Source organism: Pistacia vera, unplaced genomic scaffold (genome assembly GCF_008641045.1).
Source record: "Pistacia vera cultivar Batoury unplaced genomic scaffold, PisVer_v2 Contig14, whole genome shotgun sequence".
NCBI lineage: Eukaryota > Viridiplantae > Streptophyta > Magnoliopsida > Sapindales > Anacardiaceae > Pistacia > Pistacia vera.
The window spans coordinates 72,090-140,774 of NW_022195466.1; the positions used below are offsets into that span (position 1 = coordinate 72,090).

Sequence of the window (68,685 nt, forward strand, 5' to 3'; positions counted from 1 at the left end):
AGTAAGTTAAAGGTTGAGGTGTGTGATTAATGGTTGGTGTAGGTTGTTGTTGTTGGTAAAGGGTGAGACAAACTGCTGTTGTTGATAACCACCATTGTTGTCATGGTTTTGAGTTCCATGATAATGTAGGTTAGGACCAAAGGCAAGAAATGGCTTTTGTTGTTGTTGATGGTGAAGAACCAATACCAACTTGATTACTCCATAGTTTGTACTCCCAAATTGTGGAGGGTTCCATTGTAGGTAGAGTTATACCGATGATAACACTGCACAGCAGTGTGCCCATTTTGTTACAAACTTGACAAATGGGTTTTCCTTTGGGATTTCCCCTTCCTCTACCTCTACCAAAAAAAGGAATGCTAGGTGGTCTATAGTTTTGCATAGGAGCTCCATACTGCCCCATATAGGCTGATGCATTAAACTGATCACTTAAAGCATTTACATGGAACTGAATAGTTGACATGAGCAGGGTATTGATTATACAGTTGTGAACCAGCAGTAGTTTGGATAAGGGAAAATTGTGTGCTACAGGCAAACTACCAGTGGATATCATTGGTATAGTTGTGGATGTATGAGACCCCTGGAGTACTTAAGCAGCCATATTGCAGAACTGTTGACAGAACTATTGAGAAAATCTGCAGAATTAACCTCTCTATTCTCATTTCATACTTCTGAAGCAATATTGTGCTTCTTGTAAGGTTACTGAGTCGAATTTGGACTCAATTCTTGAAAAGGTTAACAATAACTGCATCAATTCAGGGCCTAGTCCATCTAAAATAAACTGCAATAAATCTTCATCAGATATCACTTGACCCACTAGCTGATAACTTTCGGCTATTCCTTTCACTTTTTAACATAATCACTAATGCTTAGTTTTCCTTTTTGAGTGGTTTGGAGTAAGGTTTTTAGGTGAAGTGCTCTGGATTTAGAGTCATTTAAGAACTCACTTTCTAGGGTTAGCCAAATTGATGTAGATGACTGACATTTTGACACAAAGCAAACATACTTCTAGATCGACGATATAGCCAAGTCACTAAAATTTGTCAGTTCTTTTCCAAGAAATATAGCTAGGTTAACTTTCTCCTTTGATCTAGTTTCTCCTAACTCATTCAAACTTCAAGATCTGCAGTAATTAAAGGTTGAGGGCAAGGGACAAGACCTGTAAGATGATCTTCAAGATCGTGAGCTCCCACCGCTGACAGAACTTGTGACTTCCAGAACCGATAATTGTCGCGCGTAGTTATTCTCTGGTCAGCTTTGGAGTAACAACTTGAAGACTTGACGGAAAAGCTCTGCTGATTGAGTTGGAAGAGTTGAGAATCATTTTCTCAAGACTTGTACCAGATTGATTCGAGTTTGAGATGTTCGCCATTGACGTTAGTCGATAGCTCTGATACCAAGTGAAATTCGTAAATTGAGAGAAAAAATAACAGAAAAACAAAGCTTCAATTTCGTGTATTTGATTGAATGAATGGCAATACAGTTAGAATTTGCTACTTAAGTGAATCAGTAGCTCAAGAGTGTTTAAGAGACAAAGGGAAAGTGTATAGATATTCGTTCTCTTTAAGAGAGAAACACAAAAACGACAGCGTTTTGTGTTTGCTTTAAGTTACGACAACTAATCCATAGGTATAGTGGATTTTTTAAAATGAGTTAAAGTTGTTTAGTTGCTATCTAGAAGCTAAAAGATTTTGTTTTTTTTATTAATTGTTAAGAAGCTCCAGGGGAAAAGTGGTTGCAAAGTTTTCCATCATGTCTACTTTGGCATTTTGTGGTTAGGCATTAGCAGAGCATAATGAAATTTGCTATGTTTTCTATACATGCGAAGTTGCTCCTTGTACTTGAAGCTGATTTGTAATAATTGCTGGTTTCCAGTTCCGTGGTGTCCCAGTCTCAGTTGCAGAGTATATGGAGGAAGTTCTGACAAATCCTAAGGCTGGGTTCTATATCAATGGCGATGTATTTGGAGCAGAAGGTGATTTTATAACCTCACCTGAAGTAAGCCAGATGTTTGGAGAGGTAATGTGACTTCTCTTGGTCTGTCTTACTACTGTCTCCTTGTAACTCATTAGACTTTCATTCAAGGAGTCGTTTGTACTGTAAAGTGCTGGTCGTTTAACTTATGTTGTTTGGTTATCGCAAAACAATTGATTCTTTGTCTGACTGATGCAAATTCAGATAGTTGGTGTTTGGGCCATGTGTTTATGGGAGCAAATGAAACAGCCAAACAGAGTGAACCTTGTTGAGCTGGGTCCAAGTCGAGGAACTCTCATGTTTGACCTTCTTCGTGTGTCAGACAATAATTACAAATATGTATCTTTATTAATTTTCATAAGAACAATATCTCATGTTATTAATTTTTTCAAAAGTTACGATGTGACATTTTGATCCCCTTGATCAATTTCGTCTATTTGCTTTTTTTTTTTTCCAGTCCCACCAGTCATAATTGCCCATGAATTTTATGATGCTCTACCAGTACATCAGTTTCAGGTTTGTCTGTTTTAGCTACTTTCGGTTTCTGTCTCCCAAAGAAACTGCTTTATGGTGTAATGCATGTTTCTGATTTGAAATGTTATCTCCAAAGGGCTTCCTGTGGCTGGTGTGAAAAATTAGTTGATGTCACTGAAGATTCATCATAAGGATTTTGAATTTGGTCTTATAGCATTAGTCTTTTAGGTTCCATTATGTTCTCTCTCCGCAGCCAACACCTGCAACTCTGTTTCCGGTGAAGCGCTGCAAGTGGGCTGCAGCTGAAGAACAGGAGAAACTTGAGCACATTGAGGTTTGCCCCAAAGCAATGGAGTTGACTAATCCAATAGCAAAGATAATAGGCTCTCATGGAGGGGGAGCTCTTATAATTGATTAAGGCCTGAATGGAGTAGTCTCAGATATTTTGCAGGTTTTGTGCCTTAAGATTGCTTATTTTAAATTCTTTTCATCTTTTAGATGTTTATCATCCATAAACAAGTTAGCTATTTTATCAGTGAAATTCCATCCGTTCATTTACCAACTGGTCAAAATTTGACTGTTTTGTCTATCATATGATGGTTTACACCCTTAGAATCCTTTCTTATTCTTGCAATCTTCCAATTATTATGAAACAATGCGTGGAAGTTTTTGCTGAACAATAAAATATCACGGATTACTATAAGTCTTTCTAAAATTATAAATGAATTGTCACAATTGACAACTTGCTCCACTTCGTTCCTAGAAAAAAAGCCAAAAAGACTTTTAACTCAGATTGTCTACCATAGTCTAATATACTCAAAGACTTGTTTAATTGTAGGAGTGTTTATTAAGGTCCAAGGATTCTTGAGTCAAAAATAGTGTAAATTTAAGAGTAAAAAGGGCTCTTAAGTCAAAAAGAGGTAGAATTTATGAAAAAATGAACTCTTAATAAAAAAGAGGTAGAATTTAAGAATTAAATAAAAAATTGACCACAGCCTAATTTTTTATGTTCAAAGCTAACCCATTTCTTGGTGCTTAATTATAGTTGGGTTTGAGTTTGAACTAACGTCTATAGTGGACTGATAATAGCTTGGCTGACCAGTTGGGGTTTTCACAATGATATGGTGAGAATACGAGGACCATTAATTCATATTTAAATGAGCTTTGATTGAAGGGAGGCCTAAGGCAATCACTTTAGCTGCAAATCCCGCACCAACATTGGGATTAAAAGGTGACCATGAATCATCCTCAGTTAATTCTTTCATGTTCAAATCCAGGTTACAAGCCAAGAGATTTAGAAGCCAAAATTCCAATAATTTAATGTTCTTAAGCTTTGACCTGGGTTGCCTATAATTCTTTATCTTCTTGGATTACACAAAAATCGACTCTAATGGAAAGGACTTAGATACCCGAAGCTTACTCTTGATGGCTACTTGTTTGGCCAATGGTCATAATTTCTTGTGAATGTGCATTGGAGAAGATCGTCAAGGTTCCATCCTAATGACTAATGATTCCAAAAAACCTTGACTTCAGTTGTCTTTTCAATGTTAGTGCATGAAATCATGCCCTAGCTGTGTTGTTTTGATCGCCATTAAATTCCACTGACACGGTTTGCTATGTCATGAAGTTTCCGCTGGACGATTTTGTATTTGGTCAAGATGTTTTTGTGGAAGTGCATGCATGTTATATTAGTGCTGATTAATGGGCACTATTTTTAAACATGGTGTTCATTCCTTCACTTCTACAGTGCTGATTATAGGGGCTACTATTTTTACATGTTATGTTGATATTAATATTTCTGATAAAGTTGTAGCAGCATCTAAATTGTCATCTTACAATTAAGAGAAGAGAGGCTTTACTTAACACCAGTTGGTGGGATCCATCAACAATATTTCAAATCATTGCAAATGGGTTGGTATCCACTTGCAATTCGGCAAGAAGCATCATGCATAGATCTTTCGTACATAGAAGGAGAGCTTAGCCGGATTAACTTTTCTTGCTTTCCCAACCTTAAAATTTCAGTATCATAAATAGTTCTCTCTCCGGATACATTCCATCACATTTGGTGCACTTTCAAACTCGAATTCCTCTCCCTGTCCAATAATACTTACAGGTACGCTAGCGATTTTTTTTTTTTTTTTAATCATTTCAACTAAAAGGTGACTGTAATTAAATTGCCTTTTTTTTTGGCAAATAAATTAAAGGTGTCATCCCTCCAGAAATTGGAAGCTTGAACATCTCATGAGACTGGATTTGTCATTAACAAATTCACTGGATCGATCACTTCAGCTATTGGTCATTTGACAAACTTGGAATACCTAGATCTTTCTTCCAACAAACTTGGAGGTTTCTTACCTCCTGAACTTGGCAATCTAAAGAATTTAACTTTCTTAGATCTGAGTAATAGCAACCTAATTGGACCTATTCCTTCACATCTGTGTCTTTTAACCCATCTAACCATTTTGCTCTTAGTCATAATCAACTCATCACTCCATTCCAATGAGTTTATTCAGTTAGTTAATCTTCAACATGTCGATCTTTCCTCAAATTTCCTTTCTGGTCATAACCAAATGCAAGTGGAAACTCTCACCCTTGAATACCTAAACCTCTCTAGAAACAGATTTGGCGGAAGCATTCCATCTTTTTACCTTAAAAGCTAATCATTTTGATTTGTCATTCAACTCACTCACAGGGAACATACCTTCTCCAATTGGATACTATTATCTCATATTACATGTATAAGATGTTTCGCACAATTATCTTTCTGGAACCATCCCTAAATCCCTTCATCGTTTGTATTACATTGACTTGTCATATAATATTTTGGAGGTGAAATTCCAATTGATTTGCAATATCAAGGACCAGAAAGTTTATTGGTAACAAAGATTTATGGGGCCTAGTTGATAAGGGCTTTTCCGCTTGTCCTAGTCTTACATCTTCTAAACCCACTAAGAAGGTGTCTCCTTCTAACCCCCAAAGAAGTTGTCTCCTTCTCTTAAATTTTGCTTCCTATCCCATATTTGTCAGCATCTTCATATTTGGATTCTTGATTCTCCTTAAATGTAAGGATGAAGAAGCTAAACCCGAGACAAGGGCAACCAACGCTAGAGATGTGTTGTCAATTTGGAATTATGATGGGAAAATTGCATTTGAAGACATGGTTGAAGCAACAGGACTTTGACATCAAACTGCATTGGAACTGGGGTTACGGTAGTGTTTATAGGGCACAACTGCCAAATGGCGAGTAGTTGCTTTGAAGAAGCTTCATAGTCTGGAAACCGAGGAGTCAACTTTCCTCAACATTTCCAAAATGAGGCCCATGTACTATCCAACTTACGACATCGATATATTAAGCTTTATGGATTTTGTTTGCATAAAAATGCATGTTTTTAATTTATGAGTACATGGAGAGGGAAGCGTGTTTTGTGTTCTACGCAACGATGATGAAGCTATTGAGTTGGATTGAGTAAGGGTGAACATAGTTAAGAATATGGCGCATGCTTTGTCTTACTTACATCATGATGCACTCCATCAATTGTTCATCGTGACATATCAAGCACAACATTCTACTAAACTCAAATTGGAAGCATTATTGCTGACTTTGGGTTGGCTAGACTTCTACATCCTGACTCCTCCAATAGAACCATATTAGCCGGAACTATGGATATATAGCCCCAGGTGAAGTACTCATACTCTCTCATAATATATGAGCCTGTTATAATCGAAGTGACATCTTTAGAATCTATATAAACGTTACATTTTGATATCATTAATTTTTTGAAGTAAATTAGTGAGATGTTATTATTTCTTCTAAGGATTTCTAACTTTCTGTGCAGAACTTGCTTACACCATGATTGTGACTGAGAAATGTGATGTTTATAGTTTTGGAGTAGTGGCACTTGAAGCATTGATGGGTTTGTCATCCAGGAGAACTACTTTCATCAGTATCATCTTCTTCTCTCCAAATATGATGCTTCTTGATCTGTTAGACCCACGCCTTTCACCCCTCGGACACAATGGTCATGCAGGATATTGCTCTTATTTCAAGAATAGCATTTGCTTGCTTACTTTCCAAACCAAAGTCACGACCTCAATGCATCGCGTGTCTTATGAATTTCTTAGCCGCAAGACACCATTGGCAAAACCTTTTTGTGAGATTTCAGTCTTTGAGAGAAACCAAAATATTATGCAATTGATGAATCCGAGGGTATGCATGGACGTGTTTTCACTGTTTTATGTAACAATCATGTACCAAGTTCATTTATTTGGCCTCCTTTTTAGGTTGCTTCTCTTAATGTAATCTTTTATCTTTTTATATAAAGTAATTTTTCATATGCAACTCTAAAATTTACATTTAGAAAGGTCAGTTTCGTTTAATATACAACTTTTGAATGTTCAAATAGGGGAGAACACACATTTTCCCACCCAAGTTTTGATGAAACCCAACCATCAAGTTTCAAAATGACATTTTTCGCACCCTTCATTAGGTTCTGTTAGTGTTTTCTATTTATTTTTTACTGAAAAGATGAAATACCCTTAAATAGTTTTATTATAATTAAATTTAGTTAATTCAAAGTCTTTATTCGATTATCTATTAGTCCAAATATAAGATACTTTTTTTTTTTCTTTGTTATTAATAATAGGAATTTGATTTTTTATGTTAATTAGTAAAAATGAAAACGTATAAATAATAGTGATATGATATTAATGCATATAATAAATATTAAGATTATTTAACTTTAAAACGATTTATAGCATTACTCCTAACTTTTTAGGTGGTTTCTTTTTTTTTTTTTGAATTTTTAATATTTGACTTTTTGGCTAATTAAAAATATAAAAATTTATATAAAATATTTAAGGGTATTTTTGTCTTTTCAATAAAATATTAACGAAAACATAACATAACCTAACAAAGGGTGGAAGTGTCATTTTGAAACTTGATGGTGGCAAAGTGTCATTTGCAAACATTGGGTGGGAAATGTCGTTTTCCGTTCAAATAGTAACTAAAACTTTTTCACGGCCTTCCAGCCTCGATAAATTATTGTCATAATATCTTCATAGTCTAAGTTGAACAGTTGAATTTATCTGATCCATGACAAAATGGAAAGATCAAGTGCAAAAAGAGTTGTAAGCTTGAATTAATCTTATGCGAAAATGAATTCTTCAAGATTTGAGCAAAAAAAAAAAGAAACTTGAGCGGAATAAGCAAAATAAAGGTGCCAGAATTCTCAAAATAAAGCTTTAAGTCAAAATTGAGAGGGAAGAGAAAATTCACAACACGAGGACCAACAGTATGTTGAGATTTCCATTATATTTTTGTAATCTCCTATTTTTGTTAGTCTTAGGATACTCTTGATATCATGTATTTCCCAACTTTTATTTTTGTTTTAAATTTTGTCCCTTTTTGGATTTGTAGAGCACTCACATGAGCGGAACTTGAACTGGCTCGTTAAGCAACTTAAAGGGATCATAAGGTGTGAAATGTTTTATGTTTATGAGTTTTTGGTTTGTTCGCTTCTTTGTTCTGGTAACAGTATTAAGCGTTTGGTGGAAATGTGTGTGTGAGTTTGTAGATTTAGGTATTTGTATTATTTTGTTAAAGGAGGGAGTTTTGTTTGGGGGTGGGATACGATTATGGCGATTGGTATTTGCATTAACGGGCAAGTTTTGTTCTATCAACATGTATTTTTCGCTTTGAATGAGAATTGTTCAAATGGTTATACGGTCAGTTTGACTTGATTTTTGGACATAAAACTTTATACACACACACACACACACACACATTGTATTTGAGGTTATAAGAAAGATAAAAATTAAAAAAAAAAAAAAAAGTTATTTTGAAGATTTAATAAAATCATAGATGCAAATAGAAAAGTTACAATAAAAATTTTAATTTTATTATTAATCTCTAGTTTTTATTTTTTGTAATTGAGGTATCCAATCCCACATTAGAGTCTACTTAATCCTCAGGGTCATGAAAGACCCTACAAGCTCACCCTACAAGTTGGGCCTGTCTAATTCTCAGGGTCATAGAAAAAATCCTACAAGTTGGGTCTGTCTCATTCTGAGGGTCACGGAACACCCTATAAGCCCAATGGATCAAGATAATGACACAAATGTAGTAGATATGCCTACTGTGACTTGAAGACAAGACCATTTGGGTATAGAACTCCAATGGCGAAAGGGTTTGTCATCTAACTATAAGGGGAGAGGTATTAATCTCTAGTTTGGTTTGTTCTCTTCTTAAGTTACCTTTTTTTTTTTTTTTTTGGTTAATTTTTTTTTTTTCATGTTCTAAACTAACCAAATTTCAAACGAAAGACTTTAAAGGAACAAAATGAGTTAAAAGTATATGTCATAACTATTTCTTCTTATATATATAACTTTCTAAAACTATAATGAATTGTGACAATTGACAACTTGCTCCACGTTTCTGCAATACTTGTTTAATTGTCACTTTTTATGAATTTCGAGAATTGCAAGATGAATTAAATAAATATTCAGAAGGATCAATCTGAATAATAAAGCCACAGCTTGCTCGGATTACAATTTTCTTCTAGTAACTTTTTATTAGTTTCCATTAAGGGGGAATTTTTTTTTTTTTATCCCTTAAGATTAACTTTGCGTGTGGAATATCATCACCAATTATGTTTGTGGAAAATCCATGCCAATTAATAGTCTTGTGGAAATTTAATTTTGGATTCCTTTCTCCTCATTTTTCCATGATATGAATCATAAGTCAACAGTCATCACCAATTAAGTGTGGAAAATCAGCTAATTATCTGGCAGATCCCATTGATCAAACATTATAGTAAACGCCAATAACATTACAAGACTCGGTCTATATCGTGAAGCTTACTAACCATGGTTTAGTTTGGAGATCTATTGTTCTTGTGGAAACGCGCTCAGTGTTAACCAAAAATTAAACTTGAGATTTTCAGTTTTTCTCCCTTTATCTATACATTTATTCCAAGTATTGACTTATAGATGATGGACCATAAATGATTCATTTACTTACCATTTAATAATTTGGTAAATTTATTCTATTTAATTTCATTAATTTTGAGAATTATTATACTTATTAATTAATTAGAATATGAATCTTTCTTTCTAAAACTCATACTTCTATGTTTATACGTCTCTTCAGAATCATCCAACTTTAATTCATTACAAACTACAATCTAGGCTTAGTCCAACTTTCTTTCATAAGCACTTTTAACTCCTAAGATTTCAATAAAATCCATTTGAGGTTATAAGAAAATAAAAATTAGAAAAATGTTACTTTGAAGATTTAATAAAATCATATATGCAAATAGAAAAGTTACAATGAAATTTTTAATTTTATTATTTAATCTCCAGTTTGGTTTGTTCTCTTCTTAAATTACCTTTTTTTGTAAGTTTAATAAATAGTATTCATTTGTTCTTATTTATTATAAAATCCTTGTTTATTCATTTGTAATTTTTTTNCCATGACAGTTTTGTAAAGCTAGCTACTTTAAGCTTTTGTACATTAGTAATTTATGCTCTTATCAAATAAATTTACAAAGTTTGTATTTCTTATGAATCTGTTACCAAATATTCCTGCAGTAATTGAATTGAAGATCTGATTTTGTCTTCTGAGTCACCTTTTAATCCTTTACCTTTATGATGCACTTTTTGGTATTTGCTAAATCATATAATTACATAAAGTTAATCACCATTACATATGAATCTTAAACCATTCTGTTGCTTCAAGATTCACATCTAATGATAATTACTCATCCAGTAATGTTGTGGCATCAATAATATGATTCAGTCTTTTCATTTAACAAGAATATTAAGAGTCAGCTGTTCCACAAAGCAATACATTCATCTCAAATATATGAGCTATTCCATAAAACAACAGTCCGAAATGGAGCAAGAAAAGCTAAATATATATCTGAGAAACCAATAAAATTCCAAATTAAGAACACTAAATATGAAGAATGCAATGATTATAAAGCTCTGGATGTTGAAGGGTGAGGCAGTGATGAAGGAGGTAGTACTCTATACTTTTAAGGCATGTTTCTCGGAGACTGGTAGAGCCATCTTCACTACAGTCGAAAGCATCCTCTCTCCGATCAAATATATCCTCTTTCATGTTGGCGATATTCTCCCTCATTCACCCTCAAGTTGGAAATTTCACTCTCTATGTCTTCTCTGAAGTTGGAAATGTCGTCTCTCAAGTTGGTAACTTCACCCTGTGTACATAAAAAGATTACAGAACTAAATTTTATCAGTTACAAAGCTCAACAACTAAAACGGGAAATAGCAAACAGAACCTGAAAATCCTCTGCCATTATTTTTAACTTTTTTTCTCTTCTTGGATTTTCCGTTTGTCTGTCTCACGTTATCACATACTTTCTTAACATCTGCAATCTTGGCATCATCATCATCAAGTTGGATTTTCCATTTATTTATAGTTTCCATTTATTTTGTTATATGGGTTAATTTGGTTATATCTCATCAATATTATANATGAATTTCTTAGCCGCAAGACACCATTGGCAAAACCTTTTTGTGAGATTTCTGTCTCAGAGATGAGAAACCAAAATATATATGCAATTGATGAATCCGAGGGTTAGGCATGGACGTGTTTCACTGTTTTATAGTAACAATCGTGTACCAAGTTCATTTATTTGGCCTCCTTGTTTAGGTTGTTTCTCTTAATGTAATCTTTTATCTTTTTATAATAAAGTAACTTTTCATATGCAACTCTAAAATTTACATTTAGAAAGGTTGATTTTGTTTAATATATACAACTTTTTGAGTGTTCAAATAGGGGAGATGTCGTTCTTCCCACCCAAGGTTTGATGAAATGCATTTTCCTACCCAAGGTTTGATGAACGAACACTTTCCCACCCATCAAGGTTCAAAATGACACTTTCGCACCCTTCATTAGGTTCTGTTAGTATTTTCTGTTAATATTTTACTGAAAAGATGAAAATACCCTTAAATAGTTTATTTCTTAATTAGTTTATTATAAATTAAAATTTAGTTAATTCAAAGTCTTTATTCGATTATCTATTAGTCCAAGTATAAAGATACATTTTTTTCTTTGTTTATTTAATTAAATAGGAATATTGATTTTTTATGTTAATTAGTAAAAATGAAAAACATTATAAATAATAGTGATGTGATATTGATGACATTATAAATAAATATTAAGATTATTTAACTTTAAATAATTTATAGCATTACTCCTAACTTTTTAAGTAGGGTTAACTATTTTTTATTTTTTTCTTTTTTAATATTTGACTTTTTGGCTAATTAAAAATAATAAAATATTTATAAAGTCAAATATTTAAGGGTATTTTTGTCTTTTCAATAAAATATTAATGGAAAACATAACATAACCTAATTTTGAAACTTGATGGGTGGCAAAGTGTCATTTTGCCAAACATTGGGTGGGAAAATGTCGTTCTCCCGTTCAAATAGTAACTAAAACTTTTTCACGGCCTTCCAGCCTCGACAAATTATTGTCATAATATATCTTCCTAGTCTAAGTTGAACAGTTGAATTTATCTGATCCATGAACAAAATAGAAATCAAGTGCAAAAAGAGTTGTAAGCTTGAATTAATCTTATGCGAAAATGAATTCTTCAAGATTTGAGCACAAAGAAAAAAGAAGAAACTTCAGTTGGAATAAACAAAATAAAGATGCTAGAGATTCTCAAAATAAAGCTTTTAGCCAAAATTGAGAGGGAAAGAGAAATTAACACAACAGAGGACGAACAATATGATGAGATTTCCATTATATTTTGTAATCTCCTATTTGTGTTAGTCTTAGGATACTCTTGATATTATGTAATCTCCTAACTTTTTATTTTTGTTTTAAAATTTTGTCCCTTTTTGGATTTGTAGAGCACTCACATGAGCGGAACTTGGAATCTGAGCTCGTTAAGCAACTTAAAGGGATCATAAAGTTAATGAATTGGTGGAGTGTGGGGCTCAGAGGTAGTTTTCTACTATTTCTCAAAAAAGTGTCATAAGTTTAGCAGCAAAAAGTGTGGGGGTGTTTGGAAATGAGAACGCAAGGATAATGTTTTTCACAATTAAGCCAAGTCATGGAGAAGACGAAGAATATACAGGAAAGAATAATTTTTTCTATAAAACAATCCAGCACGTCAAAAACTTGACAATTAATATACTAAAAAGATCCCAGCAACAATAATGTAAAGACTGAATTATTTGTACAAATCTCTCAGTCAAAAAGAGCAAAATTTACGAGTAAAAAAATGGACCCTTAGACAAAAAAAAGGTGAATTTAAGAATTAAAAAAAAAAAAAAAAAAGAATTGAGCTGCCTGGGGCCAGACCAATTAGAGGAGGTTTAGCTGCTTCAAACTAACTTATATATAAACTGGCTTAAGTAGATAGAGTATCTAGCTAAACCAAGCATAGGTTTAAACATGGTGTTCAATTCCTTCACTTTTAAGTGCTGATCATATGGGCTACTATTTTTACATGTTATGTTGCTATCAATATTTCTGATAAAGTTGTAGCAGCATATGAATTATCATCTTTACAGTTAGAGAAAGAACCCTACTTAACACCAGTTGGTGGGATCCCATCATAATCAAATCTTGCATTGGTTTGGTATCACTTGCAATTCGGCAGGAAGCATCATTTGCATAGATCTTTCGTACATAGAAGGAGCTTAGCCGGATTAACTTTTCTTGCTTTCCCAACCTAAAAATTTCAGTATCATAAATAGTTCTCTCTCGATACATTCCATCACAAATTGGTGCCTTTCAAAGCTCGAATTCCTCTCCTGTCCAATAATAATCTTACAGGTAGCTACTGATTTTTTTTTTTTTTAATCATTTCAAATAATAGGTGAGTGCAATTAAATTCACTATTTTTTTTGGCAAATGAATTAAAGGTGTCATCCCTCCAGAAATTGGAGCTTGAACAATCTCAAGAGACTGAATTTGTGTTAAACAAATTCACTGGATGATCCACTTCAACTATTGGTCATTTGACAAACTTGGAATACCTAGATCTTTCTTTCAACAAACTTGGAGGTTTCTTACCTCCTGAACTTGGCAATCTAAAGAATTTAACTTTCGCAGATCTGAGTAATAACAACCTAATTGGACCTATTCCTTCACTATGTGTCTTTTAACCCATCTAACCATTGTGCATCTTAGTCATAATCAACTCAATCACTCCATTCCAAGGATTTACTCAGTTAGTTCATCTTCACATGTCGATCTTTCTCAAATTTCCTTTCTGGTCATTACCAAATGCAAGTGGAAAACTCTTCAACCTTGAATATCTAAACCTCTCTAAAACAGATTTGGTGGAAGCATTCCATCTATTTACCTTAAAGTCTTAATTTTTTGATTTGCATTCAACTCACTCACTGGGAACAACCTTCTCCAATGGATACTATTACTCAATAGATACATGTATAAGATGTTTCGCACAATTACTTTCTGGAACCATCCCTAAACCCTCATGTTGGTATTACATTGACTTGTCATATAATAATTGGAGGGTGAAATTCCAATTGATTTGCAATATCAAGACCAAAAGTTTATTGGTAACAAAGATTTATGTGGCCTAGTTGATAAGGGCTTTTCCGCTTGTCCTAGTCTTACATCTTCTAAACCCACTAAGACGTGTCTCCTTCTAAACCCCAAAGAGGTGTCTCCTTCTCTTAAAATTTTGCTTCCTATCACCATATCTGTCAGCTCTTAATATTTGGATTCTTGATTCTCCTTAAACGTAAGGATGAAGAAGCTAAACCCGAGACAAGGGCAACCAAGCTAAATGTGTTTTCAATTTGGAATTAGAGGGAAAATGCATTTGAAGACATGTTGAAGCAACAGGGACTTTGCATCAATACTGCATTGGAACTGGGGTTACGGTAGTGTTTATAGGGCACAACTGCCAAATGGGAAAGTAGTTGCTTTGAAGAAGCTTCATAGTCTGGAAACGGAGTCAACTTTCCCAACATTTCCAAAATGAGGCCCATGTACTATCCAACTTACGACATCGAAAATTATTAAGCTTATGGATTTTGTTTGCATAAAAAATGCATTTTTTTAATTTATGAGTACATGGAGAGGGGAAGCTTGTTTGTGTTCTACCAACGATGATGAAGCTATTGAGTTGGATTGGAGTAAGAGGGTGAACATAGTTAAAAATATGGCACATGCTTTGTCTTACTTACATCATGATTGCACTCCATCAATTGTTCATCGTGATATCAGCAACAAATTCTACTAAACTCAGAATTGGAATTTTATTGCGACTTGGGTTGGCTAGACTTCTACATCTGACTCCTCCAATAGAACCATATTACCGGAACTTATGGATATATAGCCCCAGTGAAGTACTCAATTACTCTTCTCATAATATATGAGGTTATAATCGAAGTGACATCTTTAGAATCTTATAAACTACATTTGATATCATTATTTTTGAAAGTAAATTAGTGAATAGATGTTATTATTTCTTCTAAAGGATTTCTAACTTCTCGCAGAACTTGCTTACACCATGATTGTGACTGAGAAATGTGATGTTTATAGTTTTGGAGTAGTGGCACTTGAAGCATTGATGGGTTGTCATCCAGGAGAACTACTTTCATCGTATCATCTTCTTCTAATCAAAATATGATGCTTTTGATCTTTAGACCCACCCTTTCACCTCCTGCGACACAATGTCATGCAGATATTGCTCTTATTTCAAGAATAGCATTTGCTTGCTTACGTTCCAAACCAAAGTCACGACCTCATGATCGCGTGTCTTATTTTTTTTTTTTTTTTTGGTAATTAATGTATCATCATTTTATTTAAATGTCAATACCACATATAATGGTAATTTGCTTATAATATGAAATTTGGGATAAAATAGAATTGGGTTAGCAACTAAGTGGAGTCAATGAAATATACTGTAAACTGCATGAACTATCTCCATCTTCTTGTAGGTGCCCTGCATGTGAAGCCCCAGGAAGTACAACCCCATCAGCTAAACCACATTACCCTATCAGCCAAGGGGAGGCCTAAGGCAATTGCCTTAGTTGCGAAGCCTTTGCATCGGGCATTGGGATTAAAAGGTGACCATGAATCATCCCCAGTTTATTTCTTTATGTTCAAATTCATGTTATTGAAAGCCAAGAGACTTTAGAAGCCAAAAATTCCAGTAGTTTAATGTTCTTAAGCTTTGAGCAGGCTTGCCTGTACTTCTTTTATCTTCTTTGGATTACACAAAAATCGACTCTAATGGCAAGGACATAGATTATATCGTGAATCTTAGTCTTGATGGTTACTTGTCCGACTGATGGTCATACTGTTCTTATGGAAGTGCATTGGACAAGATCCTCAAGGATCCATCCTAATGACTAATAAGCCCAAAAGACCTTGACTTCAGTTGTCTATTTCAATGTTATTTCATATCATGCACTAGCTTGTGTTGTTGATGGCCATTAAATTCCACTGACCTGGTTTGCTATGCTGTGAAGTTTTTGCTGGATGATTTTGTAGTTGGTCAAGATGTTTTTGTGGAAGTGCATGCATTTTATGAGGACGTTTAACATTCTATCTTACCCAAAAGTTAAGCTGAAAAGACCTTGACTTCAGTTCTCTATCTTATCCAGTGTTTTAAAACCCGGCCCGACCCGACCGGTTGAACCGAGACCTGGAAGCTTCGACGGGCCGAGTTTAACTTTTCCGATTCACCCCAAAACCCTAAGATTTGGGAGGATGATCGACGAACAATCCATGGCTGGAAGGTTAGGACTATTGAAGACTAAGTGCCGATGAATGCAATGGTGGTGAAGGCATTGATTTCCGGTGAGTAAATTGACCAAAAATCCAACAAATTTGGCAGCGACAACAATGGGATTTTTTCGGCGATTGGCGAGGCTAACTGGGGTGGTGAGAGGTGGGTTTTGGTTGGGAGGAAGAGGGGAGTAATTCCTGGGTGATGGGGAGGGTTTTTTACACCGGCGTTGATGAGATCTGGTCTGGAATGTTGACGTTGGCGTCAGTGAGATCTGGCCAAAATCAAACCTATTTCTGCCAGATCTTGAGTAGATTTGAATGGAAATGGGCTTAAGGGACGATTGGGTTTGCATCTGGGGTGTTGCCACCGCCAATCAATCATCGGTTGATTTGCATTTGGGGTGTGTTTGATAAAGTTCAAACCTATAGGGACTTACAAAAATTTTTAGGGGTGTATTTGTTAAATTTTAAAAGTTTTTGTCAACCGGTCCACCCGGGACCCGAAAACTTTGCCGGGTTTCACCCCGGGTTAGGTTTTAAAACATTGATGTTATCTTGGTGGAATTGTATAGTTGTGGTCATATGCTCCCCTTTTACCGTATTCTCTTGTTGTTTTGTCTCTTCTTTAAGCTTTTTCAGCAACTTAAATACGAAACTTCTAGGTATAACTAACCCCAATGATTAAAGGGTTTGTCATCCGACCATAAGAGGAAAGATATATTTTAAATTTTAGTTAGTCTCTGTCTATTTCTATAATGAAATAGCTATGTAGTTTCTGCTCAACCATCTAAAATTTTCAGTTTTATTAACTAATTGCTTAGGTGTTCACATCCAGACGAAGAAGTTGTAGATGTTCACATCCAGAAAAAAAAAAGAAAAACCAAACTTTGCTTCCTCCATTTGCCAATTTAAACAAAGCGAAGAAGCTTTAATAAATTTTTAACTAATATAAAATTGAGGGGAAGAGACGACATATGTAACACAACAAAAGGTCAAATACACTTATATACCGTTAAAATTTTTTTTCATGTTCAAATTAAGCAAACTAGAAGACACACATGAATCGCAACAAACATGGATGTCACCTCCACATAAATTTAAAATTTGCGTATAATATTGAATGTATTGAATGGAGAGAATTTTGGAAACTTCCCCTCACTCGGAAATAATCAAAAACTAGTGCCAAGTTCTAACGTCATCCAAATCTATTAACTTGCAACTTAAATTCTTTTATAAAAATTATATTTTGCTCTCACTCTCATTAAATGTGATAAAGAGTTTTTCCTTCCAATATGATTTGAACTTGATTCACTACTTTAGCCAATTTAAGTAATATGTGTGAATGGTGTTTTTAATATTTTTTTTTTAAAGTTTGTATGGTAAGTTATATATATTATTATTATATACCTTTGTTAGAGTTTTGAATCGAAAACTTAGAAGGGCTGGGTTTGAATCTTGGAAATAGCAAAAACAAATTGAGGATAAAATAGTAATTTCACGTAAATTTCAGCTTGCAGGTTAACGGAATTGGATGGAGTTGGGGCTCAGAGGTAGTTTTCTACTATTTCTCAAAAAAGTGTCATAAGGTGTTAGCAGCAAAAAGTGTGGGGTAGTTTTGGAAATGAGAACGCAAGGATAATGTTTTTCACAATTAAGCCAAGTCATGGAGAAGACGAAGAATATACAGGAAAGAATAATTTTTCTTATAAAACAATCCAGCAACGTCAAAAACTTTGACAATTAATAGTACATAAAAAAGTCCCCCAGCAACAATCATGTAAAGACTGAATTATTTGTACAAATGGCTCTCAAGTCAAAAAGAGGCAAAATTTACGAGTGAAAAATGGACCCTTAAGACAAAAAAAGGTCGAATTTAAGAATTAAAAAAAAAAAAAAAAAGAACTGAGACTGCCTGGGGCCAGACCAATTAGATGGAGGTTTAGCTAGCTTCAAACTAACTTATATATATAAACTGGCTTTAAGTAGATAGAGTATCTAGCTAAACCAAGCATAAGGTTTTAAACATGGTGTTCAATTCCTTCACTTTTAGAGTGCTGATCATATGGGCTACTATTTTTACATGTTATGTTGCTATCAATATTTCTGATAAAGTTGTAGCAGCATATGAATTATCATCTTTACAGTTAGAGAAAGAAGCCCTACTTAACACCAGTTGGTGGGATCCCATCAATAATATTTCAAATCATTGCATATGGTTTGGTATCACTTGCAATTCGGCAGGAAGCATCATTTGCATAGATCTTTCGTACATAGAAGGAGAGCTTAGCCGGATTAACTTTTCTTGCTTTCCCAACCTTAAAAATTTCAGTATCATAAATAGTTCTCCTCGGGATAATTCCATCACAAATTGGTGCACTTTCAAAGCTCGAATTCCTCTCTCTGTCCAAAAAATCTTACAGTACGCTACTGATTTTTTTTTTTTAATCATTCAAATAATAGGTGAGTGCAATTAAATTCACATTTTTTTTGGCAATGAATTAAAGGTGTCATCCCTCCAGAAATTGGGAAGCTTGAACAATCTCAAGAGACTGAATTTGTCGTTAACAAATTCACTGGATTATTACTTCAACTATTGGTCATTTGACAAACTTGGAATACAGATCTTTCTTTCAACAAACTTGGAGGTTTCTTACCTCCTGAACTTGGCAATCTAAAGAATTTAACTTCGCAGCTTGAGTAATAACAACCTAATTGAATATTCCTTCAAACTATGTGTCTTTTAACCCATCTAACCATTGTGCATCTTAGTCATAATCAACTCAATCACTCCATTCAAATGAGTTTACTCAGTTAGTTCATCTTCAACATGTCGATCTTTCCTCAAATTTCCTTTCTGGATATACCAAATGCAAGTGGAAAACTCTTCAACCTTGAATATCTAAACCTCTCTAGAAACAGATTGGTGGAAGCATTCCATCTATTTACCTTAAAAGTCTAATCATTTTGATTTGTCATTCAACTCACTCACTGGGAACATACCTTCTCAATTGGATACTATTATCTCAATAGTACATGTATATAGATGTTTCGCACAATTATCTTTCTGGAGCCACCCTAAACCCTTCATGGTTTGTATTACATTGACTGTCATATAATAATTGGAGGGTGAAATCCAATTGATTTGCAATATCAACCACCAGAAAAGTTTATGGTAACAAGAATTTATGTGGCCTAGTTGATAAGGGCTTTTCCGCTTGTCCTAGTCTTACATCTTCTAAACCCACTAAGAACGGTCTCCTTCTAAACCCCAAAGAAGGTGTCTCCTTCTCTAAAATTTTGCTTCTACACCATATCTGTCAGCATCTTAATATTGGATTCTTGATTCTCCTTAAACGTAAGGATGAAGAAGCTAAACCAGAGACAGGGCAACAAGGCTAGAGATGTGTGTCAATTTGGAATTATGATGGGAAAATTGCATTTGAAGACAGGTTGAAGCAACAGAGGACTTTGACATCAAATACTGCATTGGAACTGGGGGTTACGGTAGTGTTTATAGGGCACAACTGCCGAATGGCAGAGTAGTTGCTTTGAAGAAGCTTCATAGTCTGGAAACGAGGAGTCAACTTTCCTCAACAGTTTCCAAAATGAGGCCCTGTGCTATCCAACTTACGACATCGAAATATATTAAGCTTTATGGATTTTGTTTGCATAAAAAATGCATGTTTTAATTTATGAGTACATGGAGAGGGAAGCTTGTTTTGTGTTCTACGCAACGATGATGAAGCTATTGAGTTGGTTGGAGTAGAGGGTGAACATAGTTAAGAATATGGCACATGCTTTGTCTTACTTACATCATGATTGCACTCCATCAATTGTTCATCGTGACATATCAAGCAACAACATTCTACTAAACTCAGAATTGGAAGCATTTATTGTGACTTTGGGTTGGCTAGACTTCTACATCCTGACCCTCCAATAGAACCATATTAGCCGGAACTTATGGATATATAGCCCCAGTGAAGTACTCAATTACTCTTCTCTAAATATATGTCTGTTATAACCGAAGTGACATCTTTAGAATCTATATAAAACTACATTTTGATATCATTAATTTTTTGAAAGTAAATTAGTGAATAGATGTTATTATTTCTTCTAAAGGATTTCTAACTTTCTGTGCAGAACTTGCTTACACCATGATTGTGACTGAGAAATGTGATGTTTATAGTTTTGGAGTAGTGGCACTTGAAGCATTGATGGGTTGTCATCCAGGAGAACTACTTTCATCAGTATCATCTTCTTCTCCTCAAAATATGATGCTTCTTGATCTGTTAGACCCACGCCTTTCACCTCCGGCGGACACAATGGTCATGCAGGATATTGCTCTTATTTCAAGAATAGCATTTGCTTGCTTACGTTCCAAACCAAAGTCACGACCTACAATGCATCGCGTGTCTTATGAATTTCTTAGCCGCAAGACACCATTGGCAAAACCTTTTTGTGAGATTTCTGTCTTTGAGATGAGAAACCAAAATATATATGCAATTGATGAATCCGAGGGTTAGGCATGGACGTGTTTCACTGTTTTATAGTAACAATCATGTACCAAGTTCATTTATTTGGCCTCCTTTTTAGGTTGCTTCTCTTAATGTAATCTTTTATCTTTTTATAATAAAGTAAATTTTCATATGCAACTCTAAAATTTACATTTAGAAAGGTCAGTTTCGTTTAATATATACAACTTTTGAATGTTCAAATAGGGGAGAACAACATTTTCCCACCCAAGGTTTGATGAAACCCAACCATCAAGTTTCAAAATGACATTTTCGCACCCTTCATTAGGTTCTGTTAGTGTTTTCTATTTATATTTTACTGAAAAGATGAAAATACCCTTAAATAGTTTATTATAAATTAAAATTTAGTTAATTCAAAGTCTTTATTCGATTATCTATTAGTCCAAATATAAAGATACATTTTTTTCTTTGTTTATTTAATTAAATAGGAATATTGATTTTTTATGTTAATTAGTAAAAATGAAAAACGTTATAAATAATAGTGATATGATATTAATGACATTATAAATAAATATTAAGATTATTTAACTTTAAACGATTTATAGCATTACTCCTAANTTTAGTGTTCTACGTAACAATGATGAAGCTATTGAGTTGGATTGGAGTAAAAGGGTAAACATTGTTAAGAATATTGCTCATGCTTTGTCTTACATCATGATTGCACTCCATCAATCGTTCACCGTGACCTATCAAGCAACAACATTCTCCTAAACTCAAAATTGGAAGCATTTGTTGCTGACTTTGGATTGGCTAGACTTCTACATCCTGACTCTTCCAATAGAACCATATTAGCTGGAACTTATGGATATATAGCCCCAGGTGAAGTACTCAGTTACTCTTCTCATAAATATTTGTGACTCTTATAATCGAAGCAACATCTTTAGACAAGATTCTCAGTTACTCTTAGTCTTGATGGTTACTTGTGTGGCTGATGGAGTGATGGTCATATTGTTCTTGTGGGAGTGCATTGGACAAGATTCTCAAGGTTCCATCCTAATGACTAATGAGCCCAAAGACCTTGACTACAGTTGTCTATTTCAATGTTAGTGCATGGAATATCATGCACTAGCTTGTGTTATGATGGCCATTAAATTCCAATGACAAGGATTGCTATACCGTAAAGTTTTCGCTGGATGATTTTGTAGTTGGTCAAGGTGTTTGTGTGGAAATGCATGCATCTTACCCAGAAGTTAAGCTAAAAAGACCTTGACTTCAGTTCTCTATCTTATCTTGGTGAAATTGTATAGTGGTGGCCATAGGCTTCCCTTTTAGAACATTCTCTTGTTGTTTAGTCTCTTTTTTTAAGCCTTTTTTCCCTTAATGTTTAATGTTTTAGTTAGTCTGTCTATTTTTATAATGAAATAGCTATGTAGTTTCTGCCCAACCATCTAAACTTTTCAATTTTATTAACTAATTGATTATTTATATTCTACTTTCTAAACCTCGAACTTCTTCTCAATCGTCCAACTTTACAAACTAATTTTCTTTCTTAAGTTCTTTTAAGTTTTAAGTTTTAAGTTTTAACTCTCCAAAAGGATGCTCTACTTAACTCCAGTTGGTGGAGTAACAGCGGCATGACCAAGAATACTTCAGATCATTGCAAGTTTTGAAAGGTCCGCTTAAAAACAAAAAAGTTCATATTACTCTAATATCGATGTATCACGATACAAAGATTGATTGAAACATGATATAAAGGTTCATGTACGAGAAACAGTTACTCTGACAGTATGGTAAAATTATAATAAGATTTACAAACTATGTGGAACTAGTTGTTATAAAGTTTTTTTAATATACTCTCTCTCTCTATTGTTGTTGTGTTATTTTTTTTTTTTAAAGTCGTTTTAAGGGTATACATGACTTTTAATAAAAAAAATTCTTCTCCCTTCCACCTAACTTTTTCCTCTGATTTTGCAGCTGGGAAAAAATTTTGCAAGTGAGAAAAACTTTCCCGCTGCATACATTGAATTATTTAAATAATTTACATTTGTTTTATTTCATTTCTTTTATTCTGCTAGTCTTCGTCTCTTTTCTTTTACTCTGTTCCATTTCTTTTATTCTGTCATCCCTCACTCATTTCCATTTTTGTTCCATTTCCATCTCTTTGATTCTATTCTGTTAGTCACCATGGCCGAACAATGTAATAGTAGAGGTGTGCTTGGGAAAATTGATTTAAATGTTCTTTCAACAATAGAAGTTACGAATGAAGTTGATGACATAACCGAGAAAGTTAATACACATGTGAGTCGAAAAAACCTTACAAATGAACAAAGGCAAGCAATTTTTTAATCTCTATTGAAGCGAAGTGTTAATGAACAATTGAAGAAAAACACTACATCTGAGATAGCGAATGTGGAAGAGAAGAGATTGGGAAGAGATAGCGAAAAAGAGAGAGAAGATGGAAGCAGAGACGCAGAGTAGATAAAGAAGAAGTGGGCGATGGAAACTATGGAAGAGAGGAGAAGAGAGGAAGAGATAAGATAGAGAGAGACAGAGGAGATGTGGGCCATGACGAAAAGTGGAGAAGGGAGACAGACAAGATAAGCAGCAACATTTAATTTGAAAAAAAACTACACCCTTAAAACAACTTTAAAAAAAAAANTGATTCCTTTAAGTTGATTAACGTGCTCAGATTCCAAGTTCTGCTCATGTGAGTGCTCTACAAACCCAAAAACCAACAATATTTTAAACCAGAAAAAAAGAAAAAGCAATATCAAAGCATGTTTTAACTATTATGAATATGAGTAATTTGTGTAACAGGGGATTCAAGAAGCCAGAGCGGTCAACGGAGTTGGTGGTGGAGGCGGGTTTCTCTGCGTGATCAAGAAGAAGAGAATTTCAAAGTCTTCTTAATTAAAAAAAGACTTGTTTAATTGTAGGAGTGTTTATTATGGTCCAAGTCTTCTTAAGTACATAGAATTTACGAGTAAAAAAATCACTCAGCCTGGGGCAAGACCAATTAATTAAATGGAGGTTAGCTACCTTCAAACTTTGTATAAGTATGGAGAGTAACTGAACCAAGCAAAAGATTTTTAAAACGGTGTTGACATCCTTCACCTGTAGACTAGTGGGCATATGGGCTACCATTTGCTTATAATTGTGCTTGCTGCCCATATGCTTATAATTGTGCTTGCTATCGCCACATTTTTCATCATCTCAATATTTAGATTCCTATTTCCCCTTCAATGTGAGCATGGAAAAGCTAAACCCGAGAAAAAGGCGACCAAGGCTGGAGATGTGTTTTCAATTTGGAATTATGATGGTAGAATTGCATTTGAAGACATGATTGAAGCAACAGAGGACTTTGACATCAAATACTGCATCGGAACTGGGGGTTACGCTAGTGTTTACAGGGCACAACTATCAAATGGCAGAGTAGTTGCTTTGAAGAAGCTTCACAGTTTAGAAACTGAGGAGTCAACTTTCCTCAACAGTTTCCAAAACGAGGCCCATGTACTGTCCAAATTACGACATTGAAATATTATTAAGCTTTATGGATTTTGTTTACATAAAAAATGCATGTTTTTAATTTATGAGTACATGGAGAGGGGAAGCTTGTTTAGTGTTCTACGTAACAATGATGAAGCTATTGAGTTGGATTGGAGTAAAAGGGTAAACATTGTTAAGAATATTGCTCATGCTTTGTCTTACATCATGATTGCACTCCATCAATCGTTCACCGTGACCTATCAAGCAACAACATTCTCCTAAACTCAAAATTGGAAGCATTTGTTGCTGACTTTGGATTGGCTAGACTTCTACATCCTGACTCTTCCAATAGAACCATATTAGCTGGAACTTATGGATATATAGCCCCAGGTGAAGTACTCAGTTACTCTTCTCATAAATATTTGTGACTCTTATAATCGAAGCAACATCTTTAGACAAGATTCTCAGTTACTCTTAGTCTTGATGGTTACTTGTGTGGCTGATGGAGTGATGGTCATATTGTTCTTGTGGGAGTGCATTGGACAAGATTCTCAAGGTTCCATCCTAATGACTAATGAGCCCAAAGACCTTGACTACAGTTGTCTATTTCAATGTTAGTGCATGGAATATCATGCACTAGCTTGTGTTATGATGGCCATTAAATTCCAATGACAAGGATTGCTNGAGTCAACTTTCCTCAACAGTTTCCAAAATGAGGCCCATGTACTATCCAACTTACGACATCGAAATATTATTAAGCTTTATGGATTTTGTTTGCATAAAAAATGCATGTTTTTAATTTATGAGTACATGGAGAGGGGAAGCCTGTTTTGTGTTCTACGCAACGATGATGAAGCTATTGAGTTGGATTGGAGTAAGAGGGTGAACATAGTTAAGAATATGGCACATGCTTTGTCTTACTTACATCATGATTGCACTCCATCAATTGTTCATCGTGACATATCAAGCAACAACATTCTACTAAACTCAGAATTGGAAGCATTTATTGCTGACTTTGGGTTGGCTAGACTTCTACATCCTGACTCCTCCAATAGAACCATATTAGCCGGAACTTATGGATATATAGCCCCAGGTGAAGTACTCAATTACTCTTCTCATGAATATATGAGACTGTTATAATCGAAGTGACATCTTTAGAATCTATATAAACCTTACATTTTGATATCATTAATTTTTTGAAGCTAAATTAGTGAATAGATGTTATTATTTATTCTAAAGGATTTCTAACTTTCTGTGCAGAACTTGCTTACACCATGATTGTGACTGAGAAATGTGATGTTTATAGTTTTGGAGTAGTGGCACTTGAAGCATTGATGGGTTGTCATCCAGGAGAACTACTTTCATCAGTATCATCTTCTTCTAATCAAAATATGATGCTTATTGATATGTTAGACCCACGCCTTTCACCTCCTGCAGACACAATGGTCATGCAGGATATTGCTCTTATTTCAAGAATAGCATTTGCTTGCTTACGTTCCAAGCCAAAGTCACGACCTACAATGTATCGTGTGTCTCATGAATTTCTTGGCCGCAAGACACCATTGACAAAACCTTTTCATGAGATTTCCATCTCAGAGATGAGAAACCAAAATATATATGCAATTGATGAATCCGAGGGTTAAGCATGGATGTGTTTCACTGTTCTATGGTAACAACCGTGTACCAAGTTCTTTAATTTGGCCTCCTTGTTTAGGTTGCTTCTCTTAATGTAATCTTTTATCATTTTATAATAAAGTAACTTTTCATGTGCAACTCTAAAATTTACATTTAGAAAGGTCGGTTTCGTTTAATAGTAACTAAAACTTTTTCACGGTCTTCCAGCCTCGACAAATTATTGTCATAATATATCTTCCAAGTTGAACAGTTGAATTTATCCAATCCATGAACAAAATGGAAAGATCAAGTTGCAAAAGAGTTGCAAGCTTGAATTAATCTTATGCGAAAATGAATTCTTCAAGATTTGAGCAAAAAGAAAAAAGAAGATTTGAGCAGGAATAAACAAAATAAAGATGCCAGAGATTCTCAACACAACAGAGGACCAACAATCTGTTGAGATTTCCATTATATTTTGTAATCTCCTATTTTTGTTAGTCTTAGGATACTCTTGATATCATGTAATTTCCCAACTTTTTATTTTTGTTTTAAAATTTTGTCCCTTTTTGGATTTGTAGAGCACTCACATGAGCGGAACTTGGAATCTGAGCTCGTTAAGCAACCTAAAGGGATCATAAAGGTGTGAAATGTTTTATGTTTATGAGTTTTTGGTTTGTTCGTTAAGTAACATGTATTAAGTGTTTGTGGAAATGTGTGTGTGAGTTTGTAGATTTAGGTATTTGTATTATTTTGTTAAAGGAGGGAGTTTTGTTTGGTGGTGGGATACGATTATGGCGATTGGTACTTGCATTAACGGGCAAGTTTTGTTCTATCAACATGAATTTTTTGCATTTGAATGAGAATTGTTCAAATGGTTATACGGTCAGTTTGACTTGATATGAGAGCATGACAACTGATCCATAGGTATAGTGGATTTTTTAAAATGAGTTAAAGTTGTTTAGTTACTATCTGGAAGCTAAAAGATTTTGTTTTTTTATTATTTTTTATGAAGCTCCATAGGAAAAGTGGTTACAAAGTTTTCCATCATGTCTATTTTGGCATTTTGTGGTTGGGCATTAGCAGAGCATAATGGAACTTGCTATGTTTTCTATTACATGCGAACTTACTCCTTGTACTTGAAGCTGATTTGTAATAATTGCTGGTTTCCAGTTCCGTGGTGGGCCAGTCTCAGTTGCAGAGTATATGGAGGAAGTTCTGACAAATCCTAAGGCTGGGTTCTATATCAATCGTGATGTATTTGGAGCAGAAGGTGATTTTGTAACCTCACCTGAAGTAAGCCAGATGTTTGGAGAGGTAATGTGACTTCTCTTGGTCTGTCTTACTATTGTCTCCTTGTAACTCATTAGACTTCATTCAAGGAGTCGTTTGTACTGTAAAGTGCTGGTCGTTTAACTTATGTTGTTTGGTTATCGCAAAACAATTGATTCTTTGTCTGACTCATTGTGCAAGAGCATGTAGAAAGTTTTTATCTACACAAGGCAAAATCCCTGTTTGGGGGGAAATTCCCCATGAAGCCCCTTTCATCAGGTCGGTCGGGACGGGGATGGGAGTGATTCCATCCCCACGGGTCGGGGATGGTCATGAAAAAATCCCAGTCTACGGGACGGTCATGGGAGTGGGTAACGGGGCGGGGATGGGGAATGGGGTCCCCGCCCGCACCCATCCCTACTTATATATCGTTAAATTTTTTTTCATGTTCAAATTAAGCAAACTAGATGACACATGAATTACAAAGACATGAATGTCACCTCTCTTAAATTTAAAGTTGAGTTAAGGGACGTGAGAATATTGAATGGGGAGAATTTCAGAAACTTCCCCTCACTAGGAAATAATCAAAAACTAGTGCCAACTTCTAACGTCATCCAAATCTATTATCTTGCAACTTAAATCTTTTATAAAAATTATATTTTGCTCTCACTCTCATTAAATGTGATAAAAAGTTTTTCCTTCCAATATGATTTGAACTTGATTCACTGCTTTAACTAATTTAAGTTATATGTGTGAATGATATTTTAATATTTAATTTTTTTTTAAAGTTTGTATAATAAGTTATATATATTTATAGTATTATTTTTTGTTAGAGTTTTGAATCGAAAACTTAGAAGGGCTGGGTTTGAATCTTGAATAGCAAAAACAATTTCAAATATAATGAAAGTGAGAATAAAATAGTAATTTTATGTAAATTCAGCTTGCAAGTTAACGGAATTGGATAATTGGGGCTCAGGGGTAGTTTTTTACATTTCTCAAAAAGTGTCATAGTTTTTATTAGCAAAAAGTGTGGGGTAGTTTTCACTGTTCTGTGGAAGTGCATTGGACAAGATCCTCAGATAATGTTTTTCACAATTAAGCCCAGTCATGGAGAAGACGAAGAATATAAAGGAAAGATAATTTTTCTTATAAAACAATCCAGCAACGTAAAAAACTTGACAATTAATAGTATGTGAAAAAGACCAGCAGCAACAATCATGTTAAGACTAAATTATTTGTACAACTTTTTTATGTGAAGCCGTGTAGGCCAATCCTTACAATTTGTATTATCTATTATTAGTATTGACTCAGTAAACTGAATTATTTGTGCAACTTTTTATGTGAAACCGTGTAGGCCAATCCTTAATTTGTATTATCTATTATTAAGTATGACTTATATATATTAAGTATTTATTCTTTAATTTCAATAATTTCGAGATTTATTATACTTATTAATCACTTTTAGAATATATATCTTCTACTTTAAAACTCAGACTTCTATGTTTATACATTTCTTCATAATCATCTAACTTTAATTCATTACAAACTCAAGTTTTTTGAAGATTTATAAAATCATAGAGCAAATAGAAAAGTTACAATAAAATTTAATTTTATTATTCAATCTAGTTTGGCTTTTTTTTTTTTTTTTTTTTAAATAACCGGGATATCTGGGCAAACTTGCATGCATCTGAACTAATCTATAGGGTCTATTGAATACTCTATAAGCTTAAATGACCAAGTAAGCCACATATTATTCTGATATGTAACTCCAAGGTTTGAATCTAGAAATTCAAGGAAATGAACAAACCTCCTTCAACGTTATAGCTTCAAGCCACCCCTGGGGTTTTTAGTTTGGTTTGTTCTCCTCTTAAATTACTTTTTTTATTTTTTTATTTTACATAAGTTTAATATATAGTATTTGTTTGTTCTTATTATTATAGTCCTTGTTTATTCATTTGCAATTTTTTTTTCTGAACAATAAATATGCATTTCTAGTAAAAATATGACATCTGAATAAAGACATTAAATTTATATTCTTATAAAAATATATATATAACTTTCCAATTTATAATGAATTGTCACAATTGACAACTTGCTCCACGTTCGTTCTAGGAAGAAAAAAAACCAAAAGACTTTACTTGGACTCTGTCATAATCTTCTAATATACGCAAGACTTGTTTAATTGTAGGAGGGTTATTAAGGTCCAAGCAAGTCAAAAAGGTAGAATTTATCTGTAAACAAATGGCTCTCAAGTCAAAAGAGGCAAAATTACGAGTACAAAATGGACTCTTAAGTCAAAAAGAGGTAGAATTTAAGAATAAAAAAAAAAAAAAAGAATTGACGCAGTCTGGGCAAGACCAATAAACGGAGGTTTAGCTAGCTTCAAACTTATTATATATATAAACTGGCTTCAGGTAGATAGAGTATCTAGCTGCACAAGCATAAGGTTTTTAAACATGTGTTCAATTCCTTCACTTCTAGAGGGCTGATTATATGGGCTACCATTTTTACATGTTATGTTGCTATTAATATTCCTGATAAGTTGTAGCAGCATATGATTATCATCTTTACAATTAGAGAAAAGGCTTTACTTAACACCAGTTTGGGATCCCATCACAATATTTCAAATCATTGCAAATGGGTTGGTATCACTTGCAATTCGGAAGGAAGCATCATTTGTATAGATCTTTGGTACCCTCGTCATAACATAAGAGAGGCTTAGCCAGATTAACTTTTCTTGCTTTCCCAACCTTAAAAATTTCAGTATCGTAAATAGTTCTCTCTCCGGACACATTCCATCACAAATTGGTGCACTTTCAAAGCTCAAATTCCTCTCCCTGTCCAATAATAATCTTACAGGTATGCTACTAATTCTTTTTTTTTTTTTTAATCATTTCAATAATAGGTGAGTGCATTAAATTGACTATTTTTTTTTTTTTTTTGGCAATAAATAAGGTGTCATCCCTCCAGAGATTGGAAGCTTGAACAATCTCATGAGACTGAATTTGTCATTAAACAAATTCACTGGATCGATCACTTCAACTGTTGGTCATTTGACAAACTTGGAATACCTAGATCTTTCTTCCAACAAACTGGAGGTTTCTTACCTCCTAAACTTGGCAATCTAAAGAATTTAACTTTCTTAGATCTGAGTAATAACAACCTAATTGGACCTATTCCTTCAACCCTAGGTCTTTTAACCCATCTAACCATTTTGCATCTTAGTCATAATCAACTCAATCACTCCCTTCCAAATGACTTATTCAGTTAGTTAATATTAATATGTCGATCTTTCCTCAAATTTCCTTTCTGGTCATTTACCAAATGCAAGTGGAAAACTCTTCAATCTTGAATATCTAAACCTCTCTAGAAATAGATTTGGCGGAAGCATTCCATCTACTTACCTTAAAATCTTAATCATTTTGATCTGTCATCAACTCACTCACGTGGACAATACCTTCTCCAATTGGATACTATTATCTCAATAGATACATTTATATAGATGTTTCGCACAATTATCTTTCTGGAACTATCCCCAAATCACTTCATGATTTGTATTACATTGACTTGTCATATATAATTTGGAGGGTGAAATTCCAATTGATTGCAATATCAAGGACCAGAAAAGTTTATCGGTAACAAAGATTTATGTGGTTAGTTGATAAGGGCTTTTCCGCTTGTCCTAGTCCTTCACCTTCTGAACCCCCTAAGAAGTGTCTCATTCTGAACCCCCAAAAGGTGTCTCCTTCTCTTAAAATTTTGCTTCCTTCACCATATTTGTCCATCTTATATTTGCATTCTTATTCTCCTTAAACGTAAGGATAAGAAGCTAAACTCGAGACAAGGGCAACCAAGCTAGAGATGTGTTTTCAATTTGGAATTATGATGCGAAAATTACATTTGAAGACATGATTGAGCAACAGAAGACTTTGACATCAAATATTGCATTGGAACTGGGGGTTACGGTAGTGTTTATAGGGCACAACTGCCAATGCAGAGTAGTTCTTTGAAGAAGCTTCACAGTCTGGAAACCGAGGAGTCACTTTTCCTTTTTTGTGAAAGTTTAGTCCTCCTTTCATTTAAAATTCTTCCACTTGTACTAAATGTTTGTTCGGATGAGACGGTTGAGACAAGAACAGCAAAAACATCCGAGACAAGTCTTGATAATACTGGAAAAATATATTTTCTGGTTTTCCAATATTCCAAGACATCAAAGTTGGCCTTTTGTTGTGGATCTGTTGGTAACATTTCGGGAGTTCCCAAATATTGTTGAAGCTCGTTACTCTGTGATTGCATGGCGGATAGTAGATTCGTTGTTGCTGTTGGTGCTTCTGAAGAGGAGGCTGCGTCTGTGCTTCGGGTTCAGTTCCTCTTCAGCCTATTAAATGCACTCTAGGTGTAGAAGTCTTCATTTGTTTCTTCTAATGCAACTTCCCTATGTATTTCGTGTCTTTGCGGGTTCCTATACCTGTTTTCATATTGGAAATATACCTCTGCAAGATAATTTTTTACCTCTCCTATTTGATTGACAAATGCTAAGTTTTGTAAATTTTCAGTTAAAGTCTCTAAACCATTTTCTAAACATTCTTATTTAATTCTAGGATTACGTAAGGCACCTAAACAATAAAGAAAAGGAATGGGTTTAAAATATTTAAAATTTTTTTTTCCATTGCCTTTATTGGTTCTTTTAAAATTTCATTGTTTTTATTTTTTGTAAATAACTCTGAAATTTTTATAATTGTATGTATTACTAATGGACTAGTAGGATAATACACACCAGAAAGTTGTAAAGTGGATTGGTAAAATTTTTTAAGAAAAGAATGAAATACTTTAGCTATTTGCCAATAATTTTCTACTAAATAATGAGGACCTTTATTGTTTGCTATAAAATAACTAATTAAATTAGCATAAGGTAAACATGAATCAAGCATTAAATAAGTACTATTCCATCTAACAGGCATGTCTAATGCAAAAGTTCTAGGAGACATATTTGATTTTATACAAACATTTTGAAATTCAGTATTTCTTTTATTACTAGCAGTAATCTAAGCTAAACAATCTCTAATTCTATCAATATTTTCTTTAATTGTTTTCATACCACTTTTTATAATTAAATTAATAATGTGATATGCACAACGTTGGTGAAAAAACTTCAAATTGTTGTAAAAAGGATAATTACTTTGAAAAAAATCTATAGCAGTAGTATTAGCACTTGCATTATCTAAAGTTAAACTTATAACTTTAGTAACAATATCATAATCTTCTAAAACTTCAACAATTTTATTATAAATTTGTTGACCACTATAATCCACATCCATTAATCTAAATCTTAATAAAGATTTATTTAACTAACATTCGTTATAAAAATAATGACTATTCACACAAATATAATTTTGTTTACTCTATCACTCCAAATATCGGCAGTTAGAGCCATACTAACATGACAAGTATGTATTTTATTTTTTAATTCTAATTTCATTTTCTTAAACAATTTTATTAAATTATTTCTAGTTGCAGTTTTAGAATAACTTTTAAATCCTGGAAAAAATGAATTTTTAATAAATCTTTCAAAATATTTATCTTCAGCCATATTAATAGGTTGATCAGTTGCAGCAATATATAAAGCTAATTGTTCCCTATATACATCAGAATTATAAAGCCAAGTAATACCCATATTAGTTATTTGAGTTTGATTGGTTTCTCTATTTCCATGTTAAGCAATATGTTTATTAGCATGGCTTTTTAAAGTACTAGTTCCATTACCTGAATTAGCTTTATAAACATTTTCACAATACTTGCATCTTGCTTTCTTCACTTGAACTCCATTTTCTATCTCGTAAAACTTATCGAAATGCGTCCAAACATCTAATGTGTGTCTGTCGTCGCTTTTGATAGTATTGATGAACCCGCTTCAGCTTGAGATGAAGTTGGACGAGGATGATTTTTAGAACCACTGGGAGCTGTAGGTGTAGCAACATGGGGAGGAATCGGGGGCATATTTTGAGGAGTATCGGATTCTGAGACAGGGAAAGCGAGACTATTTGAATCTCCTCCTGCATTCATGTTAGTAAATTCAGCGGGACTAGGACCAGGATAGTAGTTTCCTTCCTCATTAAAATTGATAGAAGAGAAATATCTATCCATTGTAGTTGAAAAAAAATTTGATGTAGAAGAAATAGAAAATTTAAGAAGGAGAATTGGAATATGGAAAATTGGAAATATGAATTGAAAATTGCAAAAACTAATAAAAATTAAAATAAGAGCAAATTGATACCCTAACCTAGCCCGCCATTTTGGCAGTCCAGGTTGAACCCTCTTTAATGCGGGCTAGGTTAGAGTTGACCCGCCTAACCCGACCCATTTGTTTCACCTCTAATGGTAGTTATGTATTGTTTTTTAAATCTTAATTTAAATTTTACAAGAAATTGTTGATTTTATATTTTCTTACCTTGAATTTAGCATTTTTAATGAATTAACTACTAAAATTAAGCAGTCAAATATAGTACCTACTAACGTGCTAGTTTTTCATAATTAAAATAATTTAATATCATTGTCGCAAGAGCATGTAGAAAGTTTTTATCTACACAAGGCAAAAATCCCTGTTTGGGGGGAAATTCCCCATGAAGCCCCGTTCATCAGGTCAGGTCGGGACGGGGATGGGAGTGATTCCATCCCCACGGGTCGGGGATGGTCATGAGAAAAATCCCAGTCTACGGGGACGGTCATGGGAGTGGGTAACGGGGCGGGGATGGGGAATGGGGTCCCCGCCCGCACCCATCCCTACTTATATATCGTTAAATTTTTTTTCATGTTCAAATTAAGCAAACTAGATGACACATGAATTACAAAAGACATGAATGTCACCTCCTCTTAAATTTAAAAGTTGAGTTAAGGGACGTGAGAATATTGAATGGGGAGAATTTCAGAAACTTCCCCTCACTAGGAAATAATCAAAAACTAGTGCCAACTTCTAACGTCATCCAAATCTATTATCTTGCAACTTAAATTCTTTTATAAAAATTATATTTTGCTCTCACTCTCATTAAATGTGATAAAAAGTTTTTCCTTCCAATATGATTTGAACTTGNCTAGTTATTATAAAGTTTTTTTAATATACTCTCTGCTGCCGTTGTTGTTATTTTTTTTTTTTTTTAAAAGTCGTTTTAAGGGAATACATGACTTTTAATAAAAAAATTTCTTCTCTCTCCCACCCAACTTTTTCCTCTGATTTTACAGTTGGGAAAAGATTTTGCAAGTGAGAAAAAATTTCCCGCTCACACATTGAATTATTTAAATAATTTACATTTGTTTTATTTCATTTCTTTTATTCTGCTAGTCTTCGTCTCTTTTCTTTTACTCTGTTCCATTTCTTTTATTCTATCATCCCTCACTCATTTCCATTTTTGTTCCATTTCCATCTCTTTGATTCTGTTCGGTTAGTCACTATGGCCAAACAATGTAATAGTAGAGGTATGCTTGGGGAAATTGATTTAAATGTTCTTTCAACAATAGAAGTTACGAATGAAGTTGATGACATAATTGAGAAAGTTAATACATATGTGAGTCGAAAAAACCTTACAAATGAACAAAGGCAAGCAATTTTTTAATCTCTATTGAAGCGAAGTGTTAATGAACAATTGAAGAAAAACATTACATCTGAGATAGCGAATGTGGAAGAGAAGAGATTGGGAAGAGATAGCAAAAAAGAGAGAGAAGATGGAAGCAGAGACGCAGAGTAGATAAAGAAGAAGTGGGCGATGGAAAATATGGAAGAGAGGAGAAGAGGGGAAGAGATAAGATAGAGAGAGATAGAGGAGATGTGGGCCATGACAAAAAGTGGAGAAGGGAGACAGACAAGATAAGCAGCAACATTTAATTTGAAAAAAAACTACACCCTTAAATCAACTTTAAAAAAAAAAACAGAGGGAGTATATAATAATCAACCATTAATTGGTTAAATTATATTAATACCTTTTTACTTTTTAATAGTATATATTGTTAAGTATCCCTTATGTATCGATTCGGAAACTTGTTTTTTTGAAGTATAGTACTAAATGATAATATCCCTAAAATTTATGAACAATGAAAAATTACACCCATGATTTTGAANAATTACCTCTCCAAAGTCCAAACATCTTGCTTAGTTCAGGTGAGGTTATAGAATCACCTTCGGCTCCAAATACATCAGGACTGATAAAGAACCTAGCTTTAGGATTTGTCAGAACTTCCTCCATATACTCTGCAACCACGGAACTCAAAACCTAGCAATTATGACAATCAGCTTTAAGTACAAGGAGTAAGTTCACATGTACTGAAAAATGAATCATAAGAAACTTCATTGTAATCTTCTTACACCTAACCACAAAATGCCAATAGACATGATGGAAAACCATATTTTTAGTTTGATTATATTACCAACTTTGCAACCCATTTTGAATCATCTTTAACTCATTTCAAAAAATCAACTATACCTATTGATCAAATGTGGTCCTGTTCTTGTATCAAGTCAAACTGACGGTATAACCATTTCAATTTCAAAATTTGCATTCACATGTGAAAAATTCATCTCGATAGCACAAAACTTGCTCGTTAATGCTTGGGAGCTGCTTGGGGTTTCTCTGTGTGATCATCTAAGTGTTCGACGTAATGAGTGTTTAGGAGTTGAGAGTCCAAGAAGAAGAAGAAGAGGATTGAGAGAATTTTTGTGTAAAGGACACGTAGAGAACTAGAATGTTGTAGTAAGTCGTCTAAGTAGTATTTTGGTACAATTTGATCGTCATTGTCAGTGGCTACTGCTTTTGTTTTGGTGGGAACTTGCACAAACTCAACTAATTAATGTTGTTAGTATAAAAAATTGTTACAGGCTTTAGCTTTCAAATGGGGATGAAAGTCGGACGGTAGAGCGCTCGCTTAGCATGCGAGACGTAAGGAGATCTAAATTTTTGTTTTCTATAATCACTTTTTGTTTCTTTAACCAAAAAATTTGAGGGTCATGAAAAACTAAGCACACTGAACCAGATGGCAACTTTATAAATGGCGGTTTTCTTTTCATTAGGATCTAACTTTGAGATTAGAAGATGTTTACAATGTTTGGGAACTAATAGATTTCAAAGCATTCATATTATGTTTGGCCTGCTCATTGACTGATTCTATGTCCACTCTGATGGATCTCTCAGCATTTTTTATTCTGTTGAAGAACATGGTATGTGTATAAAGCATGGAATCGAGATATAAATTTTCTTCAATTTCTACGAGTTCCTAGTTTCATTTATGGTACTATCTCCTCCTAATAATATATTAATGTTACCTCCAGGAACACTTTTACAGCCTAACAAAAACAATTTCTCCCCACATGCTAATGTTGAAAATGTTAATTTGGGGGCAAGTGAATTGAGAAGAAGGAAAACAAGAAAGAATTCGAGAAAGAGTAATGTAAAGAATGATTTTTCATTGATTAGAAAATCTGTTACATTGCTATATATATACATAAACTTAGCCCATAATTGATTCTCAACTAACTACAGGTCAGCATAACTGATTCTTAACTAACTAAGCTACCATACACCTCATGTGTGCCAACTTGAATCTCAACACTCCCCCTCAAGTTGGCATCTTATGAATATTTTTCTACATAGCTTGGACAGAAATTTTTCATGTTGTAACCTTCCCAAGCCTTTTGTCATTACATCTGCTAATTGTTCTCCAGTTGGTATGTACTTTGTAAGTATCAAGCCATTTTGAATTTTCTCCCTTATGAAGTGGCAATCTACTCTATGTGTTTTGTTCTTTCATGAAACATGAGGTTTGCTGCAATTTGCAAAGCTGCTTTGTTATTACAGTAAAGCAATGCTGAAATTTTGGCTTCAACATCAAGTTCTTTAAGTAAACCAATTAACCAAATCAATTCTGCAACGGTTCCAGCCATACTTCTATACTCTGCTTCTGCAGATGATCTTGCAATGGTATTTTGCTTCTTTGATTTCCAAGATAGAAGAGAATCTCCCATCTTAATGCAATAACCTGACACTAATTTTCTACTAACAGCACAAGAAGCCCAATCTGAATCACAGAATGCTACCAGCTCTTTTGTACTTTTTGCAGACATAAGCAACCCAAGAGCTGGCTCCTTCTTCACATATTTTATAACTCTTGATGCTGCTTCGAGATGTGATTGTTTAGGAGACTGCATATATTGACTTAAGGTCTGGACAGCAAACGAAATGTTAGGCCTAGTCATGGTCAGATATAACAATCTTCCTACCATTCTCCTAAACATACTAGGATCTGTTAACAACTCATCTTTTTCATCTAGTGGAAATTTCTGATCAAACTCATATGAAGTCAATTTCAAGTTCTGTTCAAGAGGGGTGTCAGCAGGCTTCGCAGTAGATAATCCAACCTTTGAAACCAACTCAAGTGCATACTTTCTTTGATTCAAAACAATCCCTTCAGAGGACCTAGCAACTTCAATTCCAAGAAAATATTTAAGGTGACCAAGATCCTTGTTTTTAAAATTGTCTTGCAGAATAACCTTCAACTGATCAATCATTTTAATGCAACTTCTTGTTATCAAAATATCATCAACATAGACAAGTAAAATGACTATGTTGCTTCCTTCCCGTTGGTGAATAATGAGTAATCATATTTACTCTACGAATAACCATTTCTGATCAGTGCTTCAATAAGTTTGTGATTCCATTGTCTACTTGCTTTCTTTAATCCATACAAGGATTTCAGCAATCTATAGACCATGTGATTCTCCCCTTGAATGCCAAATCCTTGAGGTAAAGACAAATAAACCTCTTCATGGAGATCTCCTTGCAAGAAAGCATTATATACATCAAGTTGGAAGAGTGGCCAAGCATGAATTGAAGCTAATGCAAGGACTGACCTGACTGTAACCGTTTTTGCCACTGGGGAAAAGGTCTCTGTGTAGTCGATGCCAGCTTGTTGGTTGTAGCCCATGGCCATAAGCCTGGCTTTGTATCTTTCTAAAGTGCCATTAGAGTTATATTTCACTTTGTTGACCCATTTGCAACCAATAGGCTGTTTGCCTACTAGGAGAGGAACAAGTACCCAAGTCTTGTTGGCCTCTAATGCATTGATTTTTGTCTGCATAGCATCAATCCAATTGGAATCCTAAGAATCTTTAGCAAAGGAAGCAGGCTCCCTGATTCGAGAGATAGAAGATAAGAAACATCTGTAACCCGGAAAGAGATGAGCATAGAAAACATAATCTGAAATAGAATAATGAGTTGAATGAGTGATATAGTCTTGCAGCCAAATTGGAGGTTTGTGTGATCTAGTAGACCTTCTAAAAGTTAAGGGATAGGCACTGAAGTTGGAGATGAGGGTGATGTAGCTGTAGGATCAAGACCAGCAGAAGAGTCAAGTGAGTGGGCAAGAAAAGGAACAGAAGTCTCAGGCCTTAAATGTGAATCTGGTAAGTGTGGAGTAGGAGATTCAGGGTTGATAGAAGGCAAAATAACAGGATGTAAGTCATCAAAAAATGTTGTAGTGAAGGGATCATTTGGAAATAATGGGACATGAGAATGTTGCCTGAATTGAAAAGGAAATATGTGCTCAAGAAATCTGACATCTCGATTGACAAAGAAACTGAAATCTTATAGGCTTAGTAACTTGTAACCCTTTTGTGTTGAAAAATATCCCATGAAATCTGATGGCACAGCCTTGAATCCAAACTTGTCTTTGGAACTGACATTAGAAGCATATGCCAAGCACCCAAAAACCTTGAAGTAATCAACAGAAGGAGGAGAACCAAATAGAATTTCATAAGGCGAACTGCCTTGGAGCACATCAGTAGGAAGTCTATTAATGAAATAGCAAGCTGTGAGTATGCATTCTCCCTAATATTTAAGTGGAATGGAGGCTTGAAATCTCAAGGTTCTAGCAACACTAAGCAAATGCCTATGCTTCCTTTCTATTACCCCATTCTGTTGAGAAGTGTAGACACAAGTTCTCTGATGGATAATCCCAAGAGAAGTGAAGAGTGCAGTACACTGAGAGTTGAGAAATTCTAAGCCATTATCTGTTCGAATGTATTTGACACAAGCTGAAAACTGGTTCTTGATAAGAGTAAGAAACTCTTAAGATGGACTATAACTTCATGCTTGTGTGTCATGAGAAAAACCCAAGTAATCCGAGAGTGATCATCAACTATTTTAAGGAAAAATTTATGATGATTATTTGTAGGGATATGATAGGGTCCCCACACATCTATATGCAGCAAATGAAAACAAGTAGAAGCTCTTGTGGTACTGACAGGAAAAGGTTATCTTACATGTTTGGCAAAAAGACAAATGTCACAATGAGAATCAACATTAGAAACAGAAGATTTTATTCCAGAAAAATATTTCAGTTTTGCATGTTGCACATGGCCAAGACATTTATGCCAAAGCTGGCTTACAGAAGCTAAACAAGAAACAGGCAAAGCATTATTCAAGGCAGAAGTATTAGCCATTGAGTCATGAGAAGGCATGAATAAGTAGAGGCCCTTTGATTCTTTACCAATCCCTAGTATCTTGCCATTGGAGAGGCCCTGAAATATGCAAAAATTAGGACAGAAACTAACAAAGCAAGATAAGTCTTTGGTGAGCTTTGATATGGAGATCAAATTAAACTTGAAATCTGGCACAAATAACACATTAGTTAGTTTCTGATCTGGACCAATGTGACAAGATCCAATATGTGTCACAGTTGAGTGATGTCCATTAGGTAGCCTAACTGTAGAAGGAGAAGTTGTCCCCATCAAGATGTTGAGAGTGTTTAAAGAAGTTGTCATATGGTGACTAGCACCTGTATCTAATATCCAGCAGGTTCCATCATCTAATGATGAGAAATAAGAGTAAATACCTACCACATTCACCTATGCATCACTTGGAGGTAATGACGGTTCCTTTGAAGCAATTTCAATATCTTTGCATACTGTTCTTTAGAGAAAATTGGAGCTGCTTGAGTGCTATTTGGAGTGGCTACAGAATTACTGTGATCAAATGATTCAACAGTGGTAACATTACTTGCTGAAGACTGAGTAAAATTCTTTCTTCTAGTGAATTTAAAGTCAGTAGGGTAGCCAATAAGCCTGTAATAGTTATCCTTTTTGTGTCCTCTCACATGAAAATGCTCACAAATTATATTCCAATTTTTCTTAGGTTTAGGTAATTGCTGGTTTGATGATGAATAGAGAACTGTTGGCTTAGATGAGGACTCAATAATAATAGCAGTGGTTAAATTCCTCTGACTTTCTTCAGTAAGAAGCATAGAGTAGGCTTGGTTAACTGATGGCAAGGCTTGCATCATGAGAATTTGACTTCTAGCATGCAAGTAAGATTCATTTAAACCCAGCAAGAATTGGAACAGCTTTTGATTCTGCATGTGATCTACATAAATCTTTGACATAGAGCACTCACATGAAGGAAGTTGGACAATAGACGAATACTCATCCCATAACAGTTTCAGTTTAGAAAAATAAGTGGAAATAGATGAAGTTCCCTGCACTAAGGTCACAGTTTCTCTATGTAACTGAAAAATTATGGATCTATTCACTTTATCAAATCTTTCTTTTAAGTCTTTTACATCAAATGTGCACTTGAAGCATAAACAATGCCACTTAGAAGTTCTTTTGTAACTGAATTCATGATCCAGGAAAGAACTATAGCATTACACCTATCCCACTGATTGTGTAAGCTAGCTGGAAAACTATTCTTTGTGCAAGTTCCATCAATAAATCCAATTTTATTTTTAGCTAATAGTGCTATTCTCATAGATTTGCTCCATAACAAGTAGTTTTCTACACCAATCAATTGAAAAGAAACAAGAATAGCACCTAGAGTGTCAGAAGGATGCAGGTACAGTGGATGACTAAAGTCAATTGATGAACTTGATTAATCATTTGAATTATTCGAAGAAGACAACATTTCTCCATCAATTGTGTTAGTAGCAACAGCCATTTTGATTGAAGTAAAATGATAATTTCTTGATCGAAGAAAAGGAGATCAGAAAAGAATCTTCAAGCAAATGAAGTCCAGAAAAAAAATCTGGTGAAGATCAGCAATGATTCAAAGACAATGAAGATAAAATGACTGGAGTGAAATGGATTGAATTTCTGCGAATTCTCAGAGTCTTCAAGCCCTAAATCTAACTCTGATACCATGTTAATTTAGGGGCAAGTGGAGAAGAAGGAAAATAAGAGAGAATTCGAGAAAGAGTAATGTAAAGAATGTTTTTTCATTGATTAGAAAATCTGTTACGTTGCTATATATATATATATATATATATAAAAGCTTATCCCATAACTGATTCTCAACTAACTACACGTCAGCATAACTGATTCTTAACTAACTAAGCTACCTCACACCTCACGTGTGCCAACTTAAATCTCAACAGAAAATATCAGTGATTTGCATGCCTATTGGATTGGTGGTGGACAAGATCAATTCTACCTGACTCTGTTGCCAACCCTCTGAGATTAGTGCCTCTTAACGTTGACCAGGATTCCAGGTATGTATTAGTAATATCACCAGAAGATATTTGCTTCCTTTTTTGATAACATTTGTTCTGAAACCTATGGTGGGCTGTTCGGTGCTGGGCCTTGGGCTTTTTTCTGCTTAAAGGAAAATTTGCCTGGGTAGGTTGCGTGGGCCTTTTGTGTGGGCTGATGGCATGGGCTGGTTGTGCAAGCAGGTTTTGCAGATGCATGGGCCGGCTGCGTCAGCCTTCTGCTCTATTCTGCATGGACTCCGCTGTGTGAGGTTCGTTTAAGTGGGCTGGTTGTGTGGACAAGTTGATTGGGCTGGTTCTGTGGGAAGTTTGCGTGGGCTGGTGGCAGCAATTTTTTTCTTCATTGCATGGTCTCCCCTTTGGGTTATGCAGAGCTTTTTACGGCTATGTGGCCTTTAGAATTAGGCCTTTTTTTTTTAATTAGGATAACTTTCTTGGGGTAGTTTCTGAGATTCTCCCATAATCAATGTGAACGAAAGAATAACGTTTTTCACAAGTCATGGAGAAGACGAAGAATGTAAAGGAAAGAATAATTTTTCTTATAAAGCAAATAAACAATCCAACATTGTCAAAAGCTTGACCATTAATAGCATGTTAAAAAGACCTATTTATATATGATTAGACCAATCATTAATGATTCATTTACTTAGCATTTAATAATTGGTATATTTATTCCATTTAATTTCATTAATTTTGAGATTTATTATACTTATTAATTAATTAGAATATGAATCTTTTCCATTCTAAAACTCATACTTCTATGTTTATACTTCTCTTCATAATCATCCAACTCTAATTCATTACAAACTACAATCTAGGCTTAGTCCAACTTTCTTTCATAAGCACTTTTAACTCCTAAGAGTTCANTTGATGTAAACTTCCAAAAGCTCTCCAAAAAAAGAAAGCTTTCATTGTAAGTTCAATTTCTTTCAATAATCATTCAATGTTTAATCTTTCAAGTTCTTTGATTATTCTCTTTTAATCTTTCAAGTTCTAGTTCTTTTATTAATCTCTTCATCATTCATCATGTTTCATTTAAGTTTTTATTTGTAATGTTTATTTAAGTTTTTATTTGTGTTCTTTGTTTTTTTAAATTTTTGTTCATCACTTAATCTGGTTCCAGTGCGGCACTGCCGTTGTTACCTAGTTAAGTGTTAATCTCACTTCTTTTATACACACACACACACACACACACACACACACACACACACACACACACACATAAGCTTATCCCATAACTGAGTCTCAACTAACTACAGGTCAGCATAACTGATTCTTAACTAACTAAGCTACCTCACACCTCACGTGTGCCAACTTAAATCTCAACAGAAATATCAGTGATTTGCATGCCTATTGGATTGGTGGTGGACAAGATCAATTCTACCTGACTTTGTTGCCAACCCTCTGAGATTAGTGCCTCTTAACGTTGACTGGGATTTGCTCCATTTCTAGGTATGTATTAGTAACATCACCAGAAGATATTTGCTTCCATTTTTGAAAACATTTGTTCTGAAACCTATGGTGGGCTGTTCGGTGCTGGGCCGTGGGCTTTTTGCTGCTTAAAGGGCAATTTGCCTGGATAGGTTGCGTGGGCCTTTTGTGTGGGCTGATGGCATGGGCTGGTTGTGCAAAGCAGGTTTTGCAGATGCATGGACCGGCTGCGTCAGCCTTCTGCTCTGTTCTGCATGGACTCCGCTGTGTGAGGTTCATTTAAGTGGGCGGTTTGTGTGGACAAGTTGATTGGGCTGGTTCTGTGGGAAGTTTGCGTGGGCTGGTGGCAGCAATTTTCTTATTCATTGCATGGTCTCCCCTTTGGGTTATCCAGAGTTTTTTAGGGCTATGTGGCCTTTGGTATTAGGCCTTTTTTTTTTAGTAGGTTAACTTTCTTGGGGTAGTTTCTGAGATTCTCCCATATTCACCAGCCATGGAGAAGACGAAGAATGCAAAGGAAAGAATAATTTTTCTTATAAAGCAAATAAACAATCCAACAATGTCAAAAGCTTGACCATTAATAGTATGTTAAAAAGACCTATTTATATATGATTAGACCAATCATTAATGATTCATTTACTTAGCATTTAATAATTGGTATATTTATTCCATTTAATTTCATTAATTTTGAGATTTATTATACTTATTAATTAATTAGAATATGAATCTTTTCCATTCTAAAACTCATACTTCTATGTTTATACTTCTCTTCATAATCATCCAACTCTAATTCATTACAAACTACAATCTAGGCTTAGTCCAACTTTCTTTCATAAGCACTTTTAACTCCTAAGAGTTCAATAAAATCCATTTGAGGTTATAAGAAAATAAAAGTTAGAAAAATGTTACTTTGAAGATTTAATAAAATCATAGGTGCAAATAGAAAAGTTACAATGAAATTTTTAATTTTATTATTTAATATCCAATTTGGTTTGTTCTATTCTTGAATTACCTTTTTTTGTAAGTTTAATATATAGTATTCATTTCTTCTTATTTATTATAGTCCTTGTTTATTCATTTGTAATTTTTTTCTGAACAATATATATATAACTTTCTAAAAATATAATGAATTGTCACAATTCGTTCTTAGAAAAAGAGCCAAAAAGACTTTAACTCGGTTTGTCTACCATAGGAGCAAAACTTGTTTAATTGTAGAATTTATGAGTGAAAAATGAACTCCTAAATCAAAAAGAAGTAGAATTTAAGAATAAATAAATAAAAAATTGACACAGCCTAATTTTTTTATGTTCAAAGCTAACCCAATTTCTTGGTGCTTAATTTATAGTTAGGTTTGAGTCTGAACTAACGTCTACGGTGGATTGACTGTAGGCTTGGTTGACCAGTTGGGGTTTTCACAATCATATGGTGAGAATATGAGGACCATTGATTTATATTTTTAATGAGGCTTTGACTGAAGGGGTGACCTAAGCCAATTGCCTTGTTTGCGAAGCCATTGCGCCGACATTGGGATTAAAAGGTGACCACGAATTATCCTCAGATAATTTCTTTCATTTTCAAAATTCATGTTATTAAAAGCCAAGAGATTTTAGAAGCCAAAAATTCCAATAGTTTAATGTTCTTAAGCTTTGAACTGGGTTGCCTATACTTCTTTTATCTTCTTTGGATTACACAAAAATCAACTCTAATGCCAAGGACTTCTATACCGCAAAGCTTACTCTTGATGGTTACTTGTCTAGCTGATGGTCATAATTTTCTTGTGAAAGTGCATTAGAGAAGATCCTCAAGCTCACCCCACAAGTTGAACCTATCTAATTCTCAGGGTCACAAAAATATCCTACAAGTTGGGCCTGCCTAAATCTGAGGGTCACGGAATACCCTATAAGTTCAGTGGACCAATGTAATGGCACAAATGTAATAGGTTCGCCTAGTGTGACTTGAAGATAAGACCATTTGGGTATAGAACCCCAGTGGCGAAAGGGTTTGCCATCCGGTCATAAGGGGAGAGGTATTAATCTCCGTTTGGTTTGTTCTCTTGTTAAGTTACCTTTTTTCTTTTTTCTTTTTTCCCATTTTTTTTTTTTTTTTGTTATTTTTTTTTTTTTCATGTTCAAAACTAACCAAATTTCAAACGAAAGACTTTAAAGGAAAAAAAATAACTTAAAAGTATATGACATAACTATTTCTTATATATATATATATATATAACTTTCTAAAACTATAATGAACTCTCACAATTGACAACTTGCTCAACATTTCAGCAATACTTGTTTAATTGTCACTTTTTATGAATTTTAGGAATTGCAAGATGAATTAAATAAATATTCAGAAGGATCAGTCTGAATAATAAAGCCACAGCTTGCTCAGATTACAATTTTCTTCTAGTAACTTTTTATTAGTTTCCATTAAGGGAGAATTTTTTTTTTTTTATCCCTTAAGATTAACTTCGCGTGTGGAATATCATCACCAATTATGTTTGTGGAAAATCCATTCCAATTAATAGTCTTGTGGAAATTTAATTTTGGATTCCTTTCTCCTCATTTTTCCATGATATGAATCACAAGTCAACAGTCATCACCGATTAAGTGTGGAAAATCAACTAATTATCTGGTAGATCACATTGATCAAACATTATGATAAACGCCAATATTATTACAAGACTTGGTCTATATCGTGAAGCTTACTTACCTTGGAGGATGGTTTAGTTTGGAGATCTATTGCTCTTGTGGAAACGCCTTCAGTCTTAACCAAAAATTAAACTTGAGATTTCAGTTTTTCTCCCTTTATCTATACATGTATTTCAAGTATTGACTTGTAGATGATGTACCATAAATGATTCATTTACTTACCATTTAATAATTTGGTAAATTTATTCTATTTAATTTCATTAAATTCGACTGATCGTATTACTTTGTAACCATTTTCTTTTGGACATAAAACTTTATACACACACACACACACACACACATTGTATTTGAGGTTATAAGAAAGATAAAAATTAAAAAAAAAAAAAAAAGTTATTTTGAAGATTTAATAAAATCATAGATGCAAATAGAAAAGTTACAATAAAAATTTTAATTTTATTATTAATCTCTAGTTTTTATTTTTTGTAACTGAGGTATCCAATCCCACATTAGAGTCTACTTAATCCTCAGGGTCATGAAAGACCCTACAAGCTCACCCTACAAGTTGGGTCTGTCTAATTTTCAGGGTCATAGAAAAAATCCTACAAGTTGGGTCTGTCTTATTCTGAGGGTCACGGAACACCCTATAAGCCCAATGGATCAAGATAATGACACAAATGTAGTAGATATGCCTACTGTGACTTGAAGACAAGACCATTTGGGTATAGAACCCCAATGGCGAAAGGGTTTGTCATCTGACCATAAGGGGAGAGGTATTAATCTCTAGTTTGGTTTGTTCTCTTCTTAAGTTACCTTTTTTTTTTTTTTTTTTGGTTAATTTTTTTTTTTTCATGTTCTAAACTAACCAAATTTCAAACGAAAGACTTTAAAGGAACAAAATGAGTTAAAAGTATATGTCATAACTATTTCTTCTTATATATATAACTTTCTAAAACTATAATGAATTGTGACAATTGACAACTTGCTCCACGTTTCTGCAATACTTGTTTAATTGTCACTTTTTATGAATTTCGAGAATTGCAAGATGAATTAAATAAATATTCAGAAGGATCAATCTGAATAATAAAGCCACAGCTTGCTCGGATTACAATTTTCTTCTAGTAACTTTTTATTAGTTTCCATTAAGGGGGAATTTTTTTTTTTTTTTATCCCTTAAGATTAACTTTGCGTGTGGAATATCATCACCAATTATGTTTGTGGAAAATCCATGCCAATTAATAGTCTTGTGGAAATTTAATTTTGGATTCCTTTCTCCTCATTTTTCCATGATATGAACCATAAGTCAACAGTCATCACCAATTAAGTGTGGAAAATCAGCTAATTATTTGGCAGATCCTCTTAATCAAACATTATAGTAAACGCCAATAATATTACAAGACTCGGTCTATATCGTGAAGCTTACTTACCGTGGTTTAGTTTGGAGATCTATTGTTCTTGTGGGAACGCGTTCAGTGTTGAGAAGAAACTGAAAGAAATTGAAAATGAAGAAAAGAAGGATACGAGATATTATTGATCTGAGCAATTAATGAGATTACAATGTGTAGGGATTTATATACACAGAGCTTCAAAGGAAGAAAGTAAACAAAAACAAAAAAGAGTAAAGTGTCGTGAGCTAATAGTAAGCTAAAGGAGTGAACAAGACAACCATTACAAAACGACACCGTTGCTTGCAAATGACATATATGAAATTACAAATAGCTCCTCTAACTTTGATCATGTACACTTTTTAGCCTTTCACCAACATTCTCCCTCAAACGCAACTACCCTACTTTGAACTCTGTGATCAACATGCCCTTGTAGACTAGACTTTACATTTTTCTGCACTCTGCCTTTGAGTAGTGCACTGAGCTTCTTTGCACAAAACTGCTTAGCTTGACATTTTTCTGCAGAGTTCTTGATTCTTCCAGCACACAGAACACATCAATAGTCATTTTACAACTGCATTTCACAACATCAGCTAAAACAGCTGCAGAATTTACAATTTCAGAACTAACTGCATTTTGCATATCTGCACTTCATAACATCAGCTGAAACTACTACAACAACTGAAACTGCTGCAGAATCTATTTCAACAATCTAAACAACTACAAACTGTAAACTGCATATCCTGTTTTCTCAACCCACATAAATTGCATTTTGCATATCTGTACTTCATGACATCAGCTGTCATAAACTACATTAGCTCAAGTTTTCTCAATCACTACACAAACTACAAAATTCACCAAACTGAACCTGCTTCTGCAAATCCTGATTTCTTAACCCTTTGCAAACTGTAAAAATCATCACAAATTAAGAAAAACACTCTTCACACTGCATACACTTTGCACAGAACAAAAAAGAAAACCTTGCTCAGCCTACATATCCAGGTTTCTCAATATTTCACAAACAACCAGAAAACTTATATATCAACCAGCTGCAGTAACCAGTGGAAGGCTAAAATTCAACTTCAGCTAAAATGCTACTGAAACAACTTCAAAAAAAAAAAAAAAAACTGTAAATCACCAGTACTGAAAACAACCAGAAAACTCCAACTATCAACCAGAAAACTATAATGACCAGCTGAAGCTTCTTAAAAAAAAATCAGCAGTTCTCAAGTAACCTCAGTTCTCAAGTAACCTTTGCTTCAGTAACAGTGAGTTTCTGTTTAAGTTCTTGAAATTGGGAAATAGAAAGAGCCTTAGTTAGAATATCCGCAATTTGTAACTGAGAAGGAACATACTGTACAGTGAGCTTTTTGGCTAACACTTGATCCCGAATGTAATGAGTATCAATCTCAATGTGCTTGGTACGCGCATGAAAAACTGGATTAGCAGCTAGTGCACCAGCACTAATATTATCACACCAAATAATAGGAGAAGAATTCAACTGCATACCCAATTCAGAAAACAAACTATCTAGCCAAGCCAACTCAGTGGCTGTTTGAGCTAACGCTCTATATTCAGCCTCTGTAGATGAGAGAGCAACCACCCTTTGTTTTCTAGAACTCCATTGAATCAAGTTAGGACCTAGATATATGCAATAACCACTTGTGGATCTCCTATCATCTAGATTACTACCCCAATCTGCATCAGCATAGCTTTCAATACACAGAGAAGCTGCTGGTTTGAAGATAAGACCATGAAATTGAGTCCCTTTGATATATCTTAACACCCGCTTACAAGCTTGCCACTGAAGCTCAGTTGGAGCTTGAAGAAACTGACTCAATTTATTCACAGTGAAGCTAATATCAGGCCTGGTTAATGTTAAGTATTGAAGAGCTCCAATGGTGCTTCTATATAGACTAGGATTCTGAAATAACTCACTATCAGCAGTGAAGAGTTTAACACCAGCAGTCATTGGAGTGGGACAAGGATGTGCATCCTGCATTTTGGTTTTGGCTAATAAATCTGAGACATACTTTGTCTGCTTTAAATGTATGCCCTCATCTGTTTGAGTGGCTTCTAAGCCAAGGAAATAAGTGACAGTTCCCAAAGTTTTCAAGGCAAACTGGTTGTTCAGATCTTGAACCAGCTGAAGGATAGCAGTTTTATTAGAACCAGTGAGTAGTATATCATCTACGTAGATAAGGACATATAGTACTTGACTAGAATCCTTGAGAATAAATAGACTGGAATCTGAAACTGAACTGCAGAATCCTTTATCAAGCAACGCTTGTTTGAGTTTATCAAACCAAGCGCGTGGTGCTTGCTTGAGTCCATAAAGTGCCTTATTGAGTTTACACACATGAGAGGGATATTCAATACTTTCAAACCCTTCAGGCTGCCTCATATAAACTGTTTCACTTAAAGTACCGTTCAAGAAGGCATTGTTGACGTCTATTTGCTGTATATCCCAGCCATAGGTGACAGCAAGTGTAAAAACAATTCTGATTGTGCATGGCTTAATAACAGGGCTAAACGTCTCAAAATAATCTAACCCCGGGGTCTGCTGAAAACCCTTTGCAACTAATCTAGCCTTATACTTTTGAAGAGTTCCATTAGCATGAAACTTTGTTCTAAAGACCCATTTGTTGCCCACTACATTCATATCAGCTTCTTTTGGAACTAGAGTCCAAGTACCATTCGTTATAAGGGCATTGAACTCATCTTGCATTGCACTCTTCCATTCAGCAATATTAAAAGCTTCAGAAACTGAATTGGGTTCAGGATGGACAGGTTTGGATACAGTTAAGGCAGTGAACTCATGTGGCAGTACACTTGTCCAGTCAGCAGGTGTAGGGACTGCTTTGAGTGAATTAAGTTCAGGCTGAACAGGTTTGAAAATGGCTAAGGCAGTAGTAGTGTTGATAGGAGCAGCAGCTTTAGATCTAGTTGTCATTGGGTGAATATTTGTAGTTTTTGGTGTGGTGGAATGAGGCTGAATATTTGGGACTGAAGTGGAAGGTAAACAAAGGTTGGATGATGTGCAGAGCTGTGAAGATGTTAAATCAACCGCAAGTGAGCAAGTAGGCAAGAGATCTTTCATGGGATGAAATGACAACTCAGATGACTGAAGTGAGGTTTTAGTTGAGGCAGCTGGAAGATAACCAGTAAGATCAATTTCCAAACATAAGTGAGGTTGTATAGAGGAAAGAGATGGCTGACTAGTGCTAGGTGGAAAAGACTGTGTTTGTGAGGTGGTTTGGGGTACAGTAGGTAGTTTATCAGAAAAATCATAGATATTATGAAAATTGGTGTCTGTATTTGAATGGGAAGCAAGATGATGCAAATTATCATTGATAGAATGATGCTGATGCTGCACTGTAGAAACATCACCTGTAGAATAAGTGTTGCTCGAAGGGAGTTCTTTGCTAGTAGAGTTAGGTGTTGAGGACACAATATTATAAGGGAAACTAGACACTGAATGAGCAGAATCTGCAGAGGCTGAATGAGCAGAATCTGCAGAGATGAAACCATTTAAAGATGCTGAAGACTGACTTAACTCGTTAGAGAAAGGAAATTCTAACTCATTGAACTGAACATTAGGGGTAATAAAGATTTTTCCTTCAGAATTGTAACATTTATAGCCTTTGTGAATCAGACTATACCCTACAAAAACACATTTGGAAGAGTGAAAACTGAACTTATGTTTGTTATAATCCCTCAAGTAAGGAAAACAGGTGCAACCGAAGACTTTAAGGGAAGAATAAACAGGTGTTCTATGAAATAAGACTTGGTAAGGGGAGATAAAGTTCAAGACAGCAGTGGGCAGTCGGTTTATAAGAAAGACAGCTGTGTCAAATGCAAGCCACCAAAAATGCAAGGGCATGAATGCATGAGCTAATAGTGTAAGACCAGTTTCAACAATGTGTCTGTGTTTTCTTTCACTCCTCCCATTTTGTTGATGAACATATGCACATGAGTGCCTAAATTGTATTCCTGCTGTTGTAAGATAAGAGATCAGCCCCTTATATTCTGCCCCTTGATCAGATTGCAAACATAGAAGTTTGCAACTGAATTGTCGTTCAACAAGATGATGAAACTTGATGAACACAGACTGAACATCTGCCTTGGTTCGCAAGGGAAACATCCAAGTGTACCTACTATAGTCATCTATAAAATGAATGTAGTATCTATATCCTTCGAGAGAAACAGTTGGAGCGGGTCCCCAAATGTCACTATGGACAAGTTCTAATGGTTTGGTTGCTCTAGATTGTGACAGAGGAAAATGATTCTTGTGAAGTTTGCCTAGTTTGCAAGCATCACAAAAAGGTAAAGATGCTGTGGAAACTATTTCAGTGGTGTCTTTATGCAAAGAGGTCAGAATTTTCTGAAGGGCATCAGTATTAGGATGGCCTAACCTATTGTGCCAAAGAGACAGCTTGGTTTCTTTGGTATTACTAATCTGTAATGCAAGTAATGGATCTTGTCCATGATGATTATAGTTTGTACAACTATTAAGAGAATGATCATGATACATCCAAGGTTTATTGGTGGCAACATTTACTTCACAGCAGGCAACATTAGAGAACTGAGGATTAGAATCATGTTGAGAGGATAGCAAAGAGGAACTTTTATTATTTTGAAAGAAAGTACAATCATTCAGATTAGAAGAATCTGAGACACAATTATTCTGATGATTTTTGCTAGAACAGCTAAGTTGACTCAAAGAACTACACTGCTCAGGTTGAACAACCTGATTATTAATACATTTGAACTGACTAGAATTAGCATCAGACATCTCTAAAGTCTTGTGATCTAAAGTGGCAGCAAAGGGCTGCAATGAACTAGAGTAATTAGGCAGAGTAACTGAACTGGATGGCAGGGTGGAAGGAACATGCAACTGATATAAACCACCTTTAAGACCTCCCTTGAGCAACACTGTTCTGGTAGCTTTGTCCTTAACAGTACTAGAATCAGAATCAAATTCAACAACAACCTGATTATCTCTAGTTAACTTGGAAATACTAAGTAAGTTTTTCGTAATACTAGGCACACAAAGAACATTTTTCAAGTGAACACACTTAGAATGTAAGCAACTAGGTAACAAGGTAAGCCCAATATGAGATATGGAAAGAGACTCACCATTGCCCACTTGCAATTGTTCATTACCATCATAGCTTCTGCTGGTGACTAGTTGATGTGGATCAGGGGTGACATGATCAGTGGCTCCTGAGTCCATGTACCAAGCTGGATCATGAGGTGTGGTTGAGGTAATGTGAGAGGCTTGAAGATGAGATAGTGGTGCAGTGGCTGAATGAGAGGCAAAATACACTTGGTTAGGAGAGTGTGGTTGTTGCTGACTAGGGACTCGAAAGCCTTGCTGCTGAGACTGTGGAACTGACTGCTGAATACCAGTATTCCCTTCCTGTTGAGAAAATGAGCCAGACGAAATAGGAGGAGCATAAGTTTGCTGCTGACTTCCATTAGATATGCCAATATTCGGATGACCAGCATTCAAGAAGGAAGAGTTCTGTCCACCAGAATATGTAGTCCCAGAGTGGAACATATTAGAACCAGTACCAACAGCAGACTGACCAAAAAACTGAGGTGGTGCTCCGTTATAGTTGGCATTGTATCGATGATAACATTGAGGTGCTGTATGTCCAATCTTGCTGCACAGTTGACAGATTGGCTTCCCTCTACCATTAGTTCTGCCACGGCCTCTGCCATGTCCAACAAATCCAGCAGGTCGATAAGAAGAAAATGTATTATTGAAGGCACCAGTTTGGTTGCCAAAATCAGGTGAGTAAGGTTGAGCATTCTGAGGAGCTGATGAGTGATAGACCTGTGGTAATGCTGGTAATGAATATTGCAGAGATGTCAACTTATTTAGAGGTCCAGGAGCTTCCTTGGATGAACCATTATGAGCAGATGGCAGTAGTGTAGTATTTGGAAACACATATCTGTTATGGACATTACTGAGAGCAGCAATATTGACGGAACTATGAAGAAAATCAATGGAGTTAAACTTCTCAAGCCTCAGTTCATATTTTTGTAATAAAAACTGTGCCTCCTGTAATGAAATTGAATCAAACTTTGATTCAATTCTGGAGGTTAGATTGACAACGATTGCATCAAATTCTGGTCCCAGGCCATCTAACACATGCTGGAGCAAATCTTCATCTGAAATGATTTGACCACTTGCTGATAGACTCTCAGCAATTCCCTTCATCTTTTTAACATACTCATTCACACTCATGTTACCTTTTTGAGTATTTTGTAAAAGATTTTTTAAATGTAGGGCTCTAGCCTTAGAATCACTTAAAAATTCAGTCTCAAGTGCGAACCAGATATCAGTAGCAAATCTACATTTGGACACAATACTGAACATACATTCAGAAATTGATGCAAGAAGCTACGTGACAAGATACTTATCAGTTTTTTTCCAGGCTACATAAGCTGGATTAGTTCTCTCTTTGCCTAGGGTTTCTTTAATTCCTTCTTCACCTAGCTCATGTTTAAGACTACTATCTAAAGCAATAAGAGGTTCAGGACATTGAGCTTGACCTGTTAAGTGTTCTTCAATATCACGAGCTCCAACAGCTGATAGAATTTGCGATCTCCAGAAGCGATAATTATCTCTGTAATTATCTCTTGTGAGCTTCAGACTGACTACTTGAAGACTAGATGAGAAAACAGAAGTGGAGCTGCCAAACATCTTCACTGAGTTCTCGTTAGAGTTGAAATTTCCAGAAATTTTTGCCATTGACGTTAGTCTTTGGCTCTGATACCATGAGAAGAAACTGAAAGAAAATGAAAATGAAGAAAAGAAGGATATGAGATATTATTGATCTAAGCAATTAATGAGATTACAATGTTTAGGGATTTATATACACAGAGCTTCAAAGGGAGAAAGTAAACAAAAGATGAAAAGAGTAAAGTGTCGTGAGTGAGCTAAAGGAGTGAACAAGACAACCATTACAAAACGACACCGTTGCTTGTAAATGACATATGTGAAATTACAAATAGCTCCTCTAACTTTGATCATGTACACTTTTTAGTCTTTCACCAACAAAAATGTTAGCATGTAGAATGAACCCTTTGAATTTGGACATAATTAAATTAAAAAAACAAAAAGAAAGCAAACCTCACTAATAGTAATACCCACTAGACCTAGTGGTTTATAGTATNGAATAATGAGATTACAATGTTTAGGGATTTATATACACAGAGCTTCAAAGGGAGAAAGTAAACTTAAAATGAAAAGAGTAAAGTATCGTGAGCTAATAGTGAGCTGAAAGAGTAAACAAGACAACCATTACAAAACGACACCGTTGCTTGTAAATGACATATGTGAAATTACAAAAAGCTCCTCTAACTTTGATCATGTACACTTTTTAGCCTTTCACCAACAACTAGGACGAAGCATTTTATGAGTAGACAATTATTTGATTGAAAATGACTTTATTAATGTTTTATTTTTTATATTAGATTTTTTCTTATGACGTCATTTTATCTATTTAATATAAAAAAAAATTGCTTTAAATTTGTAATTATTATTCAATTTGTTAATTATAGCAATATTTATTACACTTAATTTTAATCAAAGCAATAAATTATAAATTCTTGATATAAATTATTTGTTCCATTGCAAATAATTATAATATTTAGTTACAAATTATATGAAAAAAATTATATCCTATTTAGTAATTTTTAAAGATGATAAAATTGTAATTTAAGTTGAGAAAAGTAAGAGTGTGTTAGAGGTTGTTGTAGCTTAAAAATAATCAATTAAGTTTTAAGCTAAACAACTTTTAAAATTGATCAAGTTTGAAGATGATTATGAAATAATTTGATTTATAAAAGGATTACAACAAGCAATTTGGCCACAAAAGGCTACAAAACATTCGATCGCCTTTTGTGGCCAAATGGCTTGTCAGAATCCGGTGAAACCACCAAACTCTGACAGATCAGTTCATGCTGGTCCTTATAGGACTAGCTGTGACATCGACATATCTTGGCAGCAATTGCTTGATTTCGATAGTTTATTGTCGAATTCTAACAGTTTTTCTATTGATTTTTTTTTTTAACTATTTGATTTAATAAATTTTAATTAAGATAAATTATTTTAGTATATTTTTTAATATTTATTAAATATATATCAAAATATATTTTATGATTATACATATATTTTAATGAGTAAAATATATCATTTTAAGGGCTAGTTTGGGATTATTGTAGCTATAAGTTTAATTAGTTTATACCAAACTTTAAAAATAATAGAAATGTGTTTGGTAAATTTAATTTTTGAAATTGTCGTGAGTCTCAAAAGCTATATACTGTATTTGTGTTTAGTAAATTAGATTTTTATATTAACATTACATGTGGAATGACCAAAAAGTATACATTTTTCTTACATACATAATTTTTTTCCTAAACCTATAATTCCCCAAAATAATGACCAAAAAGTATGTGTAATGACCACGACACTTATGTGCCACCTCACTTCCCAAAAATAAAGAATTTTTTTCCTAACCCTATAATTCAAATCCTAAATTTTTCCCCATAGCCGCCCTTCCTAAAAACCATTATTCCATATCGAGGAAAGGTGTAACCAACAGAAGGAAAGTTTCTCACCCTGTCCCGACATTGTTCTCCGACGATGTCCCCTGGGTGAAAGGGGCCATCGTTCTCTTTCTTTCTTCAATTGTTCCGTTCATGACAAATGGGTTGCTTCGTCTCCTCCTATCTATGCAATTCTCTATCTTCGTTTTTTATCATGTTAGGCGAAAGGGAGTTGTAGAGGAGTGGCTGTGAAACGACAATTCTCCCCCTTGGAAATTCAAGTGAAAGAGGAAGCCAAAAGGTCGTATAATGCAAGAGGCAGATTTTTGTAAAAAAGGGGTTGATTACTCAGATTGGTTCTCACGTCCCTATGCCCAAAAAGATGGGCGAGTTCAATTCAAGTGTTCATCGATCGAGTGAATCCTGTCACCTTTATGTGGTATTCTTGGGGGGTGTTCACCACTTTGGTCTCCTCTATCATTGTTCTCTACTCTCCCATCAACGACCTCCTCAGGGGAAATTCCGACCTTTTTCTTTTCCTCTCCCTACCCCCTTCATATGTACGTTCATATTTCTTATGTCTCTGTCCTTTATTTTTTAATTCTGATTAATTTTGCTAATTATGATTTCAATCATTGATATTAGTTTTCATTTGGCTGCTAATATGTTTACTACAATAATCTAAAAACTGATCCATTCTTGTCCCAATATATGCTTTAGGATTGTCCTTTTTGTCCTACAAGATTTGCAGCCAATATGTCTGTGATGGTTGCAATTGGAAGCATTGCCTCACTCCTAGCTGCTGGTGATAAACCTTTGAAAAATGAAAAAATTGCCATATTTTCTGATGCACTAAACCATGCGTCTATAATTGATGGTATTCATCTTGCTGGGAGAACAAAAAAGTGCTTATCTATAAACACTATGGCATGTCCCATCTCAAGGCACTGCTATAAGCATTTCACTTCTCTCTTTAAGTATTCCATAGATTAGTTTTTGTTCCATCTGTTATTTCCATTGTTCTTGTCACTGTAATGGATTTGTGTTATGATAGATCAAGTTGCACAATGAAGAAAAAAGTTGTTGTGACTAACAGGTTGTCATCTTTTCTTAATTCCTTCCTTTAATATTATAGCTTTTGTCTTCCCTTTGGTTAGATAACTTAAGAAATAGATATAGTTATCACAAATATTCAAAGTCTGATGCTTGTTCTAGGATGCCATTCTTTTTTTTTTTTTTCCCTATACTTTTACTTTTTCTCCATATACTAGGCAACTAATAAGCATTAAGATTTATTGTTGGGACAGACAAAATTAATTTCAAAGGGTCACCCATTTAATCCAACTACTAGATTGCTTAAAAATATGTGTTAGATATTTGTAGGACCATTTTGAGGGAGAGCTAAAGGAAACTTGGAGGGATGGTATATTGGACTTTAGCTTATTTAGTGATCTTGCGGAAAAGTGTAAGATGAACATTAGGATCTCAAAAATATTAAGGTGTAAGCCTCAAGCAGCCACAAGGTTAAAGCATGAGTTGAGTTAAAATAATATGAATGTGTTATACCTTGGATATTTTGCATCTTGTCTATGAAACCTTACTGTTCTATGGTTCACAGTTAGTCTTTTGGAAATATTTGCTAGGTGTTTTGGTAATATTCCATATGTTTGACAGATTGTTTATTTGTTGTGTTATTTATTTATTTTTTAATGTTTTTACTGCTGAAAATCCTGATTTTTTAACTTCTGGCATCTTATCTGATGATGTGCTTAATTCTCTTCTTTCTACAGCTTGTTTAGTATGGATGGAGACATTGCACCAATGGTTGAACTTGTGAAGCTTCGCAAGAAGTATGGCTTTTTGTTAGTCTTAGATGATGTATCATTAAACATAATTATTATGCAATTTGCATTCCACTTTTATTCTCTATACTCGGCCAAACAGTCAAACTGAATATTCATTTTTACTATTAATTTAAATAATTATTAATTAATATTACATTTTTGCAGGTAAATTAAAATGACGCCGCAAAATGCTTGGTTTGGGCAGACAAGTACTGAATACTTATCCGAGTTTGTATTGGTATGAAGCACATTTATCTTATTACTCTCTCAACGCATACACACAGTCACAAACTTGAGTAAGAGCAAGATTGAAGAAGAGCTCAAGGCGAAGATGTTTTCACTGGACGAAAAATAGATGGAACCCAAGGAAGTCGTTCATGAACTACTACTTTACAGTAGACTCTCATCATCACCTATTGAGATTCCTGAAAACAACGTCTTATTGGAACCTTCCAAGAAAGGGCAGCGTTGGAATGAGCTCTAAGAGTAGAGGGATGCTCAAGTGGTAGTAATGACATTGAAGCATTAATACTTCAATGTCATATTTTGTAAAAAAAATTAGTTGATAACATTTTAAATTACTAGGATGAAGGATTTTATGAGTAGACAATTATTTAGTTAAAAATGATTTCATTAATGTCTTATTTTTTATATTAGAATTTTTCTTATGATGTCATATTATCTATTTAATATAAAAATATTGTAATTATTATTAAATTTGTTAATTATAGCAATAGTTGTTATAATTAATTTTAATCAAAGCAATAAATTATAAATTCTTGATATAAATTATTTGTTCCATTGCAAATAATTATTAACTTTAGCTACAAATCAAAAGTATTCATAGCAAATAATTTCAATATTTAGCTATTAATACATATGTCCAGAACAATATCTTTTCATATATAGATATGACTTCTATATGTCTGTAGCAAAAAAATTAATATTTAGCTACGAATTCACTATATATTGCAAATGATCTTTTTATTTAGGTACGATTTTAGTGGACACATAGCCATAAGGTTAATATATTTGCTATGGATATTATTTTTGTAATAGGAGTTCTCAAGATCTAGTTATAAATTTATATTTGTGTAGCTAAAATGCAAACATAGCTATACAAACTATTCTCCATGACTATAAAGGCAAAGCTTTTGCTACAAGCTTATTATTGTTATGGCAAAAACATTTAAGTTTTTAGTTTCATATAAATCTCATCCATAGAAAAAAATATAAACTATTAGTTTGTAAGCAAAAAGTTACATGGCTAACTTTTAGCTGCGCTACTTCTAGCTACGATAAGCTACAAAACATTGCATTTGTAGGTAAATCATTTAGCTATACAAATTCATACTTTTAGCTATAATGAACGCAATGGCTAGAAATGCATAATGTTGTAGTGACAACATATGAATGCAGTCACGCGTATCTTGAGGTTTTTAAAACATGCTCTTGGAAAGGTAATCCTATTTACTAAAAATAAAGACTATCAAAATGTGAATGCATATACTGATGCTAATTGGGTTGGAGCAATGGATGATAGGCGATTTACTTCTAGTTATTTCACTTTTGCAGGTGGTAATCTAGTCATGTGGAGAAGCAAAAAACAAAATGTTGTGGCATGCTCAAGCTCCGAAGTAGAATTTAGAGGAATGACACTTGGGATTTGTGAAGCTTTGTGGCTAAGATTTCTCCTGCAAGATTTGAGCTATTAATCTAATCAACTAATCCAGTTATATTGTGATAATAAAGTAGCATGTGATATTGCTCACAATCCAGTTCAATGTGATCGTATGAAGTATGTTGAGATAGATAGATTTTTCATCAAAGAAAAATTGGATGAAAAGATTATTAAATTACCCAAGATTCGATCAGAGGATTAGTTGGCCGATATTCTTACCAAAGCTATCTCCAAACGTATTTTCTCACAAGTGTTAGACAAGTTGGACATGTGTGACATTTACGCACCAACTTGACAGGGAGTGTTGAGATTTACTGAATATTTCATGAATATATTATAATCTCCTAATTATGTTAGTCTTAGGATATTCATAATGCATTTGATATCCTACAATCTCCTAATTATGTCGATATATTATATTGACATAATTAAGATATTACGTAGATTGTATTCTACCTATAAAAACCTGTAATCATGAGTGTAAATATATGAATTAAAACCTAACCTATAATTCTTCATTCAAACAAACATCCCCCTCAACTTGCATATAAAATATTGTAGTTTCATTGATTTGTTCAATGGTTAATGTTAACTACCACTTCAACACGATTGCATTTTTATTTGCCTGAAACAATGTTGTTTTCAACATTGCTGAAATTTTTGCCAATGAAAGCGCTATTGTTAGAAAATATCCTTTGACTTTGCTTTTAAGTAAACAGTATTTGAATAAGAGCTTGTGCATTTTAGTACTATCAGGTTAGAATTCTTATCCCTATTTAATTTTGAATCCAATTTAATTTGGGTAAGCTAATTAATATAATATGGATAGATATATTAATATACACCGCCAATTTTGACTTAATATATTGATTATTATTAATATCACTTACTATATTATCTCATTATTTAGATGTCAATGTTTTACTGAAGAGATACATAAATTAAGATTAAAATAAAAGAAATGTGTAATGTATAGATTAATTATTCAATTATCTTATGTAACTAAATAAACGTCAGGCTTTTTTTTCTTCTAATTATCATCTCAAAATATTCAATAGGAATAGGAATTAAAAGATATATAAGCATGACACAAGGTAGAATATAAAACAAAAATGAAGAGATTTGAGGCCATATGATAATTGATGAAGTTATATATTAATTTCAATCCCATTTTCTTATTCTTATCTAATATTAAATTTAAGGTCATGTTATCTTACCTAGGTAACGATACCTCATGTTCCATGTGAATCGTTAGATTGATTCCCAAAAAACAATCTAGATGATCGAACGGTTCTCATGATCAATAATATACACGTATTCAATAAATTTGAAAGATAAGATTTTACTTCATGCAATCTCTACTGTTACCAAAAATGCCCTCATATAAACTTCATTAATTTTTTTGTATTCTTATTTTTCTCTTGACAAGTATCATACTATATGAATTTTTATTTTTTTTATAATCTCCAAAAGGCGTGAGTGTGTGAGCCAAGGGGGATCTTTGTTGAGTACGAGATAGATTAGAGAATATGCTTGTATTCTCATCTTATTTACTCTATTGATCTAGAGTATACAAATTTAATTACACAATAATAATTAAGCCAAAAAAATTAAATAAAATTTAGATTATAAATAAATAAATGCATTTATACAAACTTATAAATTAAGGTTTGATATATGACGAATTATTGTTAGCTTATGAATCATATTAGAAAAATTATAATAGTATCGGACAAAAAATATTATTAATAAATGTTAAAGTTTTAATATATTAGTAGAAAACATTTTTAAATTATATAATTTTTATTTCGCCGCCCCAGTCCTAGCTCCGCCATTGTTTGTAGTAGCCCTGTCGTAGCAGGCACTGGATGTAACCCAGTTTCAGGGTGAATGATGTAAATCATTGTTCTTTATTTTTTGTTAGTTTCTTATTAATTGCTCGTGGTGTTTGTTGTCAAGTAACCAAGGGGTGATCTTAGGCTGTTTTCCACTACGCAATTTGACAACAAATTCATATCTTAGGGTATGATTTGCAATAGTTTGAACATAATATTGTTCTAGTTGTTGGCTGCTTTGTTACCAACACATTTTTATATCTTCAATTTGAAGATCATTTACTGAATCTATATGTTATGTACGGTTCACTATATCGTTCCTTGACGTTATCATAGTTGGCCATTGGTGCATGTTTATTAGACTTAAATTTTAGATTTGATTGACAATTTAACATATTGTATCAGAGTTGGAGGTAAAAGTTTGAATCCCCATTTTTAATTTCTTAAGAAAAAAATTCAAATTTTATGTGAGAGGATGATTGAGATTCAAAATAATATTGAGTCCTAACCTATTAACTTAAACTTTTAGGTATATTTTCGTTTCTCCTCTCGTCTCTTTCTCGGATATATGCTTGTTATTGTAACATTTAGCTTTGAATTGAGATTTAGAACTTAGGGTCCGCTTAGGAGTTTCATGATAACGTTATGAGGGTAAACCACCGTAGCGATTTTGAGGGGTTTTTTAGTAACGGTTTTTAAAACACTCAACCTGTGCTTCGGAGTTTATTTTTCAGAAGCTCTGATGGTTTTTTAAAATGATAAATTTACAATATGCCATAAAAACACCTTAATTTCAACCAATAATTGAGAGTTTATTTTCCAGTACTTCGCCATTCTTTGCAGCTCTGGAATAATTGAAAAATTGTAACTCTACTTTTTCAAGAAAGCATCTAAAATGAGATTTAATATTTTTTTTTTATAATTGCTTAATTATTTATATTAATATGGTTAGAGATGCGAATAATATGATTAATTTTTATTTTTTTGATAGGGTATTTGAGGAATAAATTTTTAAAACCAATCAAAATACTCCGATTTGGGGTTTTTTATAAACCCTTCAAAATACATACAGTGGTTCTGGTGGGTTTTTTGAGCTAGTTAAAACCAGATATAAAAAATCTGGCAAATAATGGTTTTAAAACACCTCAAAACCAGTTAATTAAAACTCTCAAAACCAGTAGAAAAAAAAAAAAAAAAAAAAAAAACTCTCAGACCCTTAGGGTTCCCATTTTGTATATATTACATTAACTTTCTATCTTTTGTTAATAGTTTTAATTGTTGGGTTTGATATCATAATTTGATACAATGTCTCATAAAAAGCGGACTATACTCTCCAAGATATGAAAAATATACCCTTTGGTATAACAACATTGTTGAGATTTATTGAATATTTCATTAATATATTGTAATCTCCTAATTATGTTAGTCTTAGGATATTCATAGTGTATTTAATATCCTATAATCTCATAATTATGTTGGTATATTGTATTGACATAATTAAGAGATTACGTAGAGTGTATTTACTTATAAAACTTGAATCATGGTGTAAATATATGAATTAAAACCTACAATTCATTCAAACATGGTATCAGAGCCACACTTTGATCTAAAAAATTGGTTATGTAGGGCAATTGTCAATAAACTTCCGGCAAGTAATCATTAATCTTATCGTCAATCCAAGAAGGAGGAAAACGACTTACCCAATCAACCCAAACACCAACCTCAACCAATCAAACCAAAACCACCACTGCCATGTCCATTTCATCTCAAATCTCAATTGCCAGAAAGCATCTCGCCATCTCAACTCTCCAACCATCACAACTTCAACACACCCAATAAAGCCATCAAACCCCAATCTTCACTAAACCATTAGTCATTCTACTACTTTTTCTAGAAAATACCCAGAAATCCATTCCAATCGAAAATCCAACAACCACCAATCTGTTCGAAGCAACTCACACCACCAAGACACCCAATCAAAGCCATCAAATCCATACCATCAAACCAATCTGAAAAACCAATCAGAAATCCATACCCGGTTCCAAATTGGAAGCAAGTTACTCAGGGGTTAGAAAAGAGACTACTAACCTGGCATGCTCAACAATGACAAAAAGAAAAGTTCTACTAATGTTGTTGTGGAAAAGAAAGCAGATGTCCAACAATCCTCATCATTTGTAGCTACTGCTAGAAAGATGGTAAGTCTTTAAATATGTAGACATTTGTTTCTAATAGTGCATGGTAATTGATTTTGGTGCTACTAATCATTGACATTTGTTCTAGGCATGTTTCTAACCTTAGTCATCCTCACAAAACTTTGTTCTACTGCCAATGGTGAATCTAACTGAGTATTGGGGAAGGTTCGTTAATCCTAAAAAACTCTTTACACTTGAATTTTGCTTAGTTGTCCATCCTAAATTATAACTTGTTGTCAGTCCCAAAATAACAAAAAGCTTATCTTGTGTGGTGATTTTTTGTCTGAATTTTGTGAGTTTAAAGTATTCAAACAAAAAAGCGATTTATTTTGGTATTAGACGGGGGCAATTGTTACTTGGATTTAGAGTCACAAAGTTATGTCCGTAACAACAGGCTTGACAGTAGATAACTCAAAAGGGATAAAACAAAATTTGACATTTGGTTATGGCATTGGCACCTCGGACATGCTTCATTCAACTATCTGAAGAAACTTTTTCCAAGTTGTTTGAAATAAATTATATTAGTAACTTCCGTTTGACATTTGTAAATTATCCAAAAGTCATCGAGTCTATTCCCCATAACATTAAACAAAATTCCAAGTCATTTTATGCTTACATTCATATGTTTGGGGGCCATCACAGTTATACTTTAGGTGGATCCCGATGGTTTATTACTTTTATTGATGACGTTACAAGAATGACTTGGGTATGTCTAATGAAATCAGAGGGGTTAATTTGCTATTTCAAGAGTTCACAAAATGGTTTATACGCAGTATAATGCACAAGTTCAAGTCCTCTAAAGTGACAATGGAGGAGAATATCAAAGTTTGGATCTTAACAATACTTGGCAAAGCGATGGTATCATCATTAGACTACTTGTCCCAACACACCCCAACGAAATGGTGTTGCGAGTGAAAAAATAGGCACTTATTGGTGGTCATTCGTGCATCATTAATAGAAGCTCACATGTCATTATCTTTGGGGAGAAGCTCTTACTCTGCAGCCTACCTAATCAATCAAGTACCCCTAGTTCCATTGTGTTCTAGACACCTTCAGGCTCTATTAACGTAGTGAAGTGCCAATGGTCCGAACTTACCGCTTATGTTTTTGGTTGTACCGCATTTTTTCACCTCCATAACATCAGTGCAACAAATTGTCCCATCGTGCATTGAAATGTGCCTTCGTTGGGTATGGTGTTCATCAAGGCGTATCGATATTATATCCTCCAACTAAACAACGTTTGTGACGATGGATGTGTCTTCCATGAAGAATTGATGATTTTTCTTCTGAGTCTGAACTTTAGGGGAGTATTGTTAGGAAGAAATCAACTCTTGATTATGTTGTTCAAGATGTGGGAGACTATGAGTCTCAAACTAGACTTACTATCGACAAGAAAATGAAGTGGATGATGAAGATATGGAGGTGGTATCAAACCGTCGTAGAAACTTCTCAGTCCGAGCCTCTCACTCGGTATGTCACAACCATCATTGGTTGAGAATATTCTTGTTTTAGAGTTTGAACCAATTGGGTCTAAACCAATTAGGAAACAGTTGCCACACAGAGTGTGAGGGATACCTAAACCAACATACAAACCTGAGCTATCTAGTAGGGCAAATACCCTATGAGCCATTATGTGTCTAAGATCATCTGTCAGAATCAAATCTGTATTTGTGAATCAATTATCTACTATATATTCCTAACAGTATGCAGGAAACCTTATCTGATCCAAAATGGAAAGCTACAACAATGAAGAGATGAAGTCATACAGAAGAATGAGACTTGGGAACTTGTTGATTGTCCACCAGGAAAGAAGATTGTTGGATGTTAATAGGTTTACACTGTGAATATAAAACTGATGGTACGATTGAACGATTTAAAGCAAGACTAGTAGCAAAAAGGTACACTCAAACCATGGGAGACTATAGAAAGACTTGCACCGTGCCAAAATCAACATAGTACGTGTTGTTATCTTTGGCTGCAAACCTAGATTGGCCGTTATAACAGTTCGAGTGAAGAATGCTTTCTACATGGAATTGTGTAAAAAGATCATATAGACTTCATGATGGTGTATTACCAGGGAAACATAGCCAAAAGATATGTAAGTTAAAAAAGTCATTGTAAACAATCTCCGAGGGCATGGTTTGGGAGATTCACAGAGGATATGAAGTTTTATGGCTACCATAGAGCAATTCAAATCACACATGTGTCCTTAAAAAACAGCAAGGAAAGATCACTGCACTTATTGTATATATGGATGATATGGTGGTAACAGAAAATATCCAGAAGAAAGGAAGGCAAAGTACTTGTCAGAGAATTCGAGATGAAAGACTAGGTTTTGAAATATTTTTCTCGGAATCGAAGTGTCTCGATCTTATAAAGGTATTTCTATCACAAAGAAAACATGCCTTGGATGTACTGCAAGAAACTAGTATGTCAACATGTCAACTAGCTGATACACCAATTGAAGAAGGTTTGAAATTGGGGAGTTGAAGTTGATCAAGTACCAGTTGACAAAGGGAGATACTAACGACTTGTGGGAAGATTAATGTACTTATCTCACACTAGGCCAGATCTTGCTTATGCATTGAGTGTAGTTAGTCAGTTCATGCACAATCCTGGATAACACCCTACAACAATATACACATATAGCTATGAAAATTAGTACAGAAAGGAAAACTGTAGCAAATACATATTTACAGCTACAAAAGTCAATATTTATAGATAATTGAAATAATTTTAGTGATAAGATTTCCTCCCTCAAAGCTAATATTCATCTCTCACTTTACTTATTAAAATCGTGGTAATAACTAGTATTTAGCTACAATGTATTAGCTATGGTAAAGCAGTAACTAATTAATGTATTTAGCTATAAAAATTTATTACATGGCATATAGTATCATTATTAGCTACAAGTTTAACTTTATAGCTATTATTTGGCATTAGCTTAAAATATTGAATCGTAGCTAATTAAGGTATCTAGTATACAAGTTTTATTTTCAAGTCTCTGAGGTTTTTGTCTTCTCTATGGTGATTTAAAACTAACACTTTATGAATATAGATGATTTTAGGTATAAAATATGAGATATTATGAGAATGGGAATGTACATATTTGTATATATGGATTTGTATGTATGTTTTAGATGATGATGATGTAGCGTTAATAATATTATTAATATTTGAGAATGACAACATTGTCTATGTTAATTATATATAGAAAATTCAAGAAAATGAAAAAAAAAAAAAACAAATTAAATCATATAAAGACGGTTAAAATTAAGGAGATATGATACAAATTAAATATATAAAATACTGCAAAATTACCTTCTTAAAAAAAATTTCATTGTTTATGTCTTTGGTTTAATACTTTCATAAAATTTTCATACAATGGTACAGATTATTGTAAAAAATAAAGTAGAAAAAGAGATAAGAAGGTGGAGTCACAAATGTCAGCGACCGGAGATGGCAATAGCAACAAAACTGGAACATTGACAGCTTATTTACATATTTAAATTGAGGTTGGTAGTAATGACATTGAAGCATTCATATTTTGTAAAAAAAAATTAGTTGATAAAATTTTAAATTGTGTACATATTTAAATGTGTACATTTTAAATTGTGTACATATTTAAATGCATTTAATACATATAAATGTCAGCGACCGGAGATGGCATAGCAACAACTGGAACATTGACAGCTTATTTAATACATATTTAAATTGTGTACATTTAAGCTGTTTTGTGAAAATTTAAATGTGTTATGAAAATGCAGTTGTGAAATGCAGTTGTAAAATGACTGATTGATGTGTTCTGTGTGTGCTGGAGAATCAAGAACTCTGCAGAAAAATTGTCAGCCGTGTAGTGTTTCTAAGCTGTTTTGTGAAAAGAAGCTTAATGCAACTACGAAGGCAGAAGCAGATAAAAGGAGAATGCAGTTTTGTAAAATGTCAAGCCTGTGCAGTTGTTTCTAAGCAGTTTTGTGAAAAGAAGCTTAATGCACTACTCAAAGGCACAGTGCAGTTTTCATTGTTTTACCTGAGGGCAGCCTAGTCTACAGGCATGTTGATCACAGAGTTCAAAGTAGGGCAGCTGAGTTTGAGGGAGAATGTTGTGTGAAAGGCTAAAAAGTGTACATGATCAAAGTTAGAGGAGCTTTTTGTAATTCACATATGTCATTTACAGCAACGGTGTGTTGTTAATGGTTGTCTTGTTTACTCTTTAGCTCACTATTAGTCACGATATTACTCTTTTCATTAAGTTTCTTTCCCTTTGAAGCTCTGTGTATATAAATCCCTAAAATTGTAATCTCATTATCACTTTGATCATATATCTCATATATCCTTTTTCTTCATTTTCAATTTCTTTCAGTTTCTTCATGGTTCAAAGTTAGAGGAGCTTTTTGTAATTTCACATATGTCATTACAAGCAACGGTGTCGTTTTGTGGTTGATATATAAGTTTTCTGGTTGTTTATGAAATATTGAGAAACCTGGATATGCAGGCTGAGCAAGCTTGAAAATGCAGTTTATGTGGGTTGAGACAGGATATGCAGTTTGTAGTTTGTGTTGTGTGCAGGTTCTGTTTGGTGAACTTGCATTTGCAGTTTGTAGTTGGTGCCGCAATTTGTAACTGAGAAGGAACTACTGTACAGTGAGCTTTTGGCTAACACTTGATCCGAATGTAGTGAGTATCAATCTCAATGTGCTTGGTACGCGCATGAAAAACTGGATTAGAGCTAGTGCACCAGCACTAATATTATCACACCAAATAATAGGAGAAGAATTCAACTGCATACCCAATTCAGAAAACAAACTATCTAGCCAAGCCAACTCAGTGGCTGTTTGAGCTAACGCTCTATATTCAGCCTCTGTAGATGAGAGAGCAACCACCCTTTGTTTTCTAGAACTCCATTGAATCAAGTTAGGACTAGATATATGCAATAACCACTTGGGATCTCCTATCATCTAGATACTACCCCAATCTGCCAGCATAGCTTCAATACACAGAGAAGTGCTGGTTTGAAGATAAGACCATGAAATTGAGTCCCTTTGATATATCTTAACACCCGCTTAAAGCTTGCCACTGAAGCTCAGTTGGAGCTTGAAGAAACTGACTCATTTATTCACAGTGAAGCTAAAATCAGGCTGGTTAATGTTAAGTATTGAAGAGCTCCAATGGTGCTTCTTATTAGACTAGGATTCTGAAATAACTCTATCAGCAGTGAAGAGTTTAACACCCAGCAGTCATGGAGTGGGACAAGGATGTGCATCCTGCATTTTGGTTTTGGCTATAAATTGAGACATACTTTGTCTGCTTTAAAGTATGCCATCTGTTGAGTGGCTTCTAAGCCAGGAAATAAGGGACAGTTCCCAAAGTTTTCAAGGCAAACTGGTTGTTCAGATCTTGAACCAGTGAAGAGAGCAGTTTTATTAGAACCGTGAGTAGTATACATCTACGTAGATAAGGACATATAGTACTTGACTAGAATCTTGGAATAAATAGACTGGAATCTGAAACTGAACTGCAGAATCCTTTATCAAGCAACGCTTGTTTGAGTTTATCA

At 34.1% G+C, this 68,685-nt stretch overlaps 2 protein-coding genes and 2 pseudogenes across 2 annotated transcripts; 3 read left to right on the forward strand and 1 right to left on the reverse strand.

The window, feature by feature from the left end:
* The first annotated feature begins 1,878 nt into the window (after positions 1 to 1,878).
* Positions 1,879 to 5,626, forward strand: LOC116123018 (annotated as a pseudogene).
* A 12,593-nt stretch (positions 5,627 to 18,219) lies between these two features.
* Positions 18,220 to 23,577, forward strand: LOC116123019 (annotated as a pseudogene).
* Positions 23,578 to 23,799: 222 nt separating this feature from the next.
* LOC116123020 (MDIS1-interacting receptor like kinase 2-like) lies at positions 23,800 to 27,076 on the forward strand. The gene is made up of 5 exons (XM_031408814.1): positions 23,800 to 24,171; positions 24,871 to 25,246; positions 25,414 to 25,822; positions 26,346 to 26,407; positions 26,938 to 27,076. The coding sequence occupies exons 1-3, from the start codon at positions 23,800 to 23,802 to the stop codon at positions 25,794 to 25,796; spliced, it is 1,131 nt and encodes a 376-aa protein (XP_031264674.1). The 3' UTR covers positions 25,797 to 25,822; positions 26,346 to 26,407; positions 26,938 to 27,076.
* A 9,726-nt stretch (positions 27,077 to 36,802) lies between these two features.
* Positions 36,803 to 37,585, reverse strand: LOC116123021 (uncharacterized mitochondrial protein AtMg00810-like). The gene has a single exon (XM_031408815.1). It carries the CDS (start codon positions 37,583 to 37,585, stop codon positions 36,803 to 36,805), a length of 783 nt encoding a protein of 260 aa, XP_031264675.1.
* Positions 37,586 to 68,685: the final 31,100 nt, after the last annotated feature.

Excerpts from the sequence above, each read along its gene's own strand:
- LOC116123020 (XM_031408814.1), top strand. The coding sequence starts at position 23,800 with ATGGGCTACCATTTGCTTATAATTGTGCTTGCTGCCCATATGCTTATA. Across the intron at positions 24,172-24,870 it reads TCAACAGTTTCCAAAACGAG|GCCCATGTACTATCCAACTT; the intron begins GCCCATGTACTG and ends TTCCAAAATGAG. Across the intron at positions 25,247-25,413 it reads TTATGGATATATAGCCCCAG|AACTTGCTTACACCATGATT; the intron begins GTGAAGTACTCA and ends CTTTCTGTGCAG.
- LOC116123021 (XM_031408815.1), bottom strand. The coding sequence starts at position 37,585 with ATGATTGATCAGTTGAAGGTTATTCTGCAAGACAATTTTAAAAACAAG.